The 71,793-nt window shown below is 46.1% G+C and overlaps 2 protein-coding genes across 6 annotated transcripts; both read left to right on the forward strand.

Annotated features, from left to right (window-relative positions):
- The first annotated feature begins 14,398 nt into the window (after nt 1-14,398).
- Nucleotides 14,399-28,464, forward strand: LOC109763614 (transcription initiation factor TFIID subunit 2). Its single transcript, XM_020322460.4, has 25 exons — nt 14,399-14,965; nt 16,934-17,537; nt 17,630-17,781; nt 17,876-17,942; nt 18,207-18,406; nt 18,546-18,699; nt 19,155-19,239; nt 19,332-19,423; nt 20,621-20,746; nt 20,817-20,870; nt 21,228-21,284; nt 21,811-21,908; nt 22,002-22,337; nt 22,413-22,500; nt 23,237-23,362; nt 23,429-23,485; nt 23,957-24,036; nt 24,163-24,205; nt 24,754-24,840; nt 24,942-25,031; nt 25,887-25,945; nt 26,035-26,125; nt 26,224-26,389; nt 26,455-26,638; nt 27,093-28,464. Exons 1-25 carry the CDS (start codon nt 14,856-14,858, stop codon nt 28,123-28,125), a joined length of 4,239 nt encoding a protein of 1,412 aa, XP_020178049.3. The 5' UTR covers nt 14,399-14,855; the 3' UTR covers nt 28,126-28,464.
- Nucleotides 28,465-28,852: 388 nt separating this feature from the next.
- LOC109763623 (uncharacterized) lies at nt 28,853-36,069 on the forward strand. 5 transcript variants are annotated; one of them, XM_020322491.4, is made up of 15 exons: nt 28,854-29,160; nt 30,341-30,431; nt 30,522-30,597; nt 30,709-30,793; nt 31,823-31,892; nt 32,204-32,273; nt 32,832-32,877; nt 32,962-33,013; nt 33,143-33,211; nt 33,530-33,735; nt 33,864-33,935; nt 34,680-34,749; nt 34,822-34,902; nt 35,276-35,355; nt 35,501-36,069. In XM_020322491.4, the coding sequence occupies exons 1-15, from the start codon at nt 28,967-28,969 to the stop codon at nt 35,610-35,612; spliced, it is 1,374 nt and encodes a 457-aa protein (XP_020178080.1). In that variant the 5' UTR covers nt 28,854-28,966; the 3' UTR covers nt 35,613-36,069. The 5 variants fall into 5 exon arrangements, 4 of the variants coding, with proteins under 4 accessions (XP_020178058.1, XP_020178080.1, XP_020178066.1 ...); XR_005757359.3 differs by having other exon boundaries at nt 28,853-29,160; nt 30,341-30,597; nt 33,818-33,935; XM_020322477.4 differs by having other exon boundaries at nt 30,341-30,597.
- The last annotated feature ends 35,724 nt before the right edge of the window (nt 36,070-71,793 follow it).

Below are 71,793 nucleotides of genomic sequence, written 5' to 3' on the forward strand. Positions count from 1 at the left end.
AGTCAGGTGGGGCGCCCCCCACCCCCAAGGTTTCCAACCCTAGGCGCAGGGGGAGGCCCATGGGGGGCGCACCAGCCCACCAGGGGCTGGTTCCCCTCCCACTTCAGCCCATGGGGCCCTCCGGGATAGGTGGCCCCACCCGGTGGACCCCCGGGACCCTTCCGGTGGTCCCGGTACAATACCGATAACCCCCGAAACTTTCCCGGTGGCCGAAACTGGACTTCCTATATATAATTCTTCACCTCCGGACCATTCCGGAACTCCTCGTGACGTCCGGGATCTCATCCGGGACTCCGAAAAACTTTCGGGTTTCCGCATACTAATATCTCTACAACCCTAGCGTCACCGAACCTTAAGTGTGTAGACCCTACGGGTTCGGGAGACATGCAGACATGACCGAGACGACTCTCCGGTCAATAACCAACAGCGGGATCTGGATACCCATGTTGGCTCCCACATGTTCCACGATGATCTCATCGGATGAACCACGATGTCGAGGATTCAATCAATCCCGCATACAATTCCCTTTGTCAATCGGTACGTTACTTGCCCGAGATTCGATCGTCGGTATCCCAATACCTCGTTCAATCTCGTTACCGGCAAGTCACTTTACTCGTACCATAATGCATGATCCCGTTACCAACCACTTGGTCACTTTGAGCTCATTATGATGATGCATTACCGAGTGGGCCCAGAGATACCTCTCCGTCATACGGAGTGACAAATCCCAGTCTCGATCCGTGTCAACCCAACAGACACTTTCAGAGATACCTGTAGTGTACCTTTATAGTCACCCAGTTACGTTGTGACGTTTGGTACACCCAAAGCACTCCTACGGCATCCGGGAGTTACACGATCTCATGGTCTAAGGAAAAGATACTTGACATTGGAAAAGCTCTAGCAAACGAACTACACGATCTTTGTGCTATGCTTAGGATTGGGTCTTGTCCATCACATCATTCTCCTAATGATGTGATCCCGTTATCAATGACATCCAATGTCCATAGTCAGGAAACCATGACTATCTGTTGATCAACGAGCTAGTCAACTAGAGGCTCACTAGGGACATGTTGTGGTCTATGTATTCACACATGTATTACGATTTCCGGATAACACAATTATAGCATGAACAATAGACAATTATCATGAACAAGGAAATATAATAATAACCATTTTATTATTGCCTCTAGGGCATATTTCCAACAATGGTCAATCCCAACTGTGAAGAATTTGTGGAATATGGGCTCTGAATGCGTATCACATGCTTTGAGCGATATGGCAGAAGGACAACGTCTCAACTTCCTAGTGTTGCTGTGGTGAATTTGGTATGTACATAATGAGCTGGCCCATAATAAGCTGGGGCTGCTAGTTGTTGTCTCTATTTGATTCCTTCGCGGCTACGTCCAATCCATTCTTCAAATTTCCCAAAATCCAGGGAGGGATCCGTTCAAAGGTAAGTATGTTGTTCTATATTGCCAAGGCCCGAAGTAAACTCCTTCTCATTGGACAACATGTTAGATGGGAGATACCCAAGGAGAAGTGGGTGAAGTTGAACACGAACATGTCATTCGTATTGGGTTGAACATTTGACAGTGGCATGATCCTTCATGACCACTTGGAGGAAATTGTGGTTAGAGCCTGCAGCCAACTTCATCACCGTCATGGTGCATTAGAACCAGAATTATTGGCCGTTAAAGAGGGAGCCTTACTTGCGCTGGAATGGAGCCATGAGCAAATTGTTATTGAGTCAGAATGTTGGAGGGAGTAAAACTTATCAAGAAAGAAGAGATGGACATATCACAACATAGCTTCACCGTTTTTGAGATCCATTTGCTCAACAAAGAAGTTCTTGTATTAATCACATTAGACATGGTCAAAATAATGCTGGCCACCTCTTAACTTCATATTGTAGAACATCTTGTCGCACTATGTGAAGGAAATATGCCCTAGAGGCAATAATAAAGTTTTTATTTTATATTTCCTTATTCATGATAAAGGTTTGTTATTCAGGCTAGAATTGTATTCATCGGAAACTTATATACATGTGTGAATACATAAACAAATATAGTGTCCCTAGTAAGCCTCTACTAGACTAGCTCGTTGATCAAAGATGGTTAAGGTTTCCTAACCATAGACATGTGTTGTCATTTGATAACGGGATCACATCATTAGGAGAATGATGTGATGGACAAGACCCATCCGTTATCTTAGCATATTCGTCGTTCAGTTTATTGCTATTGCTTTCTTAATGCCAAATACATATTCCTTCGACTATGAGATTGTCGGATCTCGGGTTCCGGCAAAACCCTTAAGGTTCAAACTCTGGGGTGCGCGCGAAGATCTCTCCCTCACCGATCACGCCCTCACACGCTTCGTGATCTCTAGGCTAGCTCGACGAACTCGCAACACAAGGGACACAAGATTTATACTGGTTCAGGCCACCGTTGTGGTGTAATACCCTACTCCAGTGTGGTGGTGGTGGGTTGCCTCTTGGGCTGAGGATGAACAGTACAAGGGGAAGAACAACCTCTCGAGGAGAGGTGTTCTTGTGCTTGTTGAACTTGAGGGTGTGTGAGGATTGCTCCAGATGGGGATCTCCTCCTACTGTGGTGGCTAGTCCTATTTATAGAGGCCCCGGTCCTCTTCTCAAATATTGAGCGGGAAGGGATCCCACAACGGCCAATTTGAAAGGGGATAGCTAGTACAGCTTATCCTGACAAAAGTAGTCTTCGCCTGCCAAACGCTCTGGTGGTGACGCCGCCTTGGGCTCCACAGTGACCTCCGTCTTGCTGTCCTGCTGGTCTTGGTCTCGTTGCGCCGATAGGGAAACCTTTGCTTGACGCCTCGGTACTCCTCGCCTGCGCTTGCCCCCTTAGCACCAAAGGTTCTAAGGACACTGGTGGTGACGCCGCCTTGGGCTCCAAGGACACTGTGCGCGCTGGCGCCCGTCTGGCCTTGACCGTCATAGCTCACATCACGAGAACCTCGCGAGGTTTGCCTTGCCTTGATCTCTCCGCCCATCGCGAGCCAGCCTGGTGAGGCCGCTCCCGAGGAGGTCTTGTGTCGTCCGCCTCGCGAGGCTTGGCCCCTCGCGAGGGTCCTGAAAGCTTGTTGGTGAAGATGGGTCGTACAGGCCCGCTAACAGAGCCACGCCGTGGGCCGCAGGCAGGCAAGTCTGGGGACCCCCGTTCCCAGAACGCCGACAGTAGCCCCCGGGCCCAAGGCGCGCTCGGACTTGGCTTCGAAGCGAAGCCAAAGGGCAAGTGTGGAGTGTTGCGGGCCTCCACAGCCTGCGGCCTCGGTCGACGCATGGCGGTTGATTGGACGTGGGCATCTCCGCTTCCCCACGCTGCCTCGGTAACTGCCCGACTGTCAAAAGGTTGGCACAGACAGTGCTTGCCTTCATTGCTCCCTTCCATCTTGCTCCAGATCCCCTTTCTCGCTTCTTGCCGTCAAAATCCCCAGATCTGCTCCCGTCCCCTTCCGCATCGGCGACCAATGGCGCCCCGGAAGGTCAAGCCTGCCTCGTCGCCGGCCTGGTACGAGCCGGCTCTCGACGCTCCCAACGTCTCGGAGAAGAGCCTCGCTGCCACTCGCCTGCTAGTGGCGGGGGAGAGCAACGAGTGGGGGAAGACTGAGCTCCGGGCTGGTTCCGCCGTGCCGGAGCCTGAGGGAAGCACCTTCTCCCCCTTCTTCACGAGCAGTATCATGGCGGGGCTGGTTCCCCCCTTCTCTAACTTCTTCTATGAGGTCCTCGGCCACTACGGGCTGCAGGCGCTGCATCTCCATCCCAACTCCATCCTTCTCCTGTCGATCTTCGCCTACTACAGCGAGACGTATCTCGGCGTGATGCCGTCCGTGGCCCTTTTGCGCCACTTCTTCTTCCTCCGCGTCAATGAGGGTCGTACCTCCGGGTGTGCCAACTTCATTGCGGCCGGCAAGGCCAACTCGATCTCGAAGACCGGAAAGAAGGCCGACGGCTTCCGGAGCAAGTGGGTCCTGATGGACGCCAAGTGCGTCCACCCACGCTTGATGCTGCCAACGGAGATGCCCCTGTCCGACAAGGGGTGGTCTTGCATGAAGCTCACTGATGAGCGGGCAACATTGGTGTTGGAGCAGATGAAATATGACCTGAAGCCGGGCAATGCGAAGGCGGCGAAGGTGACTGGGCCCATGCTTCTGAGGGAATTCTTGATGCTGCACGTGGCCCCGCTTCAGGCGCGTACGCGCCCCCTGTGGCGGCTCGGGGATGAAGGGGACAAGGTTCGCCTGAGCCCGGAAGCCTTGCCTAACGATGAGCTGGCTGCAGCTCTGCGCCTCTTGGTCGGGGACGACCAAGAGTACCCGTCGAGCGCCTTCGTTCCCTGGTTCCGCCGCAAGGACTGGGAGCAGGTCGTGGCCGCCAGGCCTACCTTCGACGAGCGCGGGCTGGTGCCACCTGCGCCCTCCGGAGCTCCTGCGCCGCCGCCGCCGGTGGAGTTGTCTTTTGATGAGTCCCGCGAGGAGGAGGAAGGGGAGGGCGAGGAGCACAACTCGGAGGTGACCCCCGAGGGGATGGGGGAGACCTCTCCCTTGAGCAAGGCCGACATTCTCCGCACCCTGCCGGATGACGACAAGGTCGGCGCCCGCCAGGAGAAGGGGGAGCTGCCCGTTATCCCGACGAGGGGCAGGTCGTCGCTGGTCTCCCGAGATGTTACTCCCGCCTTGACGCCGCCTGAAGCTGCTTCTGGCCCCTCTGTTGCGCCGTCTTCTGCCCCCGGAGTCCGCGCGCCCACTCCTCAGGCTTCAAGCTTACTAAGCGGAGGGTGGACTACGCTGCGGTGGACCAGTAAGTGTTCGAGCTTCGTCTTGTTCTTGCTTATGTTGCCGCTTCCTGGCATTCCTCCTTGGTTGACCAGGCCGCCGCCTGCGGCGAAGAAGAGGAAGGAGGATGCAGCGGCCACGCCTGGGGTTGAACCATCTGCAGCGGCCGCACCCCCCTCTACGAAGAAAGGGAGCGACAGCACTCGCACCTCTCCGGCCCGGTCGCCCTCGCGAAGCCTGGAGGGGCGTCGTCCACAGGGGTCAGCCCCCGAGGCCCCGCTGGCTCCAGAAGTGCTGATGTCCGGCTCGGCTGCTCAGGTCCCGAAGGCTCAGGAGCCCTTGGTCTCCCAGGTCCTGGTGACGACGTCACCTCCTCCTGCTGCGCCAGTGCTTCCAGGTCCCTCTGCTTCTCCTGATGTCTTGGAGCGCGCCCTTTTGGAGATGGCCCAGCTACGAGAAGATCTCCAGGGCGCCGACTCCCACCTGGTAGCCGGGCACCTGGAGTTGGTCTCCGGCTGGCTTCATTCCGACGTGTCCGTATGAGCGACGCTGAGCCAAGCCGTGGCGGCCTCCGAAAGGAAGAAGCAAGCCACCGCCCAAGCTGCAGCTGCTCATGAAGTGGCGCTGAAGGATGCCGAAACCGCCCAGGATCGTTGCCGGGCGCTGGAGGCCGAACTGAAGAATCTGCGCGATCTGCGCGTGGAAGAAGCTCGTGGCCGCCAGGTGGAGGAGGAGAAGATGAGGGCCCGGGAGGACGCCATCAAGGATCGCGATGCTGAGCTGGGGGAGCTGGCGAAGGCGCAGGCCGCGGAACGCAGCCGGCTGGAGGAGCTGGAGCGGAAGGTGGGGGCGAGGGAGGTCGATCTTGACGCCAAGGCGAAGGTCCTGGCTGAAGACCATGAGGCCTTCGCGCTTCTCGAGAAGAGGTCCCACACGATGCTGAAGGCACTCTACGAGAAGGCTTGGAGAGGCTGCTGACCACCGACGAGGACGGCCCCGCCAAGCTGCTTCCCTACTTGGTTGACGCGCTGGAGGAGGTCGTGATCGGCATCGGTCCCATGGCAGAGGAAGAGGCCCGCGTTCTTTCCTCGGCCGCGCTGATGCGGGTCTTCAGCCACTTCCATCTTCGCGACCCCTCCGCCCGCCTTGACGAGCTGCTGGAGCCTGTGGACGAGGAGCGTTGTGCGGCCGCAGCCGCAGCCGTGAAGGGCCAGGTGGAGGCCCTGCTGAAGAAGTTCTGCGGCTTCGCTCTCGCGCCTTCGGCCAGTGGTGCAGGTGGAGGCGATGCCACCAAGGAAGGAGCACCTCTTGCGGGCGACGGTGGTGTCCAGGGGTGACCTGCGGCTGCTTTCCTGTTTTATTCCTGCAACATGCATCATGCCTCGTGGAGGCGTTTAAACTTGTGTTTGGTATTTGGGAGAACAATATGGCTTGTAATGTTTGCTTTGAGATTTTGCGATTTTCTTTCTATTTGCTTTACGTTCTACGTCGTCAGAGCCCGGCCCCGCGCATACCTCAACCGCCATCGGGCCGACCGGAGACCAGGACGGGACCAAGGAGTGAGGGGCTACGTGACCAGTCAGGCTCCTGAGTCGCGATGCTCAGGAGTCCCCCTTGACGCGCAGACAACTTATAGGAAGGAGATGCGGGGATAGGTTTAGTGTTCTACGTCGGCAGAGCCCGGCCCCGCGCATACCTCAACCGCCGTTGGGCCGACCGAAGACCAGGACGGACCCAAGGAGTGAGGGGCTACGTGACCAGTTAGGCTCCTGAGCCGCGATGCTCAGGAGTCCCCCTTGACGTGCAAACACCCTTCATACCTTTGCCCTCGCCGAGGCTCGGCTCGGGAGGGGCGCGCGACGACCAGGTCCGGGGAACCTGGTTGGGTGGCATACTCTTGGGCGTGACCCGAGCGCAGCCCCTGTGCCCAGCCCCCTCGCACGACTTTCCCGAGGGGAGGTGTTGCAGTGAGGCCAGACACTGAGCTCAGGGGCTCCCTGAGGTTGATGCGGCCGTGGGGCCGCCCTCAGTTGTTTATCACCAGCGCGGAGCATAGCGCTTCCGCACTTGGACAGGCATAGCCGCTCCTCGGCAGTGTCGACGGCTAGCACGGAGCATGGTGCTTCCACTGGTACGTGGGAGGGGACTCCCTACCGCGGAGAGCCCCCGGGGCGTGTACAGCCCCGCCCTGACACGTGGCTTGCACGGCAGGGCTGGACGAGGTGTGTCTGGGCACTCGTGAGCCAGCGCGGGACTCACGAGGCCCTACCTCAAGGCGGGTTGCGCCTGGTCTTGGTTCTTGTTCGCTGTGTTGGTCCTGCGAGGTGGTCAGACAACCTGCGTTGAACGGATCTCCTGAGGTTATCGCGTGAGAAGGTCAAGCACCAACGGCCCCAGGAGGTGACGCGAACGGGGCCGGCCCGCCAGACAGAGCTCAGCCGTTGGATTTATCGACGCTGCAGGGATGGGCCCGAGCACAGACATCGTGCCTAACCCTCTCACGTGAAGGGTCCCGAAGAAAGACGACCAGCGCGCGGCTCCCGCAGTGGGTGACAATCGAGCAGGTGATAGTCATAGATAGATTAAGTACGGAAAGCGAACTGGCTCTAGTAAATGCAAGGAAGATACATGCCACCGGGTCAGGCCCGAGCGGCTTGGGGATGATGCAGCCCGAGGGGCACCCCCAGCAAGGTAAGCTAATGACATAAAAAAGAGGATATATGCCACAGGGACGGACCCATGCGGCCTGGGAATGATGCAGCCCGAGGGGCGCTCCCAGCTAAATAAACTTGGAAAATGTCACCTGGTTCTGTTGTTGAAGAAATGTTGAGGCAGCTGAAGAGGCGTGGCGAAGGGGTTGCTCCTCACGAGCCACCGGGACCCTGAGCCTCAGGAGGCTCCGGGGGTCCAGGCGGTTCCTTAAGGACTCTCTCCATCTCCGTCAGGACGACATGGTGCCTGGCTTCCTGAGCCGCCAGGATGCGCCGCAAGTTGCGCTGATAAGCGGATGCCATGCTCGGCAGGCCGAATGGCATGCGAACGTAACTGTGCGGTGGGCCCTCGCAGCGTCCCACGCGCGAAGGCCAGAAGGGCTCCTGAGACGCGGCCCTGTTGAGTCCTAGGACATCGATACAGACGCAAAGCCCGGCATCCTCGCCTGGATGGGGAGCTGCGCCCGGTGAACGGCGGTCGCCGCGCATGGCTCTCGCGTCCTGCAGTTCCTGAGTGGTCTTGGCGATGAACTCTTGAGCGTTAGGCGCCCCTCATCCTGTGTCCTCCTGAGGGAGACGTATCACGAAGCACGCCTCCAAGTGGTGCTCGAGCGCCTCCCTCGTGATGTTGGCGAGGTCTGAGGCCCTCCAGAAGAGAGCCCCCGAGCCCTGCCCGAGGAGGGCGCCAGGCGCGCCTTCCTATGCGAGGGAGGGAGGCGCCCTAGGTGCGGGCGCTGGTCCTGACGAGGTACCACTCGCGTCGCCACCCTCCTGAGGTTCTGCACGAAGTAGCTGCTTCTTCTTCTTCTTGGGGACAACCTCAGGAGGGTATTGAGTTGCGCTGTTGTCGGGGTCTTCGATTAACGCTGCTTGGAAGGCGCGCTCGAGGGAGCACACCGCATCTCTTTCTCCGCAGGGGACTGTGATGATCCCGCCGCTCCCTGGCATCTTGAGGACGTTGTAGCCGTGGTGCGTTACCGCCATGAACTTGGCCAGGGCTGGATACTCGAGGATGGCATTGTACGGTAGGCGGATGTGTGCGACATCGAAGTCGATGAGCTTGGTGCGGTAGTTGTTGCGTTCTCCGAAGGTGATAGGGAGGCAGACCTGCCCTATCGGTGTGGTGGAACCATCGGTCACTCCTGAGAAAGGCTTGGTAGGCTGAAGCTGGTCGTAGGGCACTTGAAGGTTGTCGAACGTGTCGACGGACAAGACGTTGAGTCCTGCGCCGCCATCGATGAGCGTCTTGGTGACTTGTACGTTGCTGATGACGGGTGAACAAAGCATTGGGAGAGCGCTAGCAATAGCTGTGCACTTGAGTTGATCTGCCGAACTGAAAGTGATAGTGCACTTGGACCACCTGAGCGGGCGAGTGGCCTCGAGCTTGGGGAGGACTGCGTTCACCTCGCGGGCAAACTGCTTGAAGATTCGTTGTGAGGCCAGGGCTTGAGCTCCGCCCAAGATGCAGGCGATAGCACATGGCTCCTAGAAGCCCCCAGCCCCCTCGTCTTGATGGTGGTCGTCGTTCCTTCTTGGTGGGGGCGGCAGAGGAGGAAGCCCATCATTGCCCTGAGGACGGTCCTCGCGTGGCTGATCCCTCCAAGCACCCTCACGAGGCTGGTCCTGCCAGCGGTCCTCACGAGGCCGGTCGCGCCACTCCTGGCGTGGGCCACGGTCGTCCCAGCGTCCTCCGCCACATCATCCTCCTCGGTCGTAGCCTCGGTCGCTGCGCTCGGGGCGTCGACCAAAGCATCCATCGCGAATGGCCCTGAGCTCTTGACAATCGTTGGTGTTGTGACTGTGCACATTGTGGAAGGTGCAAAATGGTCGGCTGCTCTTGGATGACTCAGGCTGGTCCCTGCCGCGCTTCGTGTCCGGCTCTGCCGCGAGTACGGCTGCTCCCTTGCGCTTCACGTCCTTGGCCTTGGCTTTCTTCTCCTCCAGGTCGGCAGCCTGGGAGGTCGAGAAGGGAAAGGCGCCCTTCCTCAGCCCTTGCGCACTTGGTCGCCAGGTTGAACAGCTCCAGGGATGTGCACAACTCCTCGTGGATGGCGAGCTCCTCCTTCATCTTGACGTCGCCGATGCCATCGGAGAACGCCGAGATGATGGCATCGTCCGTCACCTTGGGGATCTTGAGACGAACGTTGTTGAAGCGCTGGATGTACTTCTAGAGGGTCCCTCCTGGTTGTTGCTTGACGCGACGCAGACCACTCGTGGCAGGGAGGAGGTCGCGAGTGCCCTGGAAGTTGGCGATGAAGCGGTCGCGCATCTCGTCCCAGGAGGAGATCGAGCCTGGAGGCAGGTTCAGGAGCCACGAACGAGCGCCGTCTTTGAGCGCCATGGGGAACTAGTTCGCCATGACTTTCTCGTCGCCGTTGGCCGCCTCGATGCTCAGCTCGTAGAGCTGCAAGAACTCCGCGGGGTCGGGGTGCCGTCGTAACGAGGAGGCAGATCCGGCTTGAACTTGCCCGGCCACGCGACGCTACATAGCTCGGGGGTGAAGGCGCGGCAACCGGGGCCCGTCTTGGAGGTGGAGCTTGGTCTTGGCGCCCGCGCGCCGCCACGGCGAGCGGCGCAGGGCCCTGCCGCAGCAAGCGATCCTGACGTGGCGGTGCGGGGAGCGGTGGAGCGTTCTCTTGCGGGCGAGGGACTTCTTGGCAGCTTCTTTCTTCGCGCATGGGCGCCGGGCGCGGTGGGTCGCGCCGCGGAGCCGTGCGCCTTGGCGCCAGGGCGCCGTCTTGGTGCATAGGTGGCGGAGGTGCTCCGTGAGCTACGTCGCCTATAGCTGGTGGTGGGCGAGGCAGTGAAAGGGACGGTGCAGGGGAACCCCCTGCGGTGCTGACAAGCTCGGCGATGCGGTCCAACCAGTCCTCATAGAGGTCGTCAACGGGGCGGTAACGCAGGAGCTCATGCGCCATGAGGAGCGCGGCCCGCGCGTCCGTGGGAGCACGACGAGCGTGAGACGACGAACCGGCCGGGGTCAGCGACGGAGTAGCGGTGCGGCCGTCACGCCGCACCGAGGGTGCAGCGAGGAGGCTTGCTGCTCGTTCCCCGCCGGGCTGGTGGCGGCGTTGGCGGCAGGCGACGGAGAACGACGAAGTGGCCCGCTGACGGGAGCTGTCTGGGCGACGCGAGTGGCGAGGGCAGCCCTGCGCTCAGCGTGGGCTCGGTGGGCGTCCACCATGGAGATGACGAAGCAACGGGGCGCGGAGCGACGGAAGGAAAGCTTCAGCGCACCCCTACCTGGCGCGCCAAATGTCGGATCTCGGGTTCCGGCAAAACCCTTAAGGTTCGAACACTGGGGTGCGCGCGAAGACCTCTCCCTCACTGATCACGCCCTCACACGCTTCGCGATCTCTAGGCTAGCTCGACGAACTCGCAACACAAGGGACACAAGATTTATACTGGTTCGGGCCACCGTTGTGGTGTAATACCCTACTCCAGTGTGGTGGTGGTGGATTGCCTCTTGGGCTGAGGATGAATAGTACAAGGGGAAGAACAACCTCTCGAGGAGAGGTGTTCTTGTGCTTGTTGAACTTGAGGGTGTGTGAGGATTGCTCCAGATGGGGATCTCCTCCTACTGTGGTGGCTAGTCCTATTTATAGAGGCCCCGGTCCTCTTCTCAAATATTGAGCGGGAAGGGATCCCACAACAGCCAATTTGAAAAGGGACAGCTAGTACAACTAATCCTGACAAAAGTAGTCTTCGCCTGCCAAAGGCTCTGGTGGTGACGCCGCCTTGGGCTCCACGGTGACCTCCGTCTTGCCGTCCTGCTGGTTTTGGTCTCGTTGCACCGATAGGGAAACCTTTGCTTGATGCCTCGGTACTCCTCGCCTGCGCTTGCCCCCTTAGCACCAAAGGGGAAACAAGGACACTGTGCGCGCTGGCGCCCGCCTGGCCTTGATTGTCATGGCTCACGTCACGAGAATCTCGCGAGGTTTGCCTTGCCTTAATCTCTCCGCCCCTCGTGATCCAGCCTGGTGAGGCCGCTCCCGAGGAGGTCTTGCGTCGTCCGCCTCGCGAGGGTCCTGAAAGCTTGTTGGTGAAGATGGGTCGTACGGGCCCGCTAGCAGAGCCACGCCGTGGGCCGCAGGCAGGCAAGTCTGGGGACCCCCGTTCCCAGAACGCCGACAGAGATTATGCAACTCCCGGATACCGCAGGAATACCTTGTGTGCTATCAAACGTCACAACGTAACGGGGTGATCATAAAGATGCTCTACAAGTATCTTCGAAGGTGTTTGTTGAGTTGGCATAGATCGAGATTAGGATTTGTCACTCCGAGTATCAGAGAGGTATCTCTGGGCCCTCCCGGTAATACACATCATAAGAAGCCTTGCAAGCATAGTGACTAAGAAGTTAGTTGCAAGATGATGTATTATGGAACGAGTAAAGAGACTTGCCAGTAACGAGATTGAACTAGGTATGAAGATACCCACGCTCGAATCTCGGACAAGTAACATACCGATGGACAAAGGGAATTACGTATGTTGTCATAAGGTTCGACCGATAAAGATCTTCGTAGAATATGTAGGAGCCAATATGGGCATCCAGGTTCCGCTATTGGTTATTGACCGGAGTGGTGTCTCGGTCATGTCTACATAGTTCTCGAACCCGTAGGGTCCGCACGCTTAACGTTCGTTGATGATATAGTGTTATATGAGTTATATGGATTTGGTGACCGAATGTTGTTCGAAGTCCCGGGCGAGATCACAGACATGACGAGGAGTCTCGAAATGGTCGAGAGGTAAAGATTGATATATAGGACTATGGTATTCGGAGACCAGAATAGTTTCGGAGTGCACCGGGTAGTCATCGGGTCACCGGAAGGGGTTCCAGACACCCCCGATAAGTTTATGGCTTAATGGGCCAAAGGAGGGGACAAACCAGCCCACTAGGGGGCTGGTGCGCCCCTCTACATGGCCGGCCGGCCCTAGGGGAAGGAAAGGGGAGGGGTGGCCCCTCCCGCCTTTCCCTCCTCTTGAGAGAAAGGAAAGGGGGGTGCGCCTCCTCCTCTTGCCTTCCTCCCGTACTCATATATGGAAGGGGGGGGCGGCTTGGGGAAGTCCCCAAGTAGGATTCGTCCCTACTTGGGGCGCCCCTTGGCCTCTCCCCTCTCCCCCACCTATATATATGTGGGAGGGGGGTGCCTAGGACGACCACGACAATTGTTTAGCCGTGTGCGGCGCCCCCTCCACCGTTTACACCCTCGGTCATATTTTTCGTAGTGCTTAGGCGAAGCCCTGCGGAGATAACTTCACCGTCACCATCACCACGCCGTCGTGCTGCCGGAACTCATCCACTACTTCGCCGTCTTGCTGGATCAAGAAGGCGAGGACGTCACCAAGCTGAACGTGTGCTGTACGCGGAGGTGCCATACGTTCTGTACTCGATCGGTTGGAGCGCGAAGAAGTTCGACTACATCAACCGCGTTAACAAACGCTTCCGCTTACGGTCTAAGAGGGTATGTAGACACACTCTCCCCTCTCGTTGCTATGCATCTCCATGGATAGATCTTGCGTGTGTGTAGATTTTTTTTTGTTTTTCATGCAACGTTTCCCAACACTATGACGTGGCTAGGCTCCACGCCTGAACTTGCCATGTTATAGTAGCGATGCTACGTGACTAATACAAAGTGATTTCCCGCAAAAAAGAAGGTGGTTGTATCCTCAGCCCATCAAAGATTAAATTTTAGTTTGAAACTTGTGTGTCTCATAGAGAGAAAAATTATTTCAGTATAGGCGATGTTCCTATCGATAACAAGGTGCCTTTAGTGTCTTCATCAATCTTAAAATCTGTTGGCTCACTCTTTCCTACGTGTCCATAGGGGTAGAATGTTCGTATGTGCGTTCGTAATGGTGATTGGTGATTGTATGCGCGCATACATGTTTTTTCGTCTTTTCTAAATTATTTTGAGTGTATACCCACATCCAAATGTGGTAGCTTTGTGAGAGCGGTTTTTATCTTCACTCGGGTGAACAGTAAATAAAAAAACAAATATTAAATTTTTTGAAATTTTTGCACATCAAAGAGAAGAGACGCTTATAGGTGCTTGCAAATTTCCGAGCTGAGATGACATTCATATTGAAGCTCTGATTTTGTTTTTTTTTTTGTATCAAACTCTTCAGATGTCATCTCAATGCGAAGTTTTGAAGGCACCTAGAAAAGTCTTTCAAGTTTGATGTGTAAATATTTCAGTTTTTCTATAATTTGTTTGGCATTTTATTTGAATTCACTGTTCAGTAGTGGAGCATATGAACTTGCGATAGTTACTTTTTTCTTTTGAGAAGCTCGAGATCAGACTTTCTTTTTAGGGGAAACCCAAGCTTTATTCATCAAACTCCTGAAGGAGAGGAATGCAGAAGGGATCAGGAGGTTGTAGCAACTAAACATGTCTACCCTGATCAAGAGAATACGAAAACTTGGCTAACCTATCATCATCAACATTTGCTCGAGATCATAGTTGGACTTTCGAATCCGACTGGCCCATAAGTTCATTTGGATTTTTTGAGGGGGACGAACTTTAAATCCCAGGCCCACACAACAGCCCATCCTCAAGTATTCGCTCGGCCTAAAGGCCCTGTTTGGTTCAGCCTTTATCGACGGATTCCGCTGCCGTGCAGCAGAATCTGAACCAAAGGGCGAACCCAGCAGAATCCGATTCCAGAAATCCGCTGCCAAAATCTGAACCAAAAACGGAAGCAGCCCAGGACGTGCTTTCCAAAATCTGATTCCGCTGCGGGCCAAAATCTAAAAAAGCTGTATCAGCTGGTTTGTCAAATGACCTATATATTTTTTACATCAGATTTTCCACAGCTGTTTTTCCACAGCAGATTTTTCACAACTACTTTTAGAAATCCACAGCCGAACAACACGGCCAGAAGCCACCGATGTGCCGATTACCACATCAGAGAACAGAATGGAAGAAAAGGGTAGCTGCCAGCTGCACAGCTAGCATAGATCGGGTCTATAGACTTCCGGGACATAACCTTACGATGTCAGTCGTCACGCCCGTCGAGGCTTCCGGTCCCACGCCGCAACCCATACACCGGATCCACGCAGCCCAGCCGCCGGGCGGCGAAAGATCTGAGCCGCGACGGGCTCCAACGCCGGCGAGCGCTCGCTCATCTGGCCTATAAAATTCACCCGCCTCCCCCCCCCCGGCTTCGCGTCCCTCGGAGTGCCCGATGACGTGGCGCCCCTCCACGCCTCCGCCACCACCACCTCACTAAGCCGCCCGACACCACCGTACTCCGACCGACGAACCCCCTTTTAGCAGCTTCCAAACCCTAGAAGGGGAGCAGGCGGAGCAGCGCAGAGGGGAGCATTCGAGGAGCGCCGCGATGGCCAAGGCGCGGAAGCAGAAGCCGGAAGGGGGCGCCGGCGGAGGCCCCACCGTGCTCCACCAGAAGCTGTGCCTCTCCATCGACATGGAGAACCAGCTGATTTACGGGTGAGCCTCGCCGCCGCTTATTCTGCCCGAATAGCTTCGACCCACTCATGCCCGTGCCCTAATGCGCGCGACTTTAGCTGCCTTTTGGGGATGCTTAGTGTCATATGCTTCCTGCCGCGAGGGCTAGGGTTTGGAGTTGGCGATTGAGTGGTATATTGGTGCTGTGAGCGTTTGTGTTTGTGCTTTGGAGCTTGAATTGTGCAATGCTTAAAAAATTGGGCAATGCCGTGGGGCAGTTAGTTCCAAGGCACTGACTCTTGTCTTGTTTGATTTATCTATGAATCGGAGTTAATTGAGTAGAGACCACACTTACATTTGTATTGAAATGGTAGTGCTTAGCCTCTTGCTCTGTATTTGGTCAGGATTGGTTGTTTTTAGTTTGGTCTGTTTATCAATCTGTGCATCTATTGCTGCTATTATCCAGTTTCTGTGTTAATTATGCAATATAATAAATATAATAGTGTGCCTTTCACCATGAGAAAATGTGTTGCTCCCTGCGGTAGGCAAAATGGCAAATGCCCAGTAGCATTTTCGAGTTGAACTGTTAAAAATGAGGTTACAGTTAGCTGATATAGCCTGATAAAACATATACAGTAGTCTTGTCCTGATTAGCAATCCATCTCCATGGCTTGCTGGGTTCATGTAAGAGAAGTTAAAAAAACAAAGTAAAAATTGTGGCATGCTGAGAGTGCAGTAATTTGGAAGGAAACTTTCCCACTCCCACGGTATTCATACAAAAATTCAATGGATTCAAGAACTTCATAAAGAGCTGTTTTATCATTTAATAAATTATTAAATTGTATCTGTAGAGGCAAAATTGCAAGCTACTTTATGTGCTTAACAGCTAAATTATCACTGCTAGGATCAGTTTGAGTGGAGGCATGTGCCATAGTAAGCAATTTTTTATGGAGGCAACAAGTTTTGGTAAAAATGGGCTACCATTGTACTCCCTCTGTTCCTAAATATAAGTCTTTTAAGAGATTCCACTATAGACTACATACGGAGCAAGATGAGTGAAGCTATACTCTAAAAGGCGTCTATATAGATCCGAATGTAGTCTCTATAGTGGAATCTCTAAAAAGACTTATATTTAGGAACAGAGGGAGTAGTTCCTTAGTATGCAAATGCGAGTCTGCTTTTCTTCGAAAACAGGAATTTCTAATTGGTACACTTGGTTCTGGAGACTTGTGATGATTGATTCAGTATATGTTTCCAGATGCAATTTTAGTTGTGCATCAGAAACTAGTCCTGATCTGTAAAAATCTAAATGGAAGGATTGGACTGTCTCAACGCTACGAGAATTACTCATACAACGCTATAGAATCTATGTAGTTGTCTTCTCAACATAAGGAAGATGTTCACATACTTTCCTGTGTTAAAATTGGTCATCTGAGCAGTAGTGTGTACTAGGATTTCAGGAAATAATTCAATAATTCTGGAATCCCTAATTTCCTTCTCTCCTTCCGGATTCCCCCCTTCCCTTCTCTACCAGCGCCTGCCACGGCGCCAAATCAGGCTAGCAGGGATGTTGCCTGGGAACCAAACTCCCCCTGAGCTTCCAGATCTCTGCATATGAATTGTTTCTTAGATTATTGAATCCCAGATTGTACTTGTGGACATAGTCATTTTGACTTGTCATTGTGAGTATGTCCAATGGGTAATTGGGTGAAGGACCTGAAGGTGCCCAGATATTACTGGTTGGTGTTTTCTTGAAAATCTAATAAAATTGGGCAATATTGCTTAGTACTGTCTAAAGAAATCAAAAAATAATATCAAGTCACACTAACACGTGGCCCTGCATGCCATCCTTGCACTGTATGGTATTTTTCCAATTTATCCCTATTTACCGATGGTGCTGTGCTAATTTCCTCATTATTAGTTCATCGTCAATCGAGTATCCATAGTGCAAAACCTTTGTTATGATCCCATGGGAGCTTGCTAAACTTTATATTTGGTCCATTCATTAAGGTACACCGAGATGAAAGTTCTTCTAGCTGAGAACGATAGTTTTGCTCTACATGCTGACAGTATGACGATTAGGAACATATTGGTGGATGGTGAGGCTGCTGAGTTTGAGTATTCTCCTCATTGGAAAAACGTTGATGATCAGTCGAGTTGGTTGTCAGTATCATGTTTGAAGACTGCTGCTGATGCTGCATGCTCAGCTTACGTCTCTTCTCTAACCAGTGAAGCTGTACCTAATCTCATCATTTCATCTGAGAGATCGGTCAAGTCAACCACTGAGCTACCGGGTGATGATAATGGTGAAAAGCATGAAGGAATTGGTGGAAAACATGTTCAATTTTCTGATGACAAAGCAGTTAAAATCTGCAATGGTTCTGCGGAGGAAAATGGTAAGGAAGAGGAAAAGGAGAACAAAAAAGAAGATGCAAAAGACAATGAGAAGGAAGAGAAAACTGAGATGGAGGTGGATACAGAGAAGGCGAAGGAAACTGAAGAGGAGAAGGAGAAAGAGAAGGAAAAGGAGAAAGAGGAGAAGGACGAGGAAAAGGAAAAGGAAGTCATAAATGAAAATGAGAAAGAAAAGGAAATGCAAATCGAGAACGAAAAGGTATAAAAGGTTTTGTTAATGCATGTTAATATCATTTTTTACACTTCTAGAGTGAACATGTAGTTATGATGTGTTATTGTAAATTGTTGTAGGTGAAGAACACAAAACTGGTTCGGGTAGATTATATTTTGGAGAAGGCCGAAACTGGCGTTCATTTTGTCAACAATGTCTTGCATAGTAATAGTCAAATAAGGCGTGCACACTGTTGGTTCCCTTGCATTGATAGTGCCACGCAACGTTGTCCGTAAGTGACTTTACTTAACTCTGCCTGTTCATCTTGCTATTGTAGTTGATGTTGGTTGTTAACAATACTCTTTATACCATGATGCTATTCCCAGGTTTGACTTGGAGTTTACAGTTAGCACAGATCTAGTTGCAGTCAGCAATGGGGACTTGCTTTACCAGGTATGCTTTCAATCTGTATCACAGTGAGGCAAGGAATCGACTCGACGTAGTATCTGCTAATGGAAAACTGATGCTTTTTTTTTGTGTTGACAATGAACCTTCCATACACACTTTGTGTGTTGTAGTATGCCTATTACTCTATATTCTTTGAAAACCTATGTGATCTCTTGCCGTATTATTTCTGGAACAACCTGGCTTGTTGATTAGGGCATTATGATTGACAGCATTTTTGCTTATACATTTCGTTGATGTTGCACTATGCAGGTCTTAAGCAAGGAAGATCCTCCAAGGAAAACTTATGTATACAAATTGAGCACTCCAGTTAGTGCACAGTGGATATCATTGGTTGTAGGCCCATTTGAAGTTCTTCCTGACAAGAATGGAATAAGTGTATCCCACATGTGTTTATCTTCGACTTTGTCAAAGCTCGATAACACCATCTCATTCTTTCACGATGCTTACAGGTGCTAAACAAAACACAGTTTTGTCAAAATATTATTGTTTGGAGTTAGTATTTACTAATATCTTGAGAAGCTTCTGCTTTGGCATTTCTGAACCTTTTTACTTTCTTGACATTTGTTTTTCATGATTGTTGTTTTGCAGCTGTTACGAAGATTATCTCGCGGCATCATTTCCCTTTGGTTTATACAAGCAAATTTTTCTTCCATCTGAAATGGTAGTATCGCCAACAAGCTTTGGAGCCTCCACATGCATCTTCAGTGCAGATATCTTAAATGATGAAAAAGTTATAGACCAGGTGTATGCTTGTGTTCTCTCTGCTTTCTCCCATATCAAATGCACCAATATTGTGTGTGACTATTTCACGAACCACAGTATGCAGGACTCCCTCCGGATCGGTATACAGGACCCCCCTCGTATTTTGTGTCATGAGTCTGTCATCTGCATTAGATGTTATTATTGTATGGTTATTAGTTTGACCAATTGATTTCACTGATTTGTTTATGAATATGTCTGCTTAATTGTATGCACAATAGTTCTGCCAGATTCGGGTATGATTGGTGCATAATGCTTTAATAGACATGCACGTTGGTGATAGTTGACAGATCCATTATTAAGAATAGCCTGAGGTTCACTTGTTTAGGTTTTGCTCTGCTTTGATATTTGAATTAAAATTTTGCTAGCAGATTCTCAACTTACCTAGTTGAGATATAATAGCTACTACTGCTGTATCTAACATATAAAATAGTTCAGATTATTGGCACGAGAATCAAACTAGCATATGCTCTTGCAAGGCAGTGGTTTGGCATATACACAAGTGCGGAAGAGCCAAATGATGGTAATTATATATACCTGCTAGATCATATGTGGTACTACTTATGTAGGTAAAATTTGCTGAAGTATTGACGATATAATACTCTGTTGGAGCAGACTGGCTACTGGATGGTTTGGCTGGTTTTCTTACTGATCTTTTTATCAAGCGTTACCTTGGGAATAACGAGGCACGCTATAGGCGTTTCAAGGTTTGTTGTCTTACTTACAAAAATACTTCTATTGAGCTTCTTTTTTACCATGGAATTGTTAATCATACATATGCTACCCATTTTGAAGTTTGAACCAGGATTCTCTAGATTAATTAACTAGTTTATCATATTGAAATATAAAGTCAAGTCAGTTACCTGAAAGTTGCTGATGCTCGAATGGTTTCATTTGCTGTTAATATTTCTTTCTAAAGGAAAGCTGGAGTTAATTGATGCTAAAACGCTTCTGTATCTTAGTTCATAATGCTGCAGTGTTCTGAAATTAGTACACTGGCACAATGCTGTTTTTATTGTTGTCAGAATTATTTATATACAGTTCTTGCTGTTGTGCATTACCTTCTAGTGCTAATTTGTAAATGAATGATTGCTATTCTAGTTGATCTTGCTGTTAGAACAGTCTATGGTAGATAACAATAGGAATTTGACTCTTGTCCTTGGGATATGTTTTTGTACTATGGCTGAGTTTGCAGTTGCTAAACTGTGCTGTTCTGAACTAATTTTATTATCTGCCGTGGGAAAATAGCATGGAAACAGAAAAAAAATGGTTAGCGAAACGATAAAAGTAGGTGAAAACTGGTTAGCCAAACAAGATTATCATAAGCCACCTCAAAGCCAAACACAGCGTAGTACCTGCACTTGCAATTTTACATGATGTACTTGTGTATTTTCAGGTATTTCGTTCTACACCACATGCATCTCAGGCCATACTCTATCTCGTAAATTGTAAATAGGAGTAGAAATGCAAATAACATGTTATGTAGAAGTGTGCTGCAATGTTCAGACAAAATGTTCCTAATTAATTGGAGCACCTTCAAGAATGTTTATCTGATGAAGCCGCTTGTTATTTCTTTGTAGCCATCTTATCGTTATCTCACCACTTCCTCACTTGATTCAATTGCCTGTTGTTTTATATTCATTCACCTTGATACGGCGTAGAAAGTCCAACTTGAGCGGACCTAACTTCCAAGCGTTCTTGTTGCCCCACCTTCTGGGATTATCTTGTCCGTCTGGTTTGAAGGGATAAACCCAAATGATTAAATAAATCTGCCAAAGGGATTAAATATGACTTTCTGGCTTTGATGCTCCAACTATTCTCGACAACAATGCGTTCTCATCTTGATCTGACTCACAAGATTCTTGTTTGTTATTTATTGAAATCCTTTTGTGTACTTGTAATAGGCCAATTGCACTGTATGCCAGTTCGATGTCAGCGGTGCAACTGCTTTGGGGTCTCCTGATGCTTCAACTGATCTGTATGGAACTCAAACACTTGGCTCATATGGGAAAATTCGTTCATTGAAGGCAGTAAGTTTTGTTTTTGTGAACTATACCACTAGCTTTATGCATCATTCTCTCACATTCGTATTTGAAACAGGTGGCTGTTCTTCAAACATTGGAGAAACAGATGGGGCCAGACTCTTTTCGAAAGGTTGCTATGTGCATCTTTGGTATTCTGGTGTTTGTATTTTTGACAATTTGCTGTCTACATCAGTGAAGCAGTTTGCTTAAGCAATTGATGTAGCTTCTGAAAGTACTTGCATACCTCAGTATCTCTAGGATACAGATTGATAGCCATTTGATTACATGACTATCAATGAACAACACTTGCTGAATTGTTGAATATTTATACTTTATGCAAAAGAAAAGGAAATGTTTGTTGTGAATGAACATTCTTTTTATCATCTAACTACTGTTGTCTTTGTGTACTTAATGCTTATAGATCCTCTTGATTGACTGCTATGAGCATTGTCACTTATGATGATGTGGTTGTTGTTTCCTATTCCAGATTCTGCAGATGATAGTTGCTTCGACTCGTGCCTCGAGGACACTAAGTACGAAAGAGGTATACCTCTCATCTAACCAGTTGTTTATCGGCTTTATGCTTGTGATCTTTAGTTTGGAACTTCTCTTGGCATTTCCGAATATGCCTTTTTTCAGCCTGGAATATGTACATTCAATATATTAGGAGTGGCGCATGATATTCTACAAATGTTTGTGCTGATGTTCTAGTTACACTCCATTGTGGGCCATAACTTCTCGTACGTTAAACTAAGCACTGTAGCATGCTGATTACTGTAGTTTCACAATATGTTAGCACTTCTATGTTAGTCTGGTGGGCCCTCTTTGTTCATTTCTGCACTCTGTTGCTCTAGCTATCTGATGAGACTCATCCATCATGGCCATTGCCACATCAACAAAAGACACATACATATGTACTCCCTCTGTAAACTAATATAAGAGCGTTTAGATCACTACTTTAGTGATCTAAACACTCTTATATTAGTTTACGGAGGGAGTATTTAGCAGCATAACCTCAACTTTGTAGTATGCACACAATTGAATTTATTAGATTATGTTCATTTATTCAGTTTAGGCACCTCGCGAATAAGATTGGCAATCTTGAACGCCCATTCCTCAAAGAATTCTTTCCACGGTGGATTGAATCTTGTGGATGTCCAATTATGAGGTAAAAGAGCATTCCTTGTTTGGATTTACCCAGTAAGAAGAAATCAATCTTTTTGTTATCTCCACATGCTTACGCATTCCTTCTGCTTGCAAGATTGGGAATCTCCTATAACAAAAGGAGAAATTTGGTCGAATTAGCTGTTTCACGGGGTTGTACAGCAAAAGCTGATCCCGGTTCTGATAGTCACGTGAATGGTGATATTCAAGAAGGTGCAACTGGATGGCCAGGAATGATGAGTGTACGTGTTCATGAAACTGATGGAGTGTATGATCATCCGATACTGCCAATGGCTGGTGAAGCGTTGCAGGTGGTGGAATTACAGTGCCATTCCAAACTAGCAGCAAAGCGGTTTCAGAAAACCAAAAAGGGCTCCAAGCCTGATGGTTCTGATGACAACGTAGATGCTTCAACTCAAGAGAACCGCACAAGGTCTATTTTGACTAATCCACTTCTTTCTTTATCGTGCAGTTTACTTGAAACTTATTTCAAATCTGTTTACTGCAGCATGGATTCCCCTTTACTATGGATCAGAGTGGACCCAGAAATGGAATACCTTGCTGAAATCCATTTTCACCAGCCTATTCAGATGTGGGTGCGTATCACCAGATAAACTTAATGTTGACTTTAGTTTAATGCTGCATAGTTTGTATGAAGGAAATTAGTAATTTTTTCTTGTTTAACTGCTGGAGTCTTCCCTATTTATCTAGATCTATCGTCACTTTATTTTACATTGCCATTTTGATAATTTTGTTAAACTTCCAATACTCGGTTGTGAAGATTAAGCTACACAAAGGCAAGTATCTTTTGTATGTTCAGAAGGTGTTTATTGAATCTGGACTAGTTCAGTTTTTGCCTTGAGGTTCTGATTCCGTTCTGCCTTAGGCACCACAATATTGCCTGAGCTTGGTCAGATTTATGCTGCATCTTTCTGATCTACTGCATCCTTCAAATTTTTTTTTGTGTATATACAAATGGTCTCTGCTTCCTTGTTGGTCTTCAAATAAATGCATAAAATATCCATATGCATTTTAGATAATGTAATTTCCTCAATGTCAGTAAGACAATTGGACAAGCGTCTATAAGAGTGTTGGTATAGTTGCTTCTACATTGCAGAGCAGGGAATCTTGATAAGTTAATTAGCTTCAACATTACTTTCATATTTGTCAGACTTCTGTATATGGTGGTGCTTATTGAAATGACTTTTTGCCTGTAGTCTAAGCTTCAGGAAGAATGCAAATTAATAATTAACCAAACATGATGCCATTAGGATATATGCTTACATTTTTTTCTTCTATTTTTCACTCTAATGTTTTGAGACATTTTGGCAGATCAATCAATTGGAGAAGGACAAAGATGTCATTTCCCAGTCACAGGCAATAGCTGTTCTGGAGAAATTACCCCAGCTCTCTTTTGCTGTGATTAATGCCCTCAATAATTTCCTAAATGATACAAAGGTATTTCATCATGCTTCTTGAGACCTTAATTCCAATGTCACTTCGTACTGATTGGTAACACAACAGGCCTTTTGGAGAGTTAGAGTTGAAGCGGCATATGCATTAGCGGTAACTGCATCAGAGGTACACTTCTTTAAGTTTCCATCTGCGTGCAACTATTTATAATTTATAGGATGCATTTTATTTAGTTAATACATTTGTGGTGAAAGGGTTGGAAAGGCGGTTTTTATCCTCAGGAGTTTTACTTCAAAAGATCCATTCTGTGAAATATCAAATGTAGCATTCATATAGCTGCTGGTGGACGCGGATGCTTAAGATAGGGTGGAAAATCAAACGATGAAAATAAATCTTGAATCGGTAGTAAGTTATATATTGACTTTTGCCATGTGTGCAGTATGCTTTTGAGGTGGCTAGATCTTTAAATTCCTTTTTAATAGCTTATGCTGGCATTTTCATTTGTTTACACTGTGCAGTCAAAAAATAGGAAGATCTTGATAAGTTATTAATTTTTCAAGGGATCATGCTTTGGTGTAACGACACTTTCTACACTGTTTGTTTTGCTGCTTACCTGAATTGTTTTTTCTCTTCATTTAGGAGACAGATTTAGCTGGGCTGCTTCATCTGGTTAAATTCTATAAAAGCCGCCGGTTTGATACAGATATTGGATTACCCAGGTCAGGATCTGCATTCCTCAATAAACCTGTTGTTTTTAGTCATTAGTCACAAACTATTATGTATCCATGGCTATGTTTGCTTCGTGTTCTAAACGTGTAATAAACATTATTTTATTTTAATGATAGGCCGAACGACTTCCATGACATTCCAGAATACTTTGTTCTTGAGGTAATGCACTGAGGTAGGAATTGTATTTGTGATTAACCGTGTCAACAAAATCCATTGTATAGCATCATTACCAAGATTTTTCATACATTCATCTTTAGTTTGTTAAATTTAGTTTCAATATTTTTTGACAATATTAGAAGAGTTGGGCTTACAGTCATACATGAGAATAACCAGAATAGCAAGATAGACTTCCTCTTGGGTCATTAGAAAAGAAAATTCGTATGTTCTTGATTGTGGAGGCAACCATGCCCCCATAGGATATTCTGCAGGCTTAACTGTCAATATTGTGACTTGTATTTTACTACAGAAAAAACTCAATTGATTCGGTGTTCCAAGGACTTTTGGATCATGAAATTTCAACTAAAATATGAAATAGAAAGAAAGTAGGGTGGGGGGATTTCTAATCTCATTGCTTTATCCATACAAATGTTGCTGACACCATTTCAATTTAATGGCTGTTGATCAAGTTAGTAAATCAATGATCATGGTTATCTTTACTCAAGCCATTGTTGTTGCACTGATCTTTTTCTTTGCACTCTTTCGATTAGGCAATTCCTCATGCAGTAGCTCTTGTTAGATCATCAGATAAGAGCAGCCCGAGACAAGCTATTGAATTTATTCTTCAGCTTCTGAAGGTTTGCATTTTACCTACGAATAACATATAGCCCTATGCTTACATGTTGATGTAACAACAATTCTAATCATTTGCACTTATCTTTGTCCTGACCATTTTCAGTATAATGATAACAACGGAAATGTATACTCTGATGTCTACTGGCTAGCTGCAATGGTCCAAGCAATAGGCGAAGTAGAATTTGGCCAGCAGGTTTGTATGAATGCACATTGACTACATACAGTATGCACATTGACTACATACAGTGGCTGCATGATCAGGCTTATAATCTGTACTCAAATTTGTTAGGACTACTTGCTACAACAACAACAACAACAACAAAGCTTTTAGTCCCAAACAAGTTGGGGTAGGCTAGAGCTGAAACCCATAAGATCTCGCAACCAACTCATGGTTGTGGCACATGGATAGCTTCCACGCACCCCTGTCCATGGCTAGTTCTTTGGTGATATTCCAGTCCTAAGGAATACTTGCTAGATGAGAAAAAAATTACTAGTTAAGGAAGTGTGGGCACTCTATATAGCTGAACTAATTATGCTTTTTCCTGTCAGACCATATTTATGGTCATGCCGTGGTGATGTACCTGCCACAATTCTATTTGTTCAGTTAATTTTTTCCATCTTATTTGCTAATCCAATTTTAGTGTAAATTTATGTTGGAGGTTTGCTCTTTATCTTAAATGACATGACGTCATGGCGATATAGTGAATCCAGCCCTGGCCCAATGTGCATCTGTTGTTTCAACTTGTGCATATATTATTCTGCCAACATTGAAATTAAGGATGCAAGTGGACTGGGTTGGGCTGATACATTGGTCCATCCTAAATCCTTTTGCTTTGGCCCTAATGCCTGAGCCGTGAATAAAAAGTGAGCCACCAATTAGGCGAGATCGGTCAGTAGGTTGATCCATTTGCCCCTAACTTAAATAGGGCTAACATCCCTTTGGTTTATATTCTCGGGCGTTCTTTTGAAATATTGTCAAGTGTTCTTTAGAGAAAACCTTAGGAGAGGCCACTGATATTGGTGAATGGCATTTGATTTCCTTTTTCAGGGCATAGGTCTCCTATCCTCTCTTCTGAAGCGTATTGACCGACTCCTGCAATTTGACAAGTTCGTGGAATTGGCCTAGTAGTATTTTTTCATTTACTTGTCCTCCGATCAAGGTGATTCCTACTAACTGGCCTGAAAATTTCATGCAGCTTTATGCCTGGTTACAATGGGGTTTTGACTGTCAGCTGCATTCGAGCTCTTGCACGTATAGCGGAGAGGGTATCATCTTCCATTTGCCTTGTAAGAACGATCCCAATAATAGTCCTCACTGTCTTGTCTTATTGTCGGTGTTCTTCCTGCATAACCCAATCATATGGTGCAAAATTTTGTTACTGCAGGATCGTATTTGTGAATTGATTGCCCCTTTCCGTAGCATGGATAAACCATGGAAAGTCCGAATAGAAGCCAGCAGGGTTCTTCTTGATCTCGAGCTTCACCATAAGGGGCTAGATGCAGCTCTCTTGTTGTTCTTGAAATATACAGATGAAGAAAGATCTTTGCGAGGTTAGATTGGTGTACTTTAGGCTTCTTTTTGTTTAACTTGATTTCCTGACATTGAGTTATTGCAGGTGCGACAAAGTTGGCTGTTCATGTCTTGCGCATATGTCAAGCAAATGTTGAATCTAACGTTACTGATCAGATAAAATTGCCAACACTCTTTGGTCTCCTTCACCTGCTCAGTAGCAAAAAAGCATACAACAATGTCCTTCTTCGCCATAATGTGTTCTGCATTTTGCAAATTGCTGCTGGAAGGTTAGTAATTGTTACTTCACATGTAGGTTGATACATTCTCTCATGTTTAATTGTTATATTGCTAGATGCAACCTTTGCATATATGTTGGCTTTCCTGAAATGGGATACAAATGAATGAACTGTACTCAACATGATTTGTTATACTGCAAAGCTATTTGGCGTGTTGCTGAGTTGTGCCAATTAGTATCCTTAGTTATCATTATGCTAAGTAATGCATGATTCTGCTAGAAAAAGGTAATGCATGATCAACGCTAATTGTTACCTACTTTTCCATTTTTATTTTGTGGTACAGCCAGCTGGAATTTTGGTCAATATACATGGTCATTTAAAAAAAGATGAGGCAATGTTTCATTAGTGTATCAAGGACAAATCTGAAGTCATTGAGCATTCCTTCCAACATAAAATATGTTTTGCTGTATATTGTACCCTTATACTGATATATCTCCTATTTCAGGTCTCCAACACTGTATGGAGTTCCAAAGTTTGTCGCCCCCTCTCCACTGGTCCAGGAGATATCAGTTGATCAGCATACTAAAGCTGATTCCTCGGTTCCTCAACTATCAAGGCCTCAAGAACCTTCCACTAGCACTCCTAGTGTCCGTGAGGTCTTACCTGCCACTGGACCTTCCAAAGATGCTGATAACATATCTAACTGCAGTGAGAGAAGGAATGTTGTCAAAATTAGGGTTAGGCGTAGTGCATCATCCAGTAAAGCAGATGGTGCTGATCACCAAGATCATTCACATGGTGGAAGAAATGAAAACGAAGCGGGTCCTTGTAGTTCTATGTCGGTGGATGCCCCTATGGTTGGAGCGCCAAATGAGCCACCGACCACAAGTAATCATAATATTGAGGAGCAGAACTCATGTCATGACCGTGAATCAAGGATGTCCGCAAGCGTGAGCAACGCCAAAGTAATGGACACGTATGAAATCTCCAAGGAACTACAGTGTACAGCCGATTCAAGGACAGATGCTGCTGATTCAAGGCTAGATGCGGTTCCCAAGGATGAGTTCTCTCCTGCCGTCAATGTGCGGGAAGATGTGGATAAGCCTGGCAGTCAGCTTGAAGGAGTATCCACCAGCTATGTTGGAACCCAAGCTCCAGACTCCGTCAATGGTCTGCACTCTAAAGAGAAGAAGAGAAAGGACAAGAAAGATAAGAAGCGCAACCGAGATGAAAAACGAGACAAGAAAGATGACCCCGAGTACCTGGCGAAGAAGCGCCTTAAGAAAGAGAAGAAAAAGATGGAGAAAGAGTTGGCCCGAAAGCAGAAGGAAGGTGACAGAGCTTCTTCTCAGCAAGATATAGTAGTGAAACCCTCTGACTCGCAAGGAACTGTGGCAGCAACGCCACCGGCTCCAGAGCAAAGCGCGGAGCCCCAGGTTTCAAACAAGGATGCTGCAGTAGACACGGCACGGACGCTGACGCCGCCGCCGACCAAGAAAATAAAGATCAAATTCAAGCCCTTGAAGAAGATAGGCTAATAAGCGGAGTTGTAAGTGATCCTACCTAGACGGTCCTCGCGTCACTGTTTGTGAGGATTGAATTGCTGTACAGTAGAAAAGAAACAGGCGAGCGGTAGATTGTACGATGAGCGGCCAGATTTTTTTGTGAATGGCTAATGTATCTTGTAACACAACAACTGCCCCAGTAATTTCTGGGAGTAATTCAGATGAAGCTGTAGGGGTGGGCAACTTAGGGCGAAGGAGAGCGCCCCATTCTGTGTTATCTCCAGGTCTTACGATCCTGGATGGTGCAGTTCTGTTCAGTTCTGTTACGAAGGCCTTTCACTTGTATGCTGATAAATTTTGCCTGCATTGCAATGGTTTGCCATTTTTTATTTAATAATGTTGCTTTGTTTGACACTTTCGGTCCATTTTTATCTCTACTATAGCCCTTGCCCCCGGCACGGTGGTAGAGAGCTTGGGGCTACCAACGAGGGTTCAAATCCTGTTCTCGCATGTTCGCCGCGTATGCTTGACCTTTACCATATAATGCCTTCGGGATTTCTCTCCCCTTGGGTCTTTGTATTTCGTACTATAGCCCTTGCTCCCGGCAAGCAAATCCTTATCGAAATAGACTGAATCAGACGAAGCTGACGGCGAGGAAACCACACGGGTTCTAGCCAAGAAAGGGAAATAAAGCGGTGGCCTTATCCTGGAAAATGCGGTTTTCCGGACCGTGAGATATGATGAATCCAAAGCTGACAAGCACACGAGCAGCAAAACACCAACGGGCCGGGGCCCCCGCGTCGCTCTCGCGTTCCACTCGCACGCACGCAGATCACGAACAAAAGAGCTCCTGAACGAAGCCCGCCGCCGCACGATGGCACATGGAGCAGCAGCATCAGGCGGCGCCGCCTCCGCCTCCGCCGCTGCGCGGGCGAGCAGAGGCGCGCCGGGGACGTGGAGGCGGGTGCGGAGGGCGGCGCGGGAGGCGGCGGCGCACGCGCTGCTGCTCTGCTTCACCACCCTCCTCGCCCTCAAGCTCGACGGCGTTTTCGTCTCCCGCTCCTGGTGGTAAGTTAGCCGAGCACCCCAAGGCCCCAACCCCATACCCTAGCTATGACCACACTTCCACCAGTCCATAATAGTTCTCGGCGAGAGTTTGGGCGGGCACCTGAAACCGTGCGTCACTTTGTGTTGTGCACTCTGAATCTTGTGCAGTTATAGCAACCCTGAGGTAGTTAGATTGAGCATGCTGGTGTTTTTTTTCTCCCGATGCTTTGTTTAGAATTTATAGCTGAGGACGACGACAGTAGGAAATAGCTGGCACGTTATAGATGGACTGGAAAGCTGCAATCCAATTGAACACGCAGATTCGGGTCTCGACAGTTTGGGAAATGATGCATTTGTATTGGTGATTTGAGAACATCCCTGTAGAAAATTTGTACGGGGCAACGGCCTAGCTCTCTTATTGGGGATCTTTTTTCCAGAAAATGCAAAAAGCTTTTTCTTCGCAATGCATTGATAGATAGGAAACAGTGTTATAAGGTCTACAAATAGGTGATTCCAATGCCACACGCGCCACCTCCTAAGTGCCAAGCTCCGACCTGAACCATGCCCGGACCCGTGCAATACTCACGGACGCACTCCCGCCCTGATTTTATCGAACAGCATGGCAGCCTCAGGCCTGACCCCGTTCAAAGACGGCAGCGTTTTGCTGGTCTTCCAGATCCAGCATGCAGTCAGCATTAACACTAAGGATAAGCCCTTTCTCTGCGAGGATGAGGTTGCGTCCACAGCTGATTGCTACGAGAAGACTAGGCGTTGATCAGACCCAAGAGAGTGTCATATTGGTGATTTGGTATATTCTTTTGTCCAATTGAGTACCAGCTAAGACCATGTGCTTACTGTTCATCTTTCATTTTTTTTCCTCTCCTGATGATGTGCTGTTGGCCTCGAGTTCTAGTATTGTGCTGCATGCCTGCATGGTTATCACTGGCATGTATGTAAGTGTTCATTGCACATAACTCGGTATAGCCATCGGAAGATTTAAAAAAAAAAGTAAAGCCATCGGAGGGGATTGAGCGGTAACTGGTCTTATAAATCGGGTTCCAGCTATTTTTCTGATAAAAAAAGCTGAACAACTTGTTTTCATCTTCATTGCCCAATTATACCAAGCTGTACTTTGTCTGGTGATGAACTGAGGGTAACCCTCTGCATGTTGCAATTTTCAAAATGCTCAACAAATCTGCAGGGTGTTTTTCATTCCTCTGTGGTTATTCCATGCTGCCGTTGTTCGGTATAGATTCTCATTGCCTGCTCCTTTGTTGCTTCAAAATTACCAGGTGTGTCCGTTAGCTTTGCTCCAAATTCATTCTTCCATTCTGAAGTTGAAATGTCTGGCAGCAAGTAAATTAGACTATTCAACTTTACAGCGGATTCCATGCCATTCCATTGTTGCCACACCCTTGCTAGTTGCTTTTGAACTTCTTCTCTGTATCTACCTTGAAGGTATTAATGGTGAATCCAAAGCTTATTGTGAATTTATCCAAAAAACACATTCGTTTTTGTTTGTCTCTGTATTTTCACTTGCCAGCTGAGTGTGTTATCTGTCATCTGCAGGCCAGGGTGAACCTTTTCTAGATTTAAAGCTTGTTTTCCTTCCACTCCTGGCCTTGGAAATTATTACGTTAGTTGACAATTTCAGGTAACTGACAATTCTTCAAGGCAAAACTGTAATTGTACTTGTATTGTACTCCCTCCGTTCCTAAATATTTGTCTTTTTAGAGATTTGAAATGGACTACCACATACGGATGTATATAGACATATTTTAGAGTGTAGATTCACTCATTTTGCTTCGTATGTAGTCACTTGTTAAAATCTCTAGAAAGACAAATATTTAGGAACGGAGGGAGTATGTATCACTGTTGGAAATTTACTAGAATCCATCGAAAAGTTGGTGTTTCCAATTTTATCCGAGTTACTCAATGTTCTAAGATTTTAAACACCTCTATGTCCAATCAACATTGGCTTAGCTTGGGGCCAGGGTGGGCCCCCTCCTTGCAAATCAAAATCTCATTAATGTGTACCAACAAAATCCGATTAGGTACCTAATCAAGGCATGCATTAAATCTTCACGTACTAAGTTAATACACTATTGATTGCCCCCAGCTTGATATCCAGTTAAGCTCTGCAACTGCCAATCAATGACCATTAATTAACATTTTGCAGGTTTATGAACTTCAGTTTCATGCATTACAAATAATATTTTGGATAACATTCTGTACTACAATTGTATTTTTAAACTTGCGATGGTTTCAATTCAATGTTCCTACTGCCTAGCCAAGTAACCATGATAAGATGTTACTATGATGCAAACTGATGGACCTCTGTTGCACAATACATTTTTGTCAGTAATAATCCAACCTGTACGATGTCATTCTCACTCAATGTCTCACATTGTAGAAACTGCTGAACAGTGAATATAATCTTATTGAATTAATAAGCACATGATAATAACTTAGTAATCGATGATTTTCACTTATATACTTGTTTCTGCCTGTTGGGTTTCTGAATACCTTTTATGGGATGCTATTTGCACATTGTAATGTGAACACATGACTGGACGTCTTCGAGTGACCAATTCTCCATTTCAGAAACTATGTTGTAAAGAATACTTTAGCTAACATTTCTAGTTGTTTTGTTGTGCTTCCTATCTTTTCCCATTCTCATTAGGATGTTTGGTGCTCTAATGCCTGGACATGGGGAAACAATCACCGATGAAGAGATATGGGATAGGCTTCCTGTAAGAATCCAGAGTACACATTGCACCTGCTGTTCCGTAACTTTTGGCCTGTGTTGGCTTGTTTCCCACCTTTTAACCGAATCAACTAAACCTATAAGCCTTTTCATTTCAGTAGAAATCATTTCCGCAAACTGCAATTTTTGAATAAATGTTGCTTTGTCCAACAAAGTGATATGTGTGCTAATTCTAGACATACTTATATACGTGTACCATAATGTATTTTAAAAACACTAGATATCAATGTTGATTACTGGATAATATTCTGTGAACTCTTAACCTTAACCATTACTAACAGCTTCATATTTCCTTAGCACTTCTGGGTTGCAATTTCCATGGTGTTTCTACTAGCAGCTACTTCACTCATGCTTCTCAAGCTATGCGGTAAGCTATACAAATACTATTAAGTGTGGTCTAGTTGTGCTGTTTGACATTATATATGTCCCCCTCTTTCTACTAGATTACATCAATGTATCTAGCTTAGGTACTTTTCTGCTGGATTTGCACAGTAATTTTTTGAGGATAACTAGTTTACAAGTGGTAGCATCTATAGTCAAACATGTTAAGAAGCTGAAGCACTTAGCCATAGGTCAGAATACTATAGTGGGCCTTTGATTTGCAGGATTGTAGAAACGCAATAATAGGAAAAACACAGGATTGGAATGGCATGCCCATTTGAAGCCTACAGGATTTGAGTTTGTTTGATTGCATCACAGGAAAAACAAAGAATTTTTTCCAAGAAGTTGGAGTGGATGCTAGATTTCCTGTGGAATGTAGTACAAATGTTTCCTTAGGAAAAAGTTCTATAGGATTCAATCCTACGAATCAAAAGGCCAACGTAGGAAAAATTCCTAAGGGTTCTACTCCAAAAATCTTGTGAAAATCTTTTGAATCAAAGAGGACCTAACATTTGAATTGGCTAAGTTATATTATTTGCCACAGGTGATGCAGTTACTCTGGGGTGGTGGGATTTATTCATTAACTTTGGGTAACAAAGATATCCCGTCATTTTAAATTACAGTATAATTCCATGGAGCAGTCCTCACTAACTACTTGATGACAAATTTTACAGGATTTCCCAGTGCTTTGCTTTTCTTGTCTGCATAAGGTGGTCCAATCCAATGGTCGGTATACAGCCAATCCTTGGTATAGCAATAAATTCATCTTGCAGGCACAGAGTGTGCAACTGAAACGACAATATTTCATTATTCTCCAAAAGGGATCCTGATGTAGACAAACCATGTGATGTGCAGGATATTGGTGGCCCTGTACTGATAATTCCTATCGTAATTTCTCAAGTTCTCCTATGTATGCGCTTAGAGGTCTGCTCAGTTCCATTTTTCCAAATGTTTTTTTCCCTTCAAAATTGATTGGTAGCATTATTTTACCACCTTGCCGTGCTTTCAACTTCTGTTCAATGTGATACGGCATATGAAATCTGTGAGCTGACTGCCAACATCCTATGTATTCTGTCCTGCACATAGATTGTGGTACCGTTTGTGAGCTGTTTATTCCATTTTTGTGTTAAGCTTGTAGTCACCTAGTGTTTGTGAAGGCCAGTATGATTATTAAGTCTATGTTGAAATATTGTTCAACTGCTAGTCTACTAAGTACATTTTGTCTGTCTATATTCTTTGCAGGGTACTCCATCTTATGCACGGTTTATCCCAGTTCGAGCTATTTTCTCACCTATACTTTTGCTCCAAGTGGTTGCTGTACTGTTTGCCATTTGGAGATTCTTTGAAAGGCTTGTCATTAAATTACAAGATGGAATTGTTAGTGAAGGATATATTTCTGTCTCATCAAAGATTAATGAGTTGTTTATGATGGTACAATATGGTTCAAGGTTCTAAATGCTCTTTGTTTTCTCTTTTCATTATCTCAGTCCCTCCTCCTTCTGTACATTAAAAGCTGTATATTTATCACAGGAGTTTTGATTGGATTCTCATCTGGTTAATTTCCACTGCTGTTCAGGCTTATTACGTGGTCTATTGACGAAGATAGCAAAGAGGAACAAGCACATTTATGCTATACAAATAACATTGGGTATTCACCACATAATTCTATCTAGTTGTGAATTATGTAAATATTTGGATTTATAGGTCGCCAGTGTTATTTATTGTATATGCCATGTTTCTGCTTGTCTACAGATGGCATCATTTGTACATAAATCTATGAGAAGCTAGAAAACATAAATATTCAAGTAAACACTGCCTATATGGAGGTCACTGCCTCTTAAAACAGAACGGCGGCACATCATTTTTCTTATTGTTGTTGTGTTTCACCCTTTTTGGGTAGGGGGACTGCCGGACTGGGGGACATGTAGTAGTGCGCTGCAGAAGTGCATCAGGAGGAAAGATGTGGGTCTGTGTCTTGTTGAGGGAGGAGGGGAGAAGACAAGATAATCATCACTATCTAAAAGAACTTACCACGTTGAGCCCATAGTCGAATATGGAGGATGTCAGCTAATGTTACATTATCTGAAATATGGGCAAACTAATCAACTACTCCCTCCGTCCCATAATATAAGAGCGTTTTTGACACTAGAAGATAATAAAACCGATTTCTTGTTTCAATACAGTTCAATTGGGAACCATTCAGAGATAAATACATTTAATTCAACTGTCTGCTCTTTCATCATTAACTAAAAAAGATCACCTATGCATGCGTATCTTGAATCATGTGTATTTAGATAACAAGATAGCTAATCACTTAGAACCATTATGAATACTTCCAGGACAGTTGAAGTCTTCCATTAATTGGTCTTGTTATTTGTCTGCACCTTTGCAGGTATAGTACATTTTGCAGTTATCCCCCCGAGATGGTAAAAGAGATGCCGAAAAAAGTTCTTGTCAAAGAGGTTATTTTTTTTAATATTCTCTGCACTAGCTTATTTGTTTGCATGGAGCTAATTTGTCATGTATACTTTCAGATACAAAGACTTCAGGTAGCATTGGGAGAGCAAAGCAAAATGGCAATGCTTAGCCAACAGCAGTGTGAGAGGCTAAAGAATGTATGCTTGGTTCCCCCATTTGAAAAAAAGGATCAATAAGTATTACCTCTTTCCCAAATTACTTGTCTTAGATTTCTATAGATATGGATGTATCTAACACTAAATGTGTCTAGATACATCCGTATCTAGACAAATCTAAGACAAGTAATTCGGGACGGAGTACATCTTAAGAATGTCTAGAATATTGGCATTATTGCATTTTAGAATGTTTAGCTAATTTAAAAAGTCCAAGACATTGCAATATGACTGGGAGAGACTAGATCTCATCATGAAAGAACTAAAACTTAAGATGCAATACATAATTCTGATTAATTTTGACCGGAACAATTTCAGCGAGCTAATAATACTTCTGATAATTTGTCCATAAATACAGGAACGGATCTTATGTCGAATTTGCTTTGAGAGGGACATCTGCATTGTTCTGCTTCCATGCCGCCATCATGTTCTATGCGAGTAAGATTCATTTTCATTAACTAATATGCCCGTGCTCTGTACGTTCACAGGTTATTACTTTCAAGCTCTGAAGCTACATACTGATATATGCGCATTCTTATTTTTCTGCAAATGTCCAACCTTCTCTTTTTTGTTGTTCTCTCAGACCTTGCTCTGACAAGTGCCAGTCCTGCCCGATTTGTCGAGTGCCTATTGAGAGCAAGTCATCCGTTAATGATGCAGTGAATTCAGACGATCCATTAAGTGACATCGTCTAGAAGTCCACATGTTTTGACCCTAGGATTAGAACATCAACTTCTGGTGTCAGCAGCAACACACTGATTGGCAGCATAGGAAGACAAACTATTCTGGCTTTGAAGTTGAAAAGAAAGCTAGAATAAGTTTGGGCTCAGAATGGAGGACATGAAGATCAAGAGCCGTACCGCGTGCGCAATCCCTCTTCTCGAGTGACAGTATTACAGAAAGAAAGTGCGAGCGGTTGATTCTCTCTCACCCATATATGGTGCCAGCACGAATATCCACTTGAACCACTGAATTTCCTGGCAAAGGCTGGCAGACGTGTTGCACCTGGACAGTTTTTGAGGAAGTTGTGGTTCTTAACATCTTAACAGCTGACAGGGGTCGCTTCAGGTTGTTTGAACTGTTGTTTTCAGAGTCCAGACTATAACTCTCACTTCATCAGTTCAGACGAGTTTATCAGCTGTTTGCAGCAAAGTCGCCGCTCTTTCCAGTGTACGTAGTTAGTTACCCATCTTTCTTGTGAACAAGCATTTCTAATTCTGCCTAGTACCTTGGTGCACATATATAGATAGATGAGGCAATAATGTGCCCCCCAGTTTCTCACCCCAGGTTTCGGCGTCGCGGCGGAAAGCTTTGGTCCCTGGTCCTGTCAAATGATGAGAGCCATTGCTCGTGCAGGCACGTCGGCCGCATCATGCGTGGGCCTTTCTCCTGCTCGTGCTCGCCGGAAAGACGAGCTTTGCAGTACGAGAACGGGCGCGCAAGTCAACATTTGTGGCCGCGGTCGACCTCTCATCCCTCCCGTCAGGTTGCCATGAAATGATTCGGCATGTCTTGTGCTTGGGGAGGGGCTTCCCTTTGCTTTGCTAGGTGCATTGCCCCGCGTGACGGAAGGACGGGTTCGCGCTGCGTTGGTGCGCTCCTTGTCCGCGCCGTTGCTTTCTTTCCAGGTCCAGGTCGCCTCCCTTTGGTCGTTGCTTGTGTAGGCCTGCTTTTGCTGCCTCCGTCTTTGCGTGATGATGATGGTGATGCATGTGGCGCCATAAGGTGGCGGCGAGCCGCATCTGGACTCCGAAGGCTGGCCCTCCATCCAACCCAGCACGTGTCTTGCTCGTCTTTGTTTATCTGGATTGGATGGCTGACTTGTACTTGCAAGGTTAAGGACAAGTGGTTAGCCGTGAAATAAAGGAAGTGGGTCTGGTCTTGCGGTCGGTCCCTATTCCCTAAGACCAAGATGATGAACGAAGGCGCCACCTGTAGCAGTAGGGGACGAACCGTGCGTGCGTGCGTGCGTGCAGGATCGACGTGACGACGGCACGCGCGCCTTTGGCTTGGCTTTGCTTTGCTTTGCTTGACCTCGCCTCGAGCGGTCGCCTTTGCCACTGATTAATTCCATCCATCACACTCTGTCCTGTACGTGGTCTAGGAAAACCAACTACTCCTTCTATGGTCGTGCAAGATGATTGTGCTGCGCACTTGGGTCCAAGTCTGGCATGCATTATCCTTCCTGCTGGTTAGGGCCAGCTGGAACCCGAGCTGTGGCGGTAACCATCTGTCCTATCCTGTTGCGAGGTCCACGCGTCAACGCTAGAGGGCGTCACATCGCACCAACTGCGAGACAGGATGCGATGACCAGTCCGGACTAGCTAATTAAGAGCATCCGCCACATTATCCACACACGTTTGTTTACCTAAAATACAGTAAGTTTCTAGGCACAGGAGAAATACAAGAATTCCAAACAAAAGGAGTAGTGCTTTTCACTGGCAGATTACCCTATTTTGGAAGTAAGCTCTAGTTAAGATCGAAATAACTCAGCTGAAATCAATATAGGACGTTTTTCATTTCACTCTTATTTTTATCAAGCCCGTTCGAGGAGAGATGCGCGACTTTAGTTGCATGGCTTGCGGGTGCAACCATAGCCGGGCAGTTTGCGCATGGGCGTCAAAGGATGTTCTCAAACCAGCTGCTAGCCGCGCACTGCTTAGCTCGCTCGCTCGATCCCCGTATCAATCGACCCGTCTCCATCGGCATGATGAAGCGTGTGTCGGAGAAAAACGCTCTCGGTCCGTACGCGACGCCAACGCGTACGTACCTCCCGCCGCAATTCGTAGCCACTGCTGCTACTCGGCTAGACGGAGGAGGACGGGACGCGCGCGCAGGTGCAGAGAACCAACATCGATCGTGCGGCGGTCCTGTATCTTCGTACAGGTTCATTGCACTCCACGCGTGCGGCACCTCGCATGCATCTCGATCGATCCTCTCGTGGTAAAGGTAACTTGTTCGCCGGCCGCCCCTAAGCTAGGAGCTAGCCCCACATATATGCATACGTATCATGATCGCCGCTACTCCGAGTGGATCGTCCATCGAGAGGGCAGATCATGCATGTCCTCTACCACGTACGTGTACATGCAAAGCATATACAGTACCCATTACTTCAACTAGCTAGTATTAGTACTCCGTAAGGAAGAAGCTAGTAGACAGTACCGAGAAAGAGATCCCTCAAAGCTCGCCCGCATGCAAGTGTGTGTGTGTGTGTGTAGCTCGGTGCTTAGCTGCTTTGCCTCTTCTGTACGGCGCCGTAGGCGCGGTTGGTTTCGGCTTGCATGTGTATTGTGAATTTAGAAAATATATGAGCATCTATCTTCTTGAGAAGTGGCTGTGGAAATTGGAAACCGAAGAAGATGCAACTCGTCATGGCAGAAAAAAGTACTCCCTCCGTCCCGAAATGTAGGATGTTTTTTGATACTACCATAGTATCAAAAAACATCCTACATTTCGGGACGGAGGGAGTAATCAGACTTTGTCACAAGCCGAAAAAGGACCTACACACTCACAATCGATTGGTTCTGAACGTCATGCACATAGATAGATTCAGTGGATTGTATTAATTCCATCACTTTTTTCACAGCATCTAACTTAAACACCAGAGATGTGCTGCTCCATCGTGGGTGTGTTGGGGAAAAGAAATGTTTGTTCCGTGATCAGGATGAGTCGATCGACCACCTGTTTTTTAGCTGTGCTGTGGCGAGGTACGTATCTGTGGGATGTGATCCAGTGCACATTTCACCTCCCCGGGGCTCTAGTCCATCCAACTTGCAGCAATGTACCACGTGACACATGTCGTAAGCAATCTAAACTATTAATTTTTTTGCAGCAATGTAACAAGGCGTGTTTCCAGGAAATTTTTGTCACACCTTATCCTTATGCGCATCTTCGAGAGACTGGACCGATACATCATCTTGAGATTGACGAAATCAATGAGAACGTGTCCTCCCACTGGACAAACATTGCCGGAAAATCTGAAATAAATTCAGGAAAATATGAGCAGCAATGTCAAGTCTTCCGAGACTTGAATCCCTATGGAATGGTTCCACCGTAAAGAAACTAACCATCCGAGCTAATCTCAGTTCACAGCTGTTGTTACATCGACGAGGTCCAAACTATGGTCTGTTGTAGTACATTCCTTCTGCTTTTGTAGTGGGTCTCAATGGTTTCATCAAGGGACTAGTCTCGACCCTCGATTCCTTGAAAAAAGAGAGTGTACATGCACCGGCCGATGCATGGATGTGTAGCCGGTAGCCGCCACACGTACGTAGTACGTACATGGCACGCATGAACGCCGCCCCTAGCTAGCTAGGCCGTGAGTGAAGCCGCAAAGTGTGTCCCAGGCGAACACTCCAGCTTTGAAGCCGCACACATGGAGTAGGTACATGACATGGCTAGGTAGGCGCTGTAGCATGTGTGCATGGGGTAATGGCCAAGAGTGGAGTGGAGTGGAGCTTCCTCTTTCTCTTTTTCGTTCCCGGCCGGCCGGCCACATCGATTTGCTTTGCAAATTGCAACGACCAGTGTACTGTGTGGCCTCAGGCTCAGGGAGAAAGGAGGAGAAAACAACACGATCGACCGGCCGGCCAGTGTACTGTGCTGTGCACGTCTGCATGCAGGGCGGGAAAAGAAGAGACCCGTCGATCCAGGACGCTCTCTCTCTACTTGCTTGCATCCAGACAAATTAACCCTAATTTTACTCTTGTGTAAAGAGAAGAACTTCGGGCGTAGCACAGGCGGAGCTATGTAGCTTAGCCAATTTGAGGCGGCGGCCGAGCAACAGGTGGATCAATATATGCAGAGGCGCAACAGAAAGCTACACCTTCTCCCGCAAAAAAAAGAAAAGAAAGAAAAATAAAAGAACAGGCTCTTGGGTGCATCAATATATGTAGTCTACATCGAGTACTTTATAACCAATGCTTTCTACAAGCTCTTGGGGTTTAATAAGATTACTTCGATAAGATGAAGGCTTGGAGGCGGTCACAAGCTCTGCACACAGCACACCGCTGGTGGATGCAGAAAGATGACGGTGTCCATTTCTTCAAGAACTTGTTTGTAATTTTATATCCTTACTATAAAGTTTCTCGTAAGGGTTACTGTCAAGTGGACTAGATTGCGGGCTGCACTACCGACCGTGATGCCGGACTATCCGGACACCGTCTCCTAACGGCTCTCACCAACGGGTGAGTTCTCGGTGAACACGGCATACCAGGCGTTATGCCAGTCACCCACCATCCCCTGGCTTTCTTCTTTGTGGAAGGCCCCTCTGCCCTTGAAGATTAAGATTTTTGTGTGGCAACTACGAAGAGATAGCATCCCTTCGGGGACCGAGGAGCTTAAGCAGCATGCCCGGGTGATGGCTTGTGCCCCTTATGCGCGGCACCGGAGACTGGGACTCACACCGTATTCTCATGTACGGCGGCTCGGGTCATATGGACGTTCGTCCGCGATGCATTGGGGCCCGACTGGGAGGCCCTGGACCTCGCGGAGTTCCTCCAGACCAGGGCTGTACCCAGCCTGGGCGATATCTTCGCTTATTCTGGCTTATCTTTGCGGCGATGTCGTGGACAGTATGGACGACACGTAAATGAAGATTGAGCGGGTCTTTCAGAGGCAGGCGTCCGATTCCTTCAAATTCCCTACTTTTCTACAGCACTAGCACCCGCTCGCTAGGCAGCAAGACCGCGATCAGCTTGGGCTCATGCTGGACGCGCTACTGGCTACAGCGGGTTGACTATCGTTTTCGTAGGGCCGCTTGTCGGCAGCCACTTGATGGTTCCCCCCCTATTTCTCTTGTGTTTTTTGGGCATGATTTTGCCGTTGCCCGAGCCGTCGTTCATGATTTGGTGTTGGATGTTGGTTGTATGGACCGTTGTTTTATCTATAAAATGGGGCGAAAGCCTATTTCAAGTAAGGGTTACTGAAATAATAAAACCTATTTTTTCGCCTTGACCTGACAAGAACCTCATTTTCGAGACAAGGAAAATACTCTTATGAATGGGACATACCAATGAGAGCTTTCCCTTTATCACCCCATGGGGTGGTCCACATGGTTCATAACTATCCCACTTACTACGGGCATTTACCTAGCCAACGCTTAGATCCGGCTCTTTCCAATGAAGTTTTGCACCCGAACATTATACACTTTCGATTCATACAAGCTAAATTAATGATGGGTAATGATTCTTTTCTGCATATGTATTAAGTCGCTTGGTATTTGCTTGCCTAATAGTCCCTTCATTTTTATTTACTTCGCATATTAGATTTGTCTTGAGTCAATTAAACTTTGTAAACTTTGATAAAGTTTATACAAAAACTTATTAACATCCACAATCCCAAATCAACACCATTAAAATCATCATTCAATACATTTTCATACCATATATATTCGTTAGTGTGAAAGTTTAGATTGTTTTCGATAAAATTGGTCAAACTTTATAAAGTTTGACTTAGGTCAAAGCTAATATGGGAAGCAAGTAAAAACGGAGGGAGTATACTCTCTATGGAAGGTGGTTGGTAATTAGGGTTTGATTCTGATAAGGGGGTGAATTAATCTGCCAAATATGGGTACTAATTAAAATTCCACCGAGTTATATGTTGTCTAAGAGGTGTTTTTTCTGGGTTTGAACCCCTGGACATTTAAAGTGGCAACAAGCAATATATGCACTGCACGGGAGGCCGGCTGCTGGGAACTGGAACAGAAGATGAGACAGCGAAGCTAGCTAGACGACGAGGCAGCAAGTACTATGCACGAGAGGCAAAGGCAACCTAGGAGAAAAACAAATGCATATCTATTCAAAGCCTGTCCCTGAAAGTTGCGAGGGTTAACACGAGTGAGATTCTCCGGGGGCGGCCCCGGCCGTCAAATGACGACTCAGGTACGGGCCATGTCGATCGCCTGACGGAGAACGACAGGGTACGGCCACGGCCAGTCACCGATCGCCTGCGGGCTGCAGCTCGGCAGTGTGTGCGCCATGCATGCAAAATATGGCCGGAGGTGCGTGGGGCCCCACACCGCGCGCGCCTGCAGGAGCAGCGCCGGCGGCGGGATCGCCGGCCGGCCGGGCCAGCAGATAGCTAGCTCCCTGGATGAATGACAGGATGTTACTTTCAAAGGGGGCATTGACTATGTATACGGAGAAACAAAACCCTAATTTGATCTCTTGGACCTATGTGGTGGTGGAGTGGAGTGGTGTTAGATTCGATCTCTTGGATTATGTGGAGCAGTATTAGTTAAATCTTTGTCTTGCTGTCGGTTAGAGGATAAGGATGGCCCCAGATAGATGTAGACATGCACACATAAGCGTGGAGAGAGAGAAAGGGGCGTCACTGTTGCAGTGTCGCAGAAGAACACTAACGACGTGTTTGGTAGCCTTGCCAGTGGAACCTGACTCGGTGAAGCCTGCCTCAAATTTGGATGAGTAAAGATAATGTAGCAAAGATAAGGTCGGCAATGGCAAAAGAGTGCTATTCTAGAAAGATCGATCGATCCATGGATTGACAGTGAGTGAGATTGCGCCAAACATCATGGAGATGGTCAGCGGCCGTGCGCGTAACACCAGGACAGTGCAGCAAGCTATGATCGACAATGTGTGGTCCAATGATGTGCGTGGTGACATCCCCTTTGTGGCTCACATACAGGTGGCCAACCTTTGCCACGCGATAGCCACCGTTGAGTGCGACCCAGACCAGCAGGACCTCTTCTCCTGGCCACCGGACAAGGCTGGGATCTATACGGCAAAATCAGTCTATGCGAGGCTTTACTTGGGCTTGATAAGATCACCGGTGCATATGTGCATTTGGAGGAGCTGGGCACCTCTTCGATGCAAAATCTTTGCTTGGCTGGGCTCCCAATACAGACTATGGACCTCGGATAGAAGGGCACGACATGGATTGCAAGCGGAACCTTCACGCTGCTTCACTTGTTCACAGGCAGAGGATAACGTCGACCATATTCTCATCCAACGCACTTATGCTAGAGAGGTTTGGCACCGTTGCTTCCAGGCTTTGCGGATCAACAGCCAGATCCCCACACAGACGGACACACTGATAGATTGGTGGCTTGCTAGGAGAAGGAGTTTCTCAGGCAGAATTTGACGGGGCTTCGATTCGTTCGTCATCGGGACGACTTGGTCATTGTGGAAACATAGGAATGCTAGAGTGTAATAGAGTGAGCGATCAGAGATCCCCGACACAACTAGTGGAACAGGTACTGGAAGAGATTAGGGACTTGAGGCATGCGGGCTTGGGTGTTGGGGGTTTAGAACCTTTCATGAGAGAGTGACCTAGTTTAGCTCTGTTGGTATTGGTGTGGTGTTCTGTCACTTGAGATGTACGCATCTTGAGTTGGCTTCTTGTAAATACTTTTCTGTCTTCTATAAAAATATGGTACGCTATTGACGTACTCTCGAAAAAAATTTAGACGAGTAGAAACAGCTTAAAAACCAACATATGCAACATGTTTAGTTGCCTGCATCGACACTTCCTGCATTAAGGGATCACTTTGCGCACGGTGTTCCTGCATTGTCTCAACTCAAACATAAGCACACTGTTTGGTTGCACACAGGGTGCGAGGTGTGCTAACCTTGTACCCTATGTGGTGAGATTATGTTACACACGTTCACAACTACCACACCAACGCCACAACATTGCGATCGCAATGAAATGCATGATGATGACCAAGTTCTTCACCCTGAAGTGCGGCGCGGCCTTGCCAACTTCAATCTTGCATATGCCTCCTTTCACACAAACTTGGCGTAAGCATCTTCTGCCGCCCTCCTAGTCTTAAACCCTCTATGGCTACTGTCACTGTACCCTCAAACTTGTTGGTTGCAAGCTTCCCATGAACTGTAAACCCCTAGTTCCCTCCCGACGAACACCACACACCACTTGTCCTAGAAGTGCACAAAGAGTAACAGTTGAAGCAGCAAGCAAAGGAGCAATCAAGCAGCAAGCAAAGGAGCACACAAAGCAATGGAGCAGAAGAGAAGTACTAAGCATGCATGATCATATGGCATAGCAAGTTCAACCTATCACTACTATGGTGTCATCCTACCACCACCACATCCAAAAGAGGGTGTCATCCTACCACCATAAGTTCACGGTCATCATGAGGGGTTAGTATATACCACCTCACCAAAATATACAGACCATAAGATTGTTTTCAAGCCCTAGCTACACAAAATATACGTCGTCATCATCATAGTCGTCCCCATCGGCATCGCCATCGCCATTGCCATCCAGCAGGTGGCTCAGAGCTGCCATGAGAGCCTCATCACTGAACCCACCTTGCTCCATGACGGCACTGTATAGGTCAGGGTGGACGTCGACGAACTTGCTCTCCCTAATGGCGGTCGCCACCTCCTTCACGACCTCAATCATGCTGGTGAAGACACTGATCTCATCCTCCATCAGGCCTCCCCTCTTCCTTTTTCTATCAACCATAGGGACATGCTCAAATGGCTTGTCAGGGCCATCAAGGACCGCCTCTACATCTGATAAGTCTCCAACGTATCTATAATTTTTGATTGTTCCATGCTATTATAGTATCAATCTTGGATGTTTTATATGCAATTATATGCTATTTTATATTATTTTTTGGGACTAACCTATTAACCCAGTGCCAAGTGCCAGTTGCTGTTTTCTGCTTGTTTTTGGTTTTCCAGGAAATCAGTACCAAATGGAGTCCAAAGTTTGGTTTACCGCGTGCATGATCCTGGATGGCAATGGCGATGGCGATGCCGATGGGGACGACTATGATGATGACGACGTTTACTTTGTGTAGCTAGGGCTTGAAAACAATCTTATGGTCTGTATATTTTGTGAGGTGGTATATACTAACTCCGCCTCTATAAATTCTCTAAAATCGGGAAACCAACAGAGGAGTCCACGAAATACTTTTTCCGCCGCCGCAAGTTCCTGTTCTCGAGAGATCCCATCTGGAGGCCTTTTCCGGCACTCTGCCGGAGGGGGATTCGATCATGGAGGGGCTCTATATCGTCCTTACTGCCCTTCCGATGATGCGTGAGTATTTTACCACAGACCCACGGGTCCATAGTTAGTAGCTAGATGGCTTCTTCTCTCTATTTGAGCTTCAATACAATGTTCTCCTCGATGTTCTTGGAGTTCTATCCGATGTAATCAGTTTTTATGGTGTGTTTGTTGGGATCCGATGAATTGTGAGTTTATGATCAGATTATCCATGAATATTATTTGAGTTTTCTCTGAACTCTTTTATTCATGATTGTTATAGCTTCATATTTCTCTCCGATTAATTGATTTGGTTTGGCCAACTGGATTGATTTATCTTGCAATGGGAGAGGTGCTTTGTAATGGGTTCGATCTTGCGTAACTCAATCCCAGTGACAGAAGGGGACATGATACATATTGTATCGTTGCTATTAAGGGTAAAAAGATGGGTTTTATTCATGTGTTAGTTTACTTTGTCTCACTACAAAAAACACTTATGTGATGATACGTGTTTGTCACAGTAGGTCACGTTTTCTGTCATGCATGTACATCCGTGACGATTTTTTATGACAGAATCAAGATAGTCATACCTGTGCTGTCATACAAGTGTTCCATGACAATACTGAAATTATCATCATGGAGGTGTCCACTTCCATGACGATAAATGGCGCGTCATGGAACTGTTTTCGTCAAGGCTAACCGACATGTGGCATTCACCGAAACGGGTCGCCGTTAAGCTATCGAGTCCGATTTTGGATCCGATAACACCAATGGCGATTTTCCATGTGTAAAAGTCTCACTGGCTGAAGGATCCACGTGTCAGCATCGTGTTGGGACAGATGTCAACTGTCCACTGGACAGGAGTCGCCAATGAAATGTTGACACGTGGGATGGCCCAATAGAGGCCCATATAGGTTGAAAAGCCGGCCCAGGAAAAGGCCCACAAGATTTCATCAGATCTAATGAGCCGACCCATTAACAACCTACAATTTTCTGGACCAAATTATGGCCCACATCAGATATGACCCGTTAAAAGCCTGCAATATTCCGGGCCAGTTTACGGCCCATATCAGATCTGGCCCATTAACAGCTTGCTATAGTTTGGGACAAATTACAACCATATCTGATCCGGTCCGTTAGCTACTTTCGTATCTTGGGCCAAATTACAACCCATAACAGATATGACCCGTTAACAACTACTTTGCCTTTGGGCCCATTGGGGCCTTGATTTGCTCTTCAGCCTCTTAATGGCCCGTTTAATAGTTTGACCCGATATTAGTTTCAGCCTGTCAGTGGTCCTGTGTACATATGGGCCTCTTTCAGCTTGGTTTCACTTTTGGCCATTTAAAGGCTCGAGCTGCATCTGGGCCTAATTCTGGTCTGTAGTGACTTTTGGCCTCTTAACAGCCCGTAGTCTTCGTGGATACAATTTAGGCCCAACTGCCTATCGGCCCATTTAAAGGCCCTTGATAGTGTTGGGGCTAATTTTTGCCCGCTATGCATCCGGCCTGCTTCCAGCCCGTCATGGAATTGGGCCCACCAAGGCCCAACAACATTTCAGCCTGTTAATGGCCCGTCATATCACTGGGCCAATGTATATTCCAGCGTGCTGTCAGCCCGTGATTTATTCGCCACAATTCAGGCTCAATCTACATCTCAGCCTCTTAATCCCATTTTATTTTCTGGCCCAACTAAGGCAAGCAGTTTAGTCGGCCTTTTAAAGGCCCGAAACTAATAGTGGGCCAGATTAAGTCTAGGCCTGCTAATGGCCCAAGATGATTGTAGGCCCACAGTTCGGCCCATTTATAGCGATTGGCGTCCGACCAGTTTTAGTACTGATTTTTTATATAAACCTAACGTATTGGCTCATTGCGCTCCGATCAAAGATTACAACCTTTTCTCAGAGCGACGACATCATATACAGCAACTAAATTACAACATCGTGACGGAGAATAAACCTAGACTATACAACAAAGAAATTACAACATATTACATCCCCTGGGCATCAAAGTTCACCACTAGTGATAATAAAGGGCAACCAAAAAGCAGATTCCATACACATGGCAAGTCGCCACCAGTGGAAGTAAACACGCCGACAAATGATAGACAGAACCGACAACACTTCAACATAGTTCAAGAAAGGTTAGCCCTGCCCAGGAGCTGCAGCGCAAGCAGCTTAGCAACCCGATGAGACTGCGCTTGTTTGACGCTTATATCCACCAACTCAAGCTGCATAGCATCAATAGACGTCCTGTACTTATGGTTAATCTTGCATAGAGATTGGAGTTCCAGTCGGATTTGAGTGGAAGCATCTCTTTCTGCTTGAATTTCAGACGAAAGAAGTCGAACAGATTGAGGCTGCAACTTCATCAAGCTTGTGTCATTGCTATTAGCGAGTAAGTTCGACACTACATCAAGACATGACTTTGGGGTTGTATCGCTATCCTCAAGATGTGTTTCCTTCTTCTTTGGAATATATGTTAGAGGGACAAACAATGGGTTCGTCTCACTATCATTGTGGTAGTTCTTCCTAGCATCAGTGATGTCACCCTGAAAGAGAAACAAGTAGGTAGATAACAGGTTTTGCACGTATAAGCATCAGTGCTGTTAATCCATCTCATTTCTTAGTCAGACATAAAGAGACACAGTTTAAAATAACATTAACATAACAGCCATTGTTCATAGTTAAGACGATAGGAAATGGCATTGTGCAGGAGCGGCCAGCTTCACCACACCACTGGATTACAGATTAAGAACACAAGCATACATGTAGTGCTAAACAACGTATAAGCATGAATGGTGAGTGTACTGTCAATTTATCCCATTTCAGATTGGTAAATAAAGACATGATTTAAATAACATTAACATAATATGGCATTGTTCATAGTTAAGACATAGCAGGATATGACATTGTGCTGGAGTTGGTAGTTTCACCACACCACTGGATTACAGTTCAAGAACACAAGCATACATGCAGTGCTAAAGAAGATAACTTGCTATGTTTAGTTTAATTTACATGGTATGAATAATGAACTAGGTTGTACAACTAAAAACTGAAATTGAGAAGGACAAACTTATGTTTATGTACTTCTTCGTAATAAACTTTGAACATGCAATTTGATGCAAACGACAAAAATAAACAACATTTGCAGTCATAGCTATCCAAATATACACAACAAAGTTTGAAGGCTCGAGGAGGACAAACTTACGTTAGTAGTGAAGACCGGCTCTATAAAGCCCTTGTCCATATTGATGGGGGGGGGGGCAATTCAAGAAGTTTACCACAGACTCTTCTTCAAGAGCATTGCCTTTATTCTACATTTTGTTAGAGTAAATATAGATGTGATAATATAGGAACAAATGGAGATTATTTAAGCTAAGATGTAGACTATAAATGTAAGTACAACATACATGCAAAAGGCACTAACAAGAGCAATGCAGAGCTAAACTTCTTCAGTAGCATTGTTATTCAACATTTTGGCAAGAGTAAATATAGATATGATGTGTAGAAAATGCAGGGCAAAGGAAAATAAGCTACAAAGTGTACATGAACAACTAGTTGACAATATAAGTATAGTGATGAAGGACAACAGATACTTAAAAGAACAATGCAGAGCTAAACTTATTCATAAGCATTGGGTTTATTCTACATTAATGTAAGCATTAATATAGATCTAATAATTTGGAGCGCACAGTGGATAAGCAAGCTATAATGCACAATGATGTCACATAATCCACCAGGTATGAATGTAAGTACAATGATAGGACAACAGGTATTAACAAGAGCAAAGCAGCGAGCAACATAGTTGCGATATCCTAGGTTTTGCGGCGTTGGTTCTATCGCCAATATAAGTAGGGTGCTATCTGATTTCTCTGGTACCACCACCTTTTTCAAGGACTTTCCTTGTACTCCTTCAGGTTCTGCAACCGCCCTATTCCTTTTGGATGTCTGAAACACAAGAACAACATTTGAATGGAAAAACATGGTATGATGACAAATGGAATAGGTATTGATAATGGACGGGCATGGCATCTTCGCATATATCATGAGTAAACTAAGCAGATGGTGGTGCAACGAAGCAGAAGAAATGCAAGACACCTTATGCAAGATACGCGCAACCAATAAAACCTTGCCAAATTAGAACAGACACCTTATTGGGTGAACATGATATGCCATCTGCCTTTGACTCCTTGAGCTCAGAATAGTCATTAGGATCATATTCTGAATACGAATCTATAGGCCGGGAACATGTGGGTTTCATTGCATCCAGAATGGTCCTCAATCCCTTGATGCCAAGTTAGTTACCCATTGAACTGTTCCGCAATATTCTTCTGATGTGCGCATTCTTATATTCATTGTGATTACGTACAATATCTGAGAAGCATGAAAACATAAACAATACGGGGCTCCGTGTAAACCCTTGTGTGCTATCACTGGATTCTGATGAGAGAGCCCATGTGTGCTGTAGTATGGAGCGTACATTAATATAATCTGGCACAACTACACAAAAAATAGGCTCCCTGTTGGGAGCTCCAGATGTAAGGATATTTGGCAGCTGATAGGTTCATACACTACTGCAGGATGCTACTAACGCGACACTACAATCAGAGACCCTTCAATGAAACTGTGTGCGATGCATTAATCGCAAACGGTGATGTAAAAAAACTATCAAAAAAGATGCAAAACATTTGCGATGGTGGATACATCAAACATGGTTCATATTTTAGATGCGTGTGCGATGCGGGGGATACGGTTGATCCCTATGAACTGTTTGCGATGATACAGAACAACAGAAACGGGCAGCCAGGTCAAGGTGTGTGCGATATACGACATACAGTTCACCCCGATAAACTGTCTGTGATGAGGCGGAACAACAGAAACGGGCAACCAGATGAAGATGTGTGTGATATATGGCATACAGTTCACTCGGATGAACTGTTTGTGATTAGGCAACACAAAAGAAACGGTCAGCCTAATGAATGTGTGTGCCATATACCGGCATACAGTTCAATCGGATGAACTGTTTGCGTTTGAGCCAAGAGAACAGAAACGGTTCAACTTTACAAGATGTGTGTGATACGCGGCAAACAGGTCTGCAATCGGAAATGTGTGGGAATACCGATAACAACATAGACGATTCCTGTTAACCAGCCGTGTGTGTTGTGAGCAAACGATTGCTGATATACAATTGTGAGTGATTGATGAAAACATCACCGACGGGTTCCATTGTTCAGTCCGTCCGCGATGTGATTTCCTCTGTCCGCACAATCTACGCTCTGTCTACAGAGCATCAACATCTATACTTAAAAAGACAACAGTGCATAACCAAATTAAGCATACAATTACACAAGTGACTACACACATAACATTTCCACACACCAAAGTAAGCAATTACATGTACACTAAACTAGGAGAAACGAGGATCTAATCATCTACTTCTTGTTGCGACGACGCTTGCCATTGCTCTGCTTCCGGCTGGATCCCTGTCCGTTTTGGGGAAGGAGGCACTTCCTCATGTCAATGATCCGCCTGTACATCTAAACTATATGAATGCCTCAGGCGGTGTACCGGGATGTGCAATGAATCAACAGTGACATGTATGAAAGAATTATGAATGGTGGCTTTGCCACAAATACAATGTCAACTACATGATCATGCAAAGCAATATGACAATGATGGAGCGTGTCATATAAACGGAACAATGGAAAGTTGCATGGAAATATATCTCGGAATGGCTATGAAAACGCCATAATAGGTAGTATGGTGGCTGTTTTGAGGAAGGTATATGGTGGGTTTATGGTACCGGCGAAAGTTGTGCGGTACTAGAGAGGCTAGCAATGGCGGAAAGGTGAGAGTGCGTATAATCCATGGACTCAACTTTAGTCATAAAGAACTCACATACTTATTGCAAAAATCTAAGAGTCATCGAAACAAAGTCATAACCCACAAGTATAGGGGATCGCAATAGTTTTCGAGGGTAGAGTATTCAACCCAAATTTATAGATTCGACACAAGGGGAGCCAAAGAATATTTGAAGGTATGAGCAGATGAGTTGTCAATTCAACCACACCTGGAGATTAATTATCTACAGCAAGGTGATCAGTAGCAAAGTAGTATGATAGTTTTGATAATAGTAGCAACAGTAACGGTAACGGTAACAGTGATAGCAGTGTTTTGTAGCAAGTGTAACAGTGATGATAGCAGTAGTAACTTAGCAGAAACAATATAAGATAAATTCGTAGGCATTGGATCGGTGACTTGTTGGATGATATTCATCATGAGACAACTATAACCTAGGTCGATACGGCACTAGCTCCAGTTCATCAATATAATGTAGGCATGTATTCCGTAAATACTCGTACGTGCTTATGGAAAGAACTTGCATGACATCTTTTGTCCTACCCTCCCGTGGCAGCGGGGTCCATATTGGAAACTAAGGGATATTAAGGCCTCCTTTTAATAGAGAACCGGAACAAAGCATTAACACATAGTGAATACATGAACTCTTCAAACTACGGTCATCATCGGGAGTGGTCCCGATTGTTGTCACTCCGGGGTTGCCGGATCATAACACGTAGTAGGTGACTATAACTTGCAAGATCGGATATAGAACATGGATATAATTATGATAACAGAAACGGGTTCAGATCTGAAATCATGGCACCCGGGCCCAAAGTGACAAGCATTAAGCATAGCAAAGTCATAGCAACATCAATCTAAGAAGATAGTGGATACTAGGGATCAAGCCCTAACAAAACTAACTCGATTACATGATGAATCTCATCCAACTCCTCACCGACCAGCGAGCCTACAAAGGAATTACTCACTCCCGGTGGGGAGCATCATGGAATTGGCGATGGAGAAGGGTTGGTGATGATGAAGAACGAAGATCCCCCTCTCCGGAGCCCCAAACGGACTCCAGATCTAGCCTCCCGATGAAGAACAGGAGGTGACGGCGGCTCCATCTCGTGGATCGCGATAATTCTTTCTCCTTGATTTTTTCTGGAAAAATAGGATTTTATAGCGTCGGTTTCAGGGTTTGCGGGGCCACCAGGTGGGGACAACCCACCTGGGCGCGCCAGGAGAGGGGGGCGCGCCCTGGTGGGTTGTGCCCACCCAGGGGACCTTCTACGGTAGGTCTTGGCTCCAGAAATTCTTATTTATTAAAAAAATTCTCGCAAAGTTTCGTTCCATTCCGAGAACTTTTATTTCTGCACAAAAACAATACCATGGTAGTTCTGCTAAAAACAGCGTCAGTCCGTGGTTAGTTTCATTCAAATCATGCAAATTAGAGTCCAAAACAAGAGGAAAAGCATTAGGAAAATTAGATACGTTGGAGACGTATCAACTCCCGCAAGCTTAAACCTTTGCTTGTCCTCAAGCAATTCAGTTAATAAACAGAAAGTGAAAAAGAAAAACTTTTACAAACTCTTTTGCTCTTGTTCGCATAAATAAGCTTAAACAACACCCAGGTTTTCAGCCAATCATTATAACTAACCATGCCGACAATAACTCTTAAAGATTATATTAACTCATATCAATGACATAATCAGCTAGCGAGCAATAATAAGAGATCTCAAACAGCAACACGTTGTCAAAACAATCATGATATAATATGACAATAGTGGTATCTCGCTAGCCCTTTTTGAGACTGGAAAATATAAATGCAGAGCACCTCCAAAGTTCAAGCAGCGACTAGACATTGTAATTCATGGTAGAAAAGATCTAGTCATGATGCACCCAACATTAGCTACACACAATGCATAAGTCATGACAGTTGTGCTCTCAGGTTCTAGCGCTTGTTTTTAGAAGGTGATGACACAACATAAAAGTAAATAGATAGTCCCTTCGCAGAGGGAAGCAGTCATTTGCAGAGGTGCCAGAGCTCAAGTTTTAAAACAGAGGTAAATGATATTTTGAGACATGCACCCTTCTCATTCACTTCACGACCATCAGTTATCAATATCTTCCATGCTAAGCACGCTAGTGGCGGTTCCCAAGCGATAAAAGTAAAGGTTTGACTCCATTGGGAGTTTTTGGCATCCCTATTACCGCCTTTTCTCATGCGATGGCGAGTGAATAAACACTCGACCTGAGAATAACCCGCTTAGCATGAAAGATACCAACCACCTCCTGTCGTTCCATGAACGATCCAGGCACACAAAAATGATATTTATTTGAAGTTTTTAGAGGTGGCACATGCAAATTTACTTAGGACGGCAGGGTAATACCACATATAGGTAGGTATGGTGGACTCATCTGGAATAACTTTGGTTTCAAGGTTTTTGATGTACAAGCAGAGTTCCCACTTAGTACAGGTGACGGCTAGCAAATAGATTGAGAAGCGGCCAGCTAGAGAGCAACAACGGTCATGAACATGCATTATGCATAAGTAACATTGAACACTAGCATGAGTAGGATATGAACACCATGAACATAAATATCATAGAGGCTATGTTGGTTTCGATTCAACTACATGCATGAACATGTGCCAAGTCAAGCCACTCGAACATTCAGAGGAGGATACCATATCATTATACTCCACTGGTGCGTGTCGGTCCTAAACAAACGGTTTTTAACCCCTTTCCGCGACGACATCTGGAACCGTCGCCAAGTGAGTGTGGGCGATAGGGGGGTCCTTCCCACACGACCCAGAAACCATCGGGGATATGCCCTCCTAGCACACACGTTCGGCAAAATGAGGCCGTGTGCGACCGACGAGCACTCAAATACAGAAATACGTACAGTAGAGCTAAAAAATACAATTATACGGTGAAATTGTTTCTGGTCGCAAGTACATCCCACACAGTTAGTCCCCGCTAAACATTTCCGTTCGTATGCACATCCCACATAGTCGCTCCAAGGAAAACGTTTCCGTTCACAGGTACATCACACACAATTTTCCCGTTAAATCGTTTGCGTTATTGTATGTATCACACACAATCCATAGAAGAAACTGTGTGGCAAAGGCTGTCCATCACACACAGTTTTTATGTGGTTAACGTTTGCGCAAGGTGGCCTAATGCAAACAGTTTTCAAGAGAAAGTCGTGTGTGATTGTTCATTGATCCAACACGGTTTATTCCTAGAAACTGTGTGCGTTGCCTGAGGTCATCGCCCATGGTATTTTTTCAACAAGCGTTTGCAATAGCAAAACACAATTAGCATGCTAATTCGCCATTAGCAGGCTAATTATCCGATTATTCATAATCCATTTATTAATCTAATTGGCATTTCATATTAAGCACACAATATATTTCATTTCCATATTAAGGAAGCAGAATTTCATAATTGTAATACATCAGAGTACAACATGATATAGCTTCAGCACTCAGCTACCCCATTACACAAGTGCACCGGCAGCAAGTTCCACATGCAACATGTAGAACCTTTCCAAATTAGCATCATAGACGGTATATAGTCAGATGCATCTCATCTAGAAAACTGCTGAAGCGGAAGGTGAATATTGAGCCTTCATTCATGTTGAAGGTCTTTGTAACTTTAGGCCGGTGCCTGTGGATGATTGACCATCCGTCCTTCATCCTCTTCAGGAACACTTCAATATTGAACCGTGGGTGTTGTATGAAAACCTTCCTCGCCTCCTGACCATAGAGGTGGTTTGAGAGGTAATCATCAGTGAACTGCTTTGGAAAGGCCTGAAAACAAGGATGTCCATAAATATCTTCTCTATATTGGAAATGGGGCAAAGGAATAAAAAAAAGGCAAGGTATAATAGTTAGTACCATCTTGTAGTGAACTGATGTCTTCTTCATTGTGCAGACAAAGATCTTGTCGTTTTTTGTCGCTAATTTCTTTATCCTAACAATCTTTCTGAGTTTCTCGATTTGATTGATATTCATGGACAACTCATTTCCCCATATGCAAAAAGGGTCGAACAGTGGGTCAAAACCTCTGACAGCAGGACCTACATGTGCAAGACCAAATTGTTAAAAACCTAAATATTAGAATGGTTCCTGCAATTGCACAATAATGTGCTATTAGACAACGGAGCATGCACATGCTAACCTCGATTGTAAACCTCAGTGCTTCCCATTGTTTCCCTGGAACACATATAAGGTAGTTAGTTATCAGGTTAAGTAAGGGTTCGCATGCTATCAGTAAAATATGTTGATGAAAAATAAGCACATTGCAGATTCATCAGATTAATTGAAGCCACACGGAAAACCCATTTACCCAAACCAAGCATGATTAAGAACTAGGAAATGTAGCACTTGTATATGTTTCTCATGTATTAAGTGCAACCAAATTCAATTTATTCCTCATATGCACAACAATACAAAATTCTACCCACGACAATTGGACATCGCATTGCAGAATTGAACCAATCAGTTAACTAAACACCACAACAAATGAACCAAACATTAACTGAGCACCACATTGCATAATATAACATACTCCTAATAGAAGATCGGAGAGTTAACCAAACAGTTAACTACAGCCAATTGTAGCAAATGTATTTGTTTCTCATGTATTTACTACAGCCAAATTCAATTTATTCCTCACATGGTATACAATAACAGAATGCACCCACAATTTTGTAAAGATAAATTTGATTTATTTCTCACATGGAAGACAATACAAAATTGCAGCCTGAAGAATTGAACATCACATTTGCAGAATTGAACCAAACAGTTAACTGAAGACGACAACTAATTAACAAAACAGTTAATAAGTGAGCACCACACTGCACGACATATAGAACATATACACTAGAGCAACAGATTGCATGGTTAAATTAGATAGCACAATTCACTAGAATTTGTGAAGGAAAGGCAGGAGCAGCACACGCAACGGGTAAATCGAGCATGCTTAACCGGCGTAGCTAGCAATTGGCAAGGTGCTCCTTCAAGATCTGGGAGTTGGCACGAATGGCAGCCATCACGACCTCATCCGCGCGTGCGGCCGCAATTTGCTTCTCCGCGCGTGCCGGCGGTCGGGGCTTGTGGGATGTGGAAGGAGGAGGAGGATGGGGGTCGGGTGTGGATTACCTGCCTGGATAGAGGAGGCCGAGCAGCGTGAAGGAGGGTCACCGGCGAGGAGGCGGCGGCGCTGCAAGCAAGGAGTGAAGGTTTCAACTTGGAAAGGAAGGCGAAAAGAGGGGAAATGTGCCTTTTGGTAAGGGGGAGGGGGCGGGGAGGTAGATATTTCCGTGGAAGCCGAAAATTTGGAATCGCTTCAGCCAAAAAACTGGCGCGTAAAGTGTCATCAGACACGGTCTCTTATTCAGAACTGTGTACGATATGTGGACATCACAAATGATTCAGATAGCTTAACCCGTGTGTGATGAGTTTGAACGTCAAAAGTTTTGGTTCAAATTTCCATGGTTACAGTGGTCATCCACGTCATTGTATAATTTGGGTACACAAAGGAGTCTACAGCACACCCACACTTCTTAATCGAGCAAGTTCAGCAATTAAACAGAGCTAGCTGACCTAAACATTACTCTAACAAATTAAAGACCGGTGCTCTTAATTAAACAAAACAAAGAGTACTACTATGGCTGGTGCTCGTCGATCTCCGCCGCCGCCTCCATGTCCAGCTCATGCCTGACGGTCTCCTGGGGAAGGGCTCCATGGCATCCATCGCACCATACTCGGCAAGCATCTCACCATCCGCGTCCGCCATCTCTTTGGAAAAGGCCGCCACGAGCTGGGCGTGGGCGGACGCGATCTGGGCTTGGAGAGCTCCATCGTCGCAAGGTATGCGGCGGAGGAACGGACGGCTGCTCGAACGCTCTCGGCGATTGCCAGCTCTTCGGCCGTGGGTTGCCGACCGTTGTCGGAGAAGCTTCGTTCGATTTGTGCGGTGACCGCCAGGAGCTGGGCGTGGGCGTCCTTGACATGGTCGTGGGCGGCCTTCATCAGGGCTAAGGCCGCTGCTGCGGAACGGACAACTGCTGTGCCGCTCTCGCCAGTTGCTATCCCAGAGGCAGATGTTGCTGCCGCCACCTGAGAAGCAACAATGGCCGTTTGGGCTACCTTTGCCACCTGGTCGCAAATTGCGGCCACGCTCATGTACCTTGTTAGCACGCGCATGGCGGCTACGGTCGCGCTCTCGCCGGAGTGGGCCACCGAAGTTGCCCTCACGACGCGGGTCCACGTGCCCATCTTTCACCGGCGACGATTGAATAGTGAAATGATATTTGGGGAGCGAGCTAGTGTGCTTGAGACGCCGGCTGTGGACTGTAGCTGACGCACCTTCTCGCGTAAGCCATAGGCGTACTATACACCAACGGTGCTCCAAGATATTTTGTACTATATCTCACACGGTTGCTGATAACAAACTACGTGCGATCTACTTGATTTTTCATCTTGATTTGAATTACATAATGGGGTCATAGCGGCAATGGACGGTGTTTGAATTGCTAGACCTTTTATCTAGAGTGAACATGCAACTATATGTGTGTCGTAAAAGAATTGGAATTATTCAGGGTTCGTTTGAACATTTTATACATTAAATTGGTTTTCTAGCCATTTCAGGTGAACAATTCAAATTTGAACTACATGCACATGCTCCAGTGCATATAAATTCTTTGAAAAATCAAATCTTTGTCCTTGGGTGCATGCTTAGGTCCCATGCAAGAAATGGGAATGAATTTGAAACACCATGGCACCGTTGATTGCCGGCAAAACATTGAGATGCTTGGTTTTTAAATTCTAGTAAATCCAAAACTCGTCTGAAATTCATGAAACTTGGCATGCTATCATGGAGCGGCATCAACATGCCGTGGTACAAATTTTGTCCCATTTGGGGAGGTTTGGGTATATGCTTCTCACAAACCGGAGCTTCTCACAACAAGCATGATGGTTTTCGGTAGGGAACATCCCACCTTTGGGGACGAAACGATATCCATTGCCTCTTATTGCTTTCAATTTTTTTTCTCGTGTTAACATAGAACAACAGGAGTGTTGTGTGAATTTTTGGGGTTTGTTTGGACATTTTTATGCATTAACTGAGTTTTCAATGCATTTATGTGCATAATTCAAATTTGAACTACATGCGCATGCTGCAGTGCATATAAATTGGTTGAAAAATCAAATATGTGTCCTTGGGTGCATGCTTAGGTCCCGTGCAAGAAATGGGAATGAATTTCAAACACCGGGGCACCGTTGATTGCCGGCAAAACATTGAGATGCCTAGTTTTTAAATTCTAGTAAATCCAAAATTCTGTTAACCATTCACGTGACACCACGTGTCTTGGTTTTAATGACTGTAGGAGGTGCCATGCGGACAGCTGCTTGACCTAGACTAAACGGGAGGCGTGCGAACGCTGTCCGGTGCACAGGCTGACCGAGAGGCGTGCAAGCTGTCCTCGAGTGCGCAGGCTCACTGGGAAGCGTGCGAGCTGTACGCTGTGCAGGCTCACTGGGAAGCTAGCCATTTGACTTCCATGGCCGCCCGCCTTGCTCGCATCCTCTCCATTAATGGCGCCAAGCCGCAGTTTAATTTGCTTTTTAAATATAAAACACTCATCGCAAACGTTTTAGTTAGAACACCCGTATGCAAACCGACAGCTTCCCCAGGAAGCCAAGAGAAAATGTGCCGAGCAGGATTTCTGCAGCTCTTGATCGCAAACGTTTTAGATAGAACACCCGTATGTAAAGTGAGAGTAGCGCAAGATTTGTGCATCCCTTCAACGCAAACAGTTGTTTTGGATGACCCGTGTGCAACCACGTACAAACAATTTGGTAAGATTTGTCAATCCTTGTACACTGCGATTTGTCAAAATATGAAGCTAAAAATCACTAGCAGTATCTAATTTTTGCAACTAAAATTCAGTAATTAAGCATAGATTTCATTCATAGATTAAGCAGTCGTTCTTAATTTATACAAACAGTTCAACTCGACAGCTGAACCGAGCAAACTTTTCCCCAATTGTTGCCAACCACGTACTGAAATAGCTAGTTCAACCATATATACTAGCTAATTTTAAGTATGTTGTACAGTTCCACCACATCTATAGTCAGATGAACTGAACAAAATAGCCCCTAAATACTACTACTGTGGAGGGGCTTTGTACTACTTCCGGCTGCCTCTCCTCTGCCGAGCGTGCTCAGTAAGAGGCGGAGGAGGAGGAGCCTATCGACGAGCTGGGAAACCGCAATGCGGTGCCTGCCGCTAATGCAGCTTTAGCGACGCTCACCTCGAACGCCCTCTGCCGCTCCAAACGACCCCTCTCGAAGTGGTGGTTCTCCTTGTAGATCTCCTGATTCTTCGCCTCTGAGGCGGCATGTGCTGCGGCCACTGCGGCGGTAAGGCTCTTTGCGTGCTCGACGAGGCGCTCCTCCTCCTCCCGCAGGAACTCGGTGTAGCGCGCAAGGTCGCTGTCGCACGTGCAGGCATCCACCTCCGCCTCCCGCCTTCGGGCGGCAGTGGCGGAGCGGGTGATGACCCCGGCGGTCGACGGTGGGCTGGCGGCCACGGCGGCCGATGACGGGGTGGCGGCCACGACTAGCACCTCCTGCCTTCAGGCCGCGGTGGCGGAGCGGGTGATGGCCAAAGTGGCCAGCAGTGGGGTGGAGGCCACGACGGCCATCTCCCGCCTTCGGGCCGCGGCGGAGTGGGCGATGGCCCTGGCTTTCGACGGTGGTGTGGCGGCAATGGCGACCGGCAACAGCTGCCGACGGGCACCGGGGGGGGGAGCGTGTGGTGGGTGTTCCGCGAACACCCAACAGGGATGCCACGCGCACTACACTACGCCGGGGACTGCGCCGTCGCCGCGGTGTAGCCTCCCAGCTAGAGCTGTCCTCTGATGACGGCGGAGTGGCTGAGTGACGATGACGGACCGGTGCCATTGGCGAATGTGGGAGAAGCGGACGAGATAAGCTACAGGGATGGAGGGGAGAATGTGACGCAGGACTCGCCGGCCGTGAGGGTTTTTAATTTTATAGCAGGCCGGTAAGCATTGGGATTTTGGGGGATTTCACAGAGTCAGGCGGGAAGCTTGCGCGGGAACCTGCGAGGTTGCGCGGGAACGGGCTCACCGACGATTCATTGGCGCCACCATTTGGCAAAAAGAACGCCCCCGCGCGCTGCGCAAGCTTGCGCTGTAAGCCATCTGCGGAAGCGGGGTGACAAGACGTGCGAGAGGAGGACGAAAGGCCACGTACACTTACGGTTAATAAAAAAATGTTTGCAATTTAATTACCTACTATACCACCATCCTGGTTTATAAGTATGATTTAACTAATAAAATACGAATGCACGTCGCCAAAGATTATATAGTTGGATTTGTATTTGAACATAGTTTCCAATTATATAGTTTTTAAAACATGCATTAACATTTTGTTGGTTAAATTTGAGGGCAACGTATGGCATGGAATATAAAGGAGAGTATAGACTAGACGGAGGTGGTACCACACGGCCGCTCTCTACGCAGCGACGCAACTGTCGGCCGGCTTGTAGGCAACCATTTCCTGCATGTTCAACTGCTCCATGCGTGTGGTTGCTTACGGTTCAGGTGGCCACGGCGCGCTCTGCTCGCGTCCCACCGCACGCGCTCTACTCTCGCGTCCCTCCGGGTGCTCTGCCCTCGTCCCTCCACGCGTGCTGCCAGTGTTTTGGGCCGGCACATGATCACGCACATTCGTGTGCAAGCGGTTGCGCCGGGCGCGGTGGGACGATGCAGTTACCCGCTGCAAAAACTGCCATGCGGACGCGCCGAGAATCCATGCCGCTCGGCCCCATTTTATTCCTGCGGCCATTTACCTTCATCTCTCGTCTCACACGACACAATAAGCACACCCACGAGGACACATACAGAGAGGACATCCAGCGGTTCCAATGGCACTCCCTGTGGCTCCAATGGCATTCCCAGCGGCCGACGACGACAACGGCGGGCAGTTCACCACGCATCACGTAGTGGACACCCACGTGAGGGGGAAGGCCCTCTCGGTGGTGTACACAAATGACCCGGTCTCGGTGGAGAGCTCCATCCAAACTATGGAGCAGTTCCTTGCCGAGGACAAGTACCGAGTGGTCGGCTTCGACCTCGAGTACACCATCGGTCGTGCCGGGCACGATCAGAAGGTTGCCGTCGCCCAGTTGTGCGTGCGACATGACGTCCTTGTCTACCACTTCCACCTTGCCACAAGGGCTTGCAAGCGTTTCTCCAGGTTTATCAACAGCTCCGACTATAGTTTCGCTACGGTGGACACCACCAACGATCTAAAAAGCGCTCAAGGTTTCAGACTTGAAATGCCCGAATCTTGACAACATCCAGGACCACTACAAGGTCTAGGGCAGCGACAAAAGCAAACTGAACTCCCTGGTTGACCTCGCCTCGGCCATCATCGACCCCTACTACACGAAGATGAAGCTAGAGAGGAATAAGGACCAGAACGCCTGGCACAGTGTGTGGCATAAGAGACTGGATGAACAACATGTCAAGTACGCGGCCATGGACGCGTACACAAGCTACGAGATGTACAGGCGGATCGTTGACATGAGGAACTGTCTTCTTCCTGACCCAGACGAGGGATCGAGCCACATAGCAGTGGCGGGAGCATCACAAGAAGTAGATGACTAGACGATCATTTCTCCTACTTTAGAATGCATGCAATTGTTTATTGAGGTGTGTGCGAATGATCTGTATAGTCACTTATGTAATTGGATGTTTATTTCAGTTATATATATACATGTTATTCTACTATAGACAGAGCAATTCACATGGCTTATTAGCAGCAATCGTCTGTGCTATTATTGGTCGTCGCACACATTTCAGATTACGGACCTGTTTGCCGCGTATCACACACATCTTGTTCAGTTGAACCGTTTCCATTGTGTTGCCTAATCACACACAGTTCATCCCAGTGAACCGTATGCTGTATATTGCACACAACTTCATCTAGCTGCCCGTTTCTTTTGTTCCTCCTCATTGCAAATAGTTAATTGAGCTAAACCGTATGCCCTGCATCGCACACGCAACTAAATTTTGAACCGTGTTTGATGCATTTGTCATCGCAAATGTTTTGCACCTTTTTTGACGGTTTTTTACACCACCGTTTGCGATTACGGCATCGCACACAGTTTCGTCGAAGGGTCTCTGATCGTAGTGTCGCGTTTGGACCATCCTGCAGTAGTGCTACATCACAATCATTTTAACGCAATGTTGACATCCAAGATAAATCATTATCCACTCCTAGCTACTTATGCATGGCATGAGAAACTATAATCGCTAATTGTCATTTGAAACATGTTTAATCATAATGGGCTGAATCATGAATATTAGGTTAAACATATTTACACAAACAGAACAAGTCGAGTTCATACCAGTTTCTCTCTGCCACTGCCAGTTAATTGAATATCGTCATTATTGCCTTTCACTTGCACGACCGAATGATATGAAATAGTAATAGTGCAAGAGTACCGTGGACTAAGCTGGAATCTACAAACATTTTATTCAACAGGAGAAGACAAGGTAAAATGGGCTCTTTATTAAATTAACATTTATTCATTTGAGAGCCACTCAACATTTTCACCGTGGTCTTCTCCTCGGTAAGACTCAAATAAAGAGAAAAGGAATTCAGAAAACACACTAAAATATTTTTGGAGTGTTTGGTTTTCTTGAACAAGCAAATTAAAAGGAAAAATAAAAAACAAGAAAAACTATTTACACGGGAAAGCTCCCAACAAGCAAAAGAAGAACAAGGAAATCTTTTTGGGTTTTCTTTTTAGTGATACTAGTAAGCATGCAAAGTCCTATCATCTTTCTTCTTCCTTTTCCTTTTAGAAGGACTAGGTACATTAGCATTAGCTCTTTGAGATTATTGTTCAATTCTTTTTGGGTGTCCCTCAGGATAAAGTGGTTCCTGAGTCATTTTACCTCCTCTAGTTGCAACTCTAACAACAAAGTCATTTATATTATGATTCATTTCATCAATCAACTCTCTTAGAGATTTAGCAACTTGTTCTAACTAGGTTTGAACCATAGAAGCATGTTTTCCAACACCTCTAACATCATTTGAGATTCTAAATAACAAGTCACTCAAGCTAGCAATCATATCAGAATTATATTTCAATTGTTTCATAACATTTGCATTGAAGTGATCTTGTTTTCTAATATGATTTTCAAACTCATAAAGGCATTGGCTAGGGTGCATATTGTGAGGATTGTTATTATCATTGAATTTCATTAGAGAATTTACCTCTACCACCTTAGGCAGTGGTGGTGTATCAAGCCCATGTATTTCTTCAATAGGAGGTAAAATTTTAACATCCTCAGCTTTAATACCCTTTTCCTTCATAGATTTCTTTGCCTCTTGCATATCTTCAGGACTGAGATATAATATACCCCTCTTCTTTGGAGTGGGTTTAGCCGGTGGTTCAGGAAGAGTCCAATCATCATAGTTTTTAATATATTATTCAATAATTCTCCAGCTTGCCCAACAGTTCGTTCCCTGAAAACACAACCAGCACAACTATCTAGGAAGTCCCTAGAAGCATCGGTTAGTCCATTATAGAAGATATCAAGTATTTCATTTTTCTTAAGAGGATGATCAGGCAAAGCATTAAGTAACCGGCAAAGCCTCCCCCAAGCTTGTGGGAGACTTTCTTCTTTAGTTTGCACAAAATTAAATATTTTTTGTAAGGCAACTTGTTTCTTATGAGCAAGAAACTATTTTTCAGAGAAGTAATAAATCATATCCTGGGGACTACACACACAACTAGGAGTAAGAGTATTGTACTGGCTAGTAAGTTGACACCACCTTGGATAGGCTATTTCCTCGTGGGTCCCAAATGTCAGAATCCAAATCCGTCATGGTCATGCAGCCTTTCCTATGAAAATTTACAGCCCATTTGATGTGCTAGTTCGAAATAAGTTTGTGGGTGCTGGTGGGGGCTAATCACTTGGCTTCTGTAATGCACAGTGAGCTCAAGCGGCCGGCGAGAGTGATGTTATTTCCCTTGGTTGGGATTTGTTACAATATTTCACTCTAAATTAAACGAATGGCAAGCCATTTGCCTTGTTTCAAAGAAAATATGACAGTCACAGCCGAGTTGAAAAGGGCAAGAACATCTAACTCCAGATTACAAACTGTACAAAAGCACGAGGATTAATTGTTCATCAGGTTTAGACAAAACCCAGCTTGAAAAGGGCAACAACATCTAACTCCAGCACTGTTTTCGGCAGTCACAGTCAAATGGATCGGTCAAGTCCATACAATGAACATCCTGGGTCGTAAAATTTACTGGATTATGACCACAGTATGTTGTAAATAGAAGCCCGGCATGTTCAGAAGCTCTTTTGCCCACCTGAAACTCGTTTTTTCTCTTCGACATACCCATCCGTCAAAACCATGTTGCTGATAAACTTAAGCCAGATGGACAATAGTAACCTCGCATTCAGCAGGAAGAATGTGACAAATCTAGTGTTTGCATGGTTGGCTACATATCGTTCTAGCGTTATTGTCTTCAATCGAATGTCATGAGAAGTGAGAAAATCCCGGTGCTTACGAATCCACCAATTGGTTATAACTTTCTTACCCCGTCCTGTTGCCTAAATAGACATGATGATTGAAAACAGTTAAGGTCTAAAAAAAGAGTGTCGAAAGAGCAACAGCTGAACGGTTAATTCTAGTACACTATGTGCGGCCTTCCAATGTGCGTGAAATTATCACCTTTATATACAACTTCTCCAGACATGGAAAGCATTGCAGCAAGCCAATAATCTTGTTCAGATCAAAACTATTCATTTCGATATATAAGACCTTGACAGAATCCAGCACCATTGCTAGGCCATCCATGGAGAAACTCTTCATTGAGCATAGAACATAATATTAGTACAAAATGTGTACTCCAAGATGATATATATCTTATGCGCAGAAATTTAAAATGCAGCTTATGGTTACAAGTGCAGATGATAATATAAAGTACCTGAAGAACTGTGGAGCCAAACACCATATTGAAATGAGCACAGAGATCATGTATTATACCCAAGGTCTCCAGTTTAGGCGCAGAGAGGACGGTTATGTGCGACGGTGAATAACTAGAATGAAGGATCAACCTTTGAAGTGAAGGGGCATCTTGGATGAAGAGCTACCTTCCGTCAAAAGAAATTCCAATTCTTACAAGGTTAGGCGACTTTATTTGGAGACAACCGATTCTAACTGTGAAAACAAGCATCAAGCACTCCAGGGCAGGGCTACTGGAGTGGATGATGCTGTGCAATGATGCCTTCGATATATGAACCCGCACAAGTGAAAGTTTCTTGAGAAATGGGAGTCGAAGGTTTAGTACCAGATTGTCTGGTAGGTAGCACAGCGCAAAGGTGGCGGTGTGGAGAGAGGAGGAAAACCGCGAGATGGACATCGGTGCTGAGGGCACAAGTACATGGCGTTCGGTATCTGGTAGGTGATTTCCAGGGGAATAGTAGAACTCAAGTAGCTGTAGTTCTGTGAATTCAGGGGATTTCAGCCAGGTGTTTACCGTGCAGGGCATGGTATGCTTGCTCAGGTAGCATGACGGGATGCAGAGGCTTTGAACGGAGCCCTGGTGGGAGGAAATGATGGCTCTGGGATTTCAAAATCATTGAAGAGAGATAGCTGACGAAAGTCGAGATTAAGGGGCACGGCGCGCCATAGAGGGCGCCACCGAATTGAGAGAACTAGGGTGCGGCAGCAATCCTTGGTGGGGAGAAGCGAGATGATCTCCCCAAGGACGTCGTCCGGGAGACCACTGATGCGGTCCACCCGAGATTCTACGGGTTCCTGGGATCCGGTGGGGTCGGGGTCACTGCTTTTCCCCGCGCTGCCGGGTGTGGGATCTACAACAGGCGTCACCGCTGGCGGGAGCCTCATCTTCTTGGCCCCGGGGTCAGCCGACTCCATTTTCCTCGAGGGCGTCGCGTCGCGCTCACGGATTTGAGCAGAGTAACGAATGATGAGCCTAGTTGTAATGCGAGTGAAGAAGAAGGGGATCTGGGGTTTTTCTGTAGTAGTGAGGAAGAAGGGGAGCTGTGGTTTTCTGTAGGAGTGAGGTGAGGAATTTGGGGGTACGAGTGGAGCAAGTTGACGTGAGGTGGGTGGGAGTGAGGAGGAAGAAGAGCACCCAGGTTTTTTTGGGGGGCGGTGTGCTGGGTGTGGGTAGCACCTCTCAGTAAGTAAATATATGGTCTTTTGAATTGATTTTATTATTTACTAGGGTGGATGGGCTGTTTTGTCTTGGGCCTAGAGAAACAATTACTACTAGTACAGTGGAGACACTCTACAGCTACCCAGAAAAACAATTACTACTAGTACAGTGGATACACTACCGCTTCTGGCTCCTCCTAGGTCATCGAAACGTCTCCCTCTACTGAATGCCGTTTTACTTTTGTTCACCGACATGTGGGCCATGCAGCGCGCGGGCCCAAATGCCTTCCACCAAATTAGAAGGCAGTATGCAGGCGGAGAGTCACCCGGTTCGTAGCGTGGCAGTAACGAGCCGTTGTATCACAAAACCCCACCTCCCCGCAGTCTAAGTTTGATGGACTAAGCAACCATCATTTCACTCTTCACTGAATCCCCTTCTCCCTCACCGTCTTCAAGAAAGCCAACACTCGCATCAGTCACTGTTCTTATCTCCCAACGAAGGGAATGTAAGCGGATCCATGATGTTGGTATATTTTCTTTCAGAGAAAAAAAGAACTTTTGCAAAGCAGTAACCGATCCTCACTCTCTTTTTTGTTTCATTGTCATTGTGATTGTGTTTTCCTTTCAGTGGTCTCATAGTATTTGTTAGTTTCATGATGGACCAAGGAGAACCAGGCAAAGATCTGCCGATATTGGAGCAGACGCGGGAGGCTGATCCCCACGAGACAGAGAGATCCAAGAAGATGGAGGCAGCCACCGAGGCGACCCTAGATACGCTCACGGCCACTACTGAGATGGTCAACGCCCCGTCTGAGGTTACAGCCCCCGTGGCACCGCAGGAGCAGTTTCCCCCTTCGAGTATGTGTCCCCCCCGCTGAGCTGCCCAAGGTGATTTTCTTCTTTGCCGATCTCGATTGTGGTTTTTCATCTAAGTATGTGGTGATGAATAATGCAAAATTTTATTAGCTTCGATGCCATGCTATACATAGTGGTTTAAATAAATTGTGTTTCTTATACTGGAAAGTAATTGAGAATTTGTTTCTATTTCAGTTAGAGCCCTGATGCAGACAAGGATTGTGTGGTTGTACATGTCACTCGCTATGAGGTGGATGACCTGAATATACGCACTGGGAAAACAGAGTTCTTAGGCTGTTGGATCCTGGAAGCCATTTGCGCTTATACCTATGTCGAGTTGTATTCCAGCCTCATTGTTGTTAGGCGTGTTGTCCAGGGTGTACTGAAGCACAAGAAGTTCAAAGCTACTCCTTCGTTTGTGAGGCATACTGTTCTTGTCAAGCTTACGTAGGAAGATGACGTGGCATGCCTCCACAAACAAGTTTATGAGTGGCAAGGCCACAAGGTTATCTTCATGAAGGTTCACAGGATTGAGCTGCTGCCAGACGTCCTCGATGATGTTCATGGCAAGGTCCGTCTTGTGTCCAGCCCAAAGTAGATTGAGGCATGAAATAGTTGCCCCAGCTAGTGTTTAATAGTAGTTTGGATTGTGTCTAATTATCCGAACCTTGCCTATTATCGAGGCTAGTACTCTGTTTGAATCCATCTATGGGAACTGCTGCTACTTTTGTGTGCCCCTGAATCATGTGAGAACCATCGTAATTGTTGCCGAAACAGATGCGTCCTCACTAGTTTTTTCATGAATATGGCATGGTAAGACATCAGTTGTCATGGTTTATCATACGAGCAGTGTGTGTTTGATGAAATAGAGTACTCGTTCGAGAACTGTGCGCCGACGTATACATAAGTACTTGTAAACACTGCTGGTGCTACCCCACTTGTAAGCAGTTGTGCAAAACACGACACATTGGCTCAGCTCGCTTCAACACTAGGCTATCAACCAGCTAACAATCAACAATCTGTTGTGTGACATATAAGCAACTATGTATCTTGTTATAGTGGTTCATGCAGTTAACTGAGGCCACAATGTAAATTCCAAACGTTCACACGCTAGTCCAGCGTTCATGTGGAACACTCACATTAAACTCGGCTTCATAAAAAACTTGAAAAGCATAAGTTAAGCAATTTTATAAATCTCAATGATTCATAGAACATAACAAACATATACTAGTTCACAACAAAAGACAAAGTTGTGAGAAGGTTTACAAATCAGGAAAAAACAAGCAAGGCTTCTCTGAGCAAAGGGCCTCCCGGCAGGCTTAAATTTCCTGGAGTTCACTCTGGTTTTTTATTGTTGCCACCATCCAAGGTTAGGTTCTCTCATTCCAGAATAACCAATTATAATTGTGTTCTCAGCTGGAATGATGAACTGAACCATGCAGTGTATTGACCAGCTGAAATTCTTGTGCATTCCACTAAATTTAAGCACCGCTATTTGCAGAAATAAGCAGACCACAATGCCTCTTGTCCGTGCTCCTGTCCCAAAAACCTCCGTGCAGCCGTGCCAGCTAGTCCTCGGTCCATGGATGAACTGGTAGAAAGTGCATTCCGGACTAGGATGCAGTTGTTTTCGCTCGTCCCTGCACTGCAATCAGGAAGTAAAACATACGAATCAGCTTCTTTTAGATTGCGTTGGTCATTCTACGTAGTTACTACCAATGTAGGAATACCTGGAACACTGGTGGTTAGAGGACGGCAGCTAGGAATAGCCATCTCATTTTGTGCAGTTGTACTAAAACTGAGGTGTGTACTTTTGATTGCGCAGATAGAAGCGATATGGAGACATACATCCCTGTTTGCGCAAATATGAAATACGGTTATTTAAACAGTGACAGATATTTGCAGTGGCGTATGATTAACAGCAGCATCTATTGTGTTATAATTGGCACTAGATTGACAGTATGAAAGTGCCCGTAAGTAAGTAGCATCATATCACATCAACACTACCACTAGATTAACATGCAGAACAATAGTATTAGTATTACTGTCATGAGAGTAGCACATGGTCAGTAAATGTGCAATCAAATTTGTGCAGTTCCACTGGGATGAAGCAATGTTAGCGGTGTGAGATTTAAGTGTAACTGCAAAAACACAATTCATGGGAAATAAAGCAAGGCGGAAGCACTTCATAAAATGGTGGTGGCATTGCTTCAATTTATCGATGGCACTAGACCATTACTTATAGTGACATTAGGTGGCATTGCTTAATGCTTCATGTGATTTTACATTAACGGTAGCGATATGGGCATAGGGACAGCAGGGGCATAATGTGGTGAGGCAGATGTGGTTGCCAAGAGCGGCAAACACTCAGGCAACATGTGTGCATTTGTCCCATTTTTTATCTCCTCGGCGACATTTTCCTATGTGAGCACAGGAAATCTAGACCTGCTCATTCTCATTTGCGTTGTCCCCCAACACCCCTCACTTTCTTTCCTTTTTCAACCAAGAGACAGGTCCACTTCCCCCCACCCTTCGCCATCCACCATGCTTTCTTCGCCTTTTCAACCAAGAGACCGGTTGGGTAGCCAGTATCTACTACTTTCCCCCGTTTCCTCTTAGAACCAAGTCCTAGATTCATGCTACAACTTTCCCACTTTCTTCCCTATCTGAACCAACTCTTAGAGTCGACTGTAGGAACTAGCTTTACCTCTAATAATAGTAAAAGTCTAGGTGGCTTTGGAACAGCCGACGAAAGTAGAAAAAGATCCACACGCAGCCACGTGGGGAGCTGGGGCAGTAGAGCAAGGCAGGTTTCGAAGGAATATATACCTGAGGGTCGTCGGCATGTGGCAAAGACGGTGTCGGGAGGCCGCATCTTGGCCACAATACCACAGGGAGGAAGAAGGGGTCGGAGGCCCTCCCGAGCTGGCGCTCTCTTGGAAAGATCCACACGGCCGCCGATCGGGACGCGCGGGCAGCCGTTGGTCTGCTCCCTCGCGGCCGCCGACAGCCTGAACGATGCACCTACACCCCTGCCCCAGTCGAGGTGGTCCGGCCGAATTTGTGACTAGCCATGAGCATAGATAGAGTGTGGCCACCTATGTCTTGCTTAGATCTGGAGAGCATGAGAGAGTGAAAGAGAGGAACCCTAGTAAAGCAAGCGCTAAGGCTCCTGCTTATATATATAGTGGAGTGATTTTGTTGTACCAGCTTCAAAAAAATGCGCTCCTACGTGTACCCGCGAGTGGGTGTGAGAGAACTAGTGCGTGCGTGCACCGCTTCTCTTCGTGAGAGTACAATATAGTATGCCCAAAGAACATTCGCCACAAGAGTAATAGTATAAGTGTGTGACGTTTGAGCTAAAATAAAATGTGCGCGACGTCTTTTGTTTTTTTAGAAGTTTTGAGGGTAGGGTGTGAAGAGCACATATGTGTGTGACGTCTACCTGTAGATAGACGGTGGGTGCGAGAGGACTCGGGAGAGTCATGACTCATGAGGGTGCGTGTGTGCGTGAGAGAGAGGGGGCATGTATCAATTCAATGCATGTGTCCGTAAATCATTATCCGACAAACGTTCCCCACAAGCCGTTTCCTGACGAACGCCGTAAGAGCCGTTAGATCGGCATCTGACAGTGTCAGTTTTGCCATGTCATTTAACAGAACAGCCACTCCTCCTACACACAAATCTTCCACGTGAGTGTTAGCAACTGCCAAAATTCGAACCTCACAAACTTTTATCGAGTTTTCGTGTACCAAAATGCACATATAGAATACCCAGTATATATCATTTCATTCATCTCCGAGAGGTAACTATAAAGATGGGGGAGGAGTCTACAAAGAAAGACCATCGTATCACCTGCAGCAATTTGAACCATCCTTTGGTGTGGAGGAATATCATAGGAACTCTATATGATATGATTTTTATAGGATTTTTTCCTTTAGAGCCAATTGGTTCATAGGAATAGATTCATATACTCCACATTTCAAAGGAAATAAACATGATATCATTTTTATAGTTTTAGAGCCACCTGGTTCATATGAATGGATTCCTATACTCCCATAATTTCAAAGGAAAATAAACATTAGCGTATATTCAATAGAAAAGTTCCTATGATGTGAACCAAATGACATCTCTTTTCTAATCCCTCCTCATAGGAATTGAGATACATGTCATCTCTAAATTCAATAGAAAAGTTCCTATGATGTGAACCAAATGACATCTCTTTTCTAATCCCTACTCATAGGAATTGAGATACTCCATGTCATCTCTTTCCCTACAACTTCCATGCATACATCTTCTATTCCTAAATAGCTAGTACAACCCACTAGTAGCTTTTTTCCTAGACATGCAACTATGGCACAAGAACACGTCATGCATGCAAGTCATAAGTCACATTGTTTTTATACTCTATGCATGCAAGCACCACATCATCAATTCATGCATGTTACTCATAAGTTATTTCTTGCATTAATTTTTGTATTGACAATGTATGTGCTGGTCACGTGCACACATATGTAGTTCACATTCACATTTTTGTTAGAAATGTCATTCTTTTAACTGCAATTCATTTTTTCTCTTTAGTTATAGATGTTTTGGAACTTTTATGCATTATCTATACCCCTATGTGGTGTGCGAACTTTGAAAGATGGTCATTGGATGAAGCTAATCCAATAGTGCAGAGATGGCAAATCCGAGCACTACTGGCCGTTGGATATCATCAACATTCCACCAGATTCTGCCACATGTACAATCTAGAAGACTCCATGGTTGAACTTAAGCATAATGCACAAACCTCAAAACACAAGCACTTCTCCTTTGTTCTAGAATCTTTCATATCATAATTGCCCAAACTTTTTTTTCTAAATGAATTGCCATTATTTGTTTTTTACTTTATGCTTTACAATGCACAACCCCATGAATGTTAACCTTTTTATAAAACTAATTGATTTTGAATGAG

Source organism: Aegilops tauschii, chromosome 5 (assembly GCF_002575655.3).
Source record: "Aegilops tauschii subsp. strangulata cultivar AL8/78 chromosome 5, Aet v6.0, whole genome shotgun sequence".
In the NCBI taxonomy this organism is placed as follows: domain Eukaryota; kingdom Viridiplantae; phylum Streptophyta; class Magnoliopsida; order Poales; family Poaceae; genus Aegilops; species Aegilops tauschii.

What these genes read in the sequence shown, in the direction of transcription:
- LOC109763614 (XM_020322460.4), top strand. Translation starts at nt 14,856, where the DNA reads ATGGCCAAGGCGCGGAAGCAGAAGCCGGAAGGGGGCGCCGGCGGAGGC. An exon ending in AGTGCCACGCAACGTTGTCC is followed by an intron (nt 17,782 to 17,875) that starts GTAAGTGACTTT and finishes TGCTATTCCCAG; the next exon opens with GTTTGACTTGGAGTTTACAG. An exon ending in GGCCAGACTCTTTTCGAAAG is followed by an intron (nt 20,871 to 21,227) that starts GTTGCTATGTGC and finishes TTCCTATTCCAG; the next exon opens with ATTCTGCAGATGATAGTTGC.
- LOC109763623 (XM_020322469.4), top strand. Translation starts at nt 28,967, where the DNA reads ATGGCACATGGAGCAGCAGCATCAGGCGGCGCCGCCTCCGCCTCCGCC. An exon ending in TTCGTCTCCCGCTCCTGGTG is followed by an intron (nt 29,161 to 30,340) that starts GTAAGTTAGCCG and finishes ACAAATCTGCAG; the next exon opens with GGTGTTTTTCATTCCTCTGT. An exon ending in TAAGGTGGTCCAATCCAATG is followed by an intron (nt 33,014 to 33,142) that starts GTCGGTATACAG and finishes TGTGATGTGCAG; the next exon opens with GATATTGGTGGCCCTGTACT.